At 37.5% G+C, this 64,722-nt stretch overlaps 4 protein-coding genes and 1 long non-coding RNA gene across 7 annotated transcripts in view; 2 read left to right on the top strand and 3 right to left on the bottom strand.

Moving 5' to 3' along the window:
- Positions 1-23,467: 23,467 nt before the first annotated feature.
- Positions 23,468-27,224, bottom strand: LOC133817097 (uncharacterized). 3 transcript variants are annotated; one of them, XR_009885499.1, is made up of 3 exons: positions 26,879-27,224; positions 25,194-25,256; positions 23,468-24,252 (listed from the first exon to the last, which is right to left on the bottom strand). It is a non-coding gene; the product is annotated as an uncharacterized LOC133817097 (long non-coding RNA). The 3 variants fall into 3 exon arrangements; XR_009885500.1 differs by having other exon boundaries at positions 26,883-27,224; XR_009885501.1 differs by having other exon boundaries at positions 27,032-27,224.
- A 1,290-nt stretch (positions 27,225-28,514) lies between these two features.
- Positions 28,515-29,256, top strand: LOC133817096 (putative calcium-binding protein CML19). The gene has a single exon (XM_062249487.1). The coding sequence runs from the start codon at positions 28,705-28,707 to the stop codon at positions 29,125-29,127; it is 423 nt and encodes a 140-aa protein (XP_062105471.1). The 5' UTR covers positions 28,515-28,704; the 3' UTR covers positions 29,128-29,256.
- A 1,723-nt stretch (positions 29,257-30,979) lies between these two features.
- Positions 30,980-33,857, bottom strand: LOC133817095 (protein LYK2). The gene has a single exon (XM_062249485.1). It carries the CDS (start codon positions 33,222-33,224, stop codon positions 31,137-31,139), a length of 2,088 nt encoding a protein of 695 aa, XP_062105469.1. The 5' UTR covers positions 33,225-33,857; the 3' UTR covers positions 30,980-31,136.
- A 3,795-nt stretch (positions 33,858-37,652) lies between these two features.
- On the bottom strand, positions 37,653-40,182 carry LOC133813865 (ribulose-phosphate 3-epimerase, cytoplasmic isoform-like). Its single transcript, XM_062246901.1, has 9 exons — positions 40,066-40,182; positions 39,912-39,916; positions 39,753-39,809; positions 39,457-39,555; positions 39,254-39,360; positions 39,039-39,136; positions 38,767-38,859; positions 38,606-38,647; positions 37,653-37,897 (listed from the first exon to the last, which is right to left on the bottom strand). Exons 1-9 carry the CDS (start codon positions 40,180-40,182, stop codon positions 37,751-37,753), a joined length of 765 nt encoding a protein of 254 aa, XP_062102885.1. The 3' UTR covers positions 37,653-37,750.
- Positions 40,183-64,520: 24,338 nt separating this feature from the next.
- Positions 64,521-64,722, top strand: part of LOC133817094 (uncharacterized protein At3g27210-like) — a 2,816-nt gene continuing 2,614 nt past the window's right edge. The window contains exon 1 of the mRNA XM_062249484.1: positions 64,521-64,722. This exon is cut by the window's right edge and continues 190 nt beyond it. Coding sequence (XP_062105468.1) covers positions 64,708-64,722 — 15 coding nt within the window. The 5' untranslated portion in view covers positions 64,521-64,707.

Below are 64,722 nucleotides of genomic sequence, written 5' to 3'. Positions count from 1 at the left end.
TTGAAAACTAAAAGGAAAACAGAGTAACACCTGAAACCAGTGACTAAAACTCACCTCAAATTCAGATTTGAACCTCCTTCAATGGTTGAACCAAGTCCACCAACCCAGCCTTTGAGTTTCCTAGCTTAAAACCCCACCTTGAGCTCAAGAACACCAAGGGAAAATATAGAGAAGAATGATGTACGGGAAGGGAGAAGACAACCCCTGTTTTTGTTCTGTTTAATCTTTATCCTTCTACAGCCAACTAAAGGGTAATATTAATCCCCTCAAATGACCAAAATACCCTTAAGCCACCTAAAGCCTCTAAAACCATTTCAAGGGTAAAATTGGTACTTTCCGCTTATCCCGTTAATCATAATTAACGCTTCCCAATTCCCACTAATCTCAATATCCTCAACTTCCAATAATTCATATCCTGTTATCCTAAAATCCCCAGTAACGCTATAATCATTAATATCACTCCGAGACTCACCCCGAGCCCCGAGATCAAACCTATTATGACCAAACCGATAAATCATGTTTAGAGATCGTCTCATGTCGAAATACTCGAACCAATCCACATTATAATGTGGTCTCACAATATATCATTAACACGCAAACAAATATTCAATTATACCCTCAACGGGCCAAATTACCAAAACACCCCTGTAAACAAATGTGGACTCACATGCATGCATTTAACATCATATTATAATATAATTCTCATAAACATGCATAAACACATTTAATAGCATAATTAAACAGTTATGGTCCTCCCGACCTACTAATCCAGCCATTAAACCATAATAGGGAATCCGGGGCATTACAAATACGGTAAGAATCTTTGCATTTTCTCCCTTTTGTTTTGTCCATTTTTTAAGGGTTTTGGGGTTTGACGATTTTACTGGGTATGGTTTTTAACTAGGTTTGTTTGGTCTTTGACAACATATATAAAATTGTTTCTTTATGTGATTAATGGTGCCGGTTGACTTTGATGACAATGTGTAGTACTTGTTTTTGTTGGTAAGTTAGGTGTGTGTGTTATTAAATGCATTGTAGGGTACATATTTTTGAAGAAAGTGTAGTTCCACATGTGCATTCACTTTATTTGATCATTGTTTTGGAATCTTTTTATATGTGTAAAAGGAATATATGCTTTGGTTGGAGTGGCTTTTTTGTCTCTTGGGTTGTCTTGGTCATTTCAAAACAATGTTTTAATCATGTACCTTGTTGACTGGAAAACCTGAAATACGAGTTGTTCACAGTGGCTATCCATCACCGTGGAAGATGGTATACCCAATTTGAGGAGAAAAATATGAAGGGGGTGAGATTGTGCACTTTGATTATTGTGATTAGGAGTATTTCAACAGATACACCTTTGAGGAAATTGCAATAGAACTTGGCTATGAGCTGCAAGTAGGATTTTGATGGAGGCCATTTGAGAATTTGGTAAATGAGGGTGCAATGTTAAGTTCAGATGAGAGTATTAGGGTGATGATTTTTTATATGGATAGAAGGAGATATAGACAGGTTGACATCTTCTTAGTGCTTCCTGATAAGACCATTTCTGGTTCTATCCTTAAGAAACGAAAACCAGTTGTGAGACCTTGCTGCAGAATTCAAGAACTGCCTGATGAAGTTGATGTTAATGTGGATGTTGTAGTGAACCCACCAGGCCATCCAAAAGGATTTATGAATGAGCTGGAGGCATCTGATGAGGAGTTAACTGACTCAAATGAAGACAGTGAGATGTTGAAGACATGCAAGATGACCAAGGTTTTTATTGGCAAAATAATGAAGATGAAGACTCGGATAATGTGGAAATAAATTACTTGGGAAATTTGGACCAGGAGGAGGACCAAGAACAAGGCCAAGAGGCCTAGACAACATATGAAGAGGGACATAATGCCAAACAAGCCAAAGTACCCACTGAACAAGCCCAAAAACCCGAGGAGGTAATGACAAAGAGTAGGGTTGAGAAAAGGAAGGGTAGACAACCACAACATGGCAATGCAAAGGGAAAAAGAAAGAAAAAGACTATATCTGATGAAGAGGATGATTTTGAGCTGGAGGAGGAAGAATATGCTAGCCGAAAAGAGTATGAGAAGGACTTACAAAACAACACTAATTCTAGAAAATGGTGGTCTTCAGCGACACAATTGTGCAATGAGTCAGATGGAGATGAATATAATGGTATAGTGTCTGAAGATGACTTGGGTATTATGCCATTGACGAGTACAGTGATTTTGTTTGATCGGAGTGTCTGTAGGTCCTTGCTAGGTTGTTGGATCACAAGGATCGACGGTGAGGTTTCGCACAAAAAGCAATGAGTGAAAGAAGAAGAAGAAGAGTAATGTGAAGCTTGTTGTTAGATAAATATTCATCTACGAAAGCTTTGTGAATAGGAAGATGAGCTAAATGTTTTGATTTTTTGCCTTAATGTCATGACAGTATTGACTATTTGACTTGAATCTTGAGCCTAAGAGAGGGCCAATATAATGGGGTCCTGCTATGGATGGCAAATATTGTAATTATACTGAGATTGGAGGAAGTTATTGTCAAATTATGGAGTTTGAATTGTTTTTGTGTTGTTTTTTTTAGTTGTTTGCATTTATGTATAGTTGTTTTCATGTTGGTTTTTAGTTGTTTAATTTTACATATAATTGTTCTGTTGTTGTTTAGTTATTTTCAGATATATATTGATTTTTTTTAACAAAAACATGTTTGTATGCAATAGGGTGACTTCTAGTTGTTGTCTATTTGTTGTTTTCTTAATGTGTTAGTATGCAGTTGGCTAATGTTTGATTGCTGTCTAATTGTTGTTTTTTTAGATGTTTCATTGACACCGTATTTTTGTAAATATAAAACTTTAAAAATTCTATTTTTGAAAACTTAAAAACAATCATAAAAAAATAAAAATAAAATTTAAATCCCTTAAAATATCCATTTTGTAATCACTACAAAAGAATCATATTCTTCTTACGAGTCATATAAATATAGGATAATTCTCCTATCTTCACTTTAAGCCCTACCGGTGGGGCTCTCAGTGTTCTCGACCTGTGAACAATTTTCGACATGATTTTTTTTTATAACCGTGTAAACTGTAGCTATTTAGAGCATCCGGAAAATTTTCAGAAAATTTCGAATAGTTTACAGTACCAAAAACTAAGTTTAAACATGTTGTTGCACGCGTAACTAATTTTTTTATGCATGTGGAAAGCGACATGTTTGAACCTAGTTTTCGGTACTGTAAACTATTCAGAATTTTCCGAAAATTTGCAGGATGATCTAAACAACTACAATATACACAGTCATAAAAAAATCGCACCGAAAACTGTTCACGAGTCGAGAACACTGAAGAGCCCCACCAGTAGGGCTTAAAGTGAAGCCTCATTCTCATATAGGGGCTTCACTTTAAGCCCAATCGGTGGAGCTCTCAATGTTCTCGACATTTGAATAGTTTTTTACGCGATTTTTTTTATGACCGTGTATATTGTAGCTATTTAGAGTATCGACGCGATTTTTAGAAAATTCTGACTAGTTTACAGTACCGAAAACTAAGTTCAAACATGTTGTTGCACGCATGACTAATTTTTTTTATGCGCGTGAAAAGCAACATGTTTGAACCTAGTTTTCGGTATTGTAAACTATTCGAAATTTTCTAAATATTTGCAGGATACTCTAAACAATTACAATATACACGGCCATAAAAAAAATCACGCGAAAAACTATTCATGAGTCGATAATACTAGAGAGTCTCACCAATAGAGCTTAAAGTAAAACTCCTATTAAGAAATTGTCCTAACATTATATATCTAAGCATAATATTACAAGGTATGAGGTGCTTTGATTATCTTTATTCCATTACGGTACTCATGGCCCGTACACATATGTCATCAATTCCTATTAGCTAACTAGCGACCTGTAGTATCAGTTACTCAAAATTATTAGTGTTATCTCAGAAGTTTTTTTTTTTTTTTTTTTTTAATTGATAGGAAAATTCAATCCTTTTTCTCGTAGCAATTGATAGGCAAATTCTAACCTTATGACACGTTTACCAATTGTAATCGAAATTGAAAAAAGAAAAAATAGTAGAGAACAAAAAAAATGGAATAATTTTTTAAAACAATTAGTATTATATTTCTTTACATTATATGTAATGAAAATACTTAAATTGATTAAATTGTTCATTTTAATATGAGAAATAGTAATATTTTGGTAAGATTGATTTTTAAAGGATAAAATTATTATTAAGTATAATGAAATTCCTTACATGATTAACGGGAGAAGCATTCCCATTCATGAATTTATTTTACATGGAGATCATACCAAATTCTTATATTCTTAAGTTTAGTAAATACACGACTGAGATAATCATTACCATAAAAATACAAATAAACTTTTTTTAATTAAAAATTTGATGACATGTTTATTAAACTATCATCAGAATTAAAATCAAATTAATTGGGAAGTAAATAGTAAGAAAATATAAAAGAATCAAAATCATTATTTGTATTATGTAATTTAAAATAATTGAGTGGAAATTATATCAAAATCATTTTATCTTATTTATATAACAAAAAAAGTAAGAATAATATTTAAATTAATTTATTAAATTATTTTTTGATTAAAAATAATAATAATAAAATAGTATTTTTGAGACATAGATTTGTAAAGGACAAAAATGTCTTTTACAAAATAATTTGTCTTGAGAGTATTGGAATTCCTTATGTAATTGGGTGAAGTATTCTAATTATTTTCCCACTTATCCCACCAAAATTTTCTCATAAAGAATTATTACCATACAAATAATTTGTATTCATCATATGTACATGACATAAAAATATATTAATATTTTAATCAATGACAGAGAATATAGATAATTATATAATTTATCTATATATTTATATAAAAGAGAACATTAGGAAGATGATATTATACTCTAAAATATTTTCAAACTACTTTATATGTTTTCTTCTTTAATCTAATTTTGTATTCAGTTTATAGATTATAATAATAATAATTAATTCGAATTCTACTTCTTAACTACTTATCATTAAAAACTACTAAATCTATACATTTATATAAAAAAGATCATTAATAAGATGATGTGGCACTCTAAAATCTCTTCAAACTACTCTATTTATTTTCTCCTTTAATCTAATTTTTTATTCACTTTATAAATTATAATAATAGTAATTAATTCGAATTCTACTTCTTAACTACTTATCATTAAAAAGATATATTTATATTAATAAGAGCATTAATAAGATGATATGGCACTCTAAAATATCTTCAAACTACTCTATCTATTTTCTCATTTAATCTAATTTTTATTCACTTTATAGATTATAATAATAGTAATTAATTCGAATTGTACTTCTTAACTACTTATCATTAAAACTTACTAAAAATTAAAATTAATTTAAAAAAATGTACCATGCACGCTTTCTCATGCAGTTACACATTAGTTTAAATTTAAATGAGATATTTATATTAATTTTTTATTTATTTTATAGCTAGATTATAATAATAGTAATTAATTATAATTCTACTTCTTAACTACTTATCATTCAAAATTACTAAAAAAGTAAAATTAATTTAAAAAAATGTAACATGCACATTTTCTCATGTAGTTCATATTAGTTTAAATTTAAATGAGATATTTATATTAATTTTTTATTCATTTTATAGATTATAATAATAATAATTAATTATAATTCTACTCCTTAACTACTTATCATTCAAAATTACTAAAAAATAAAATTAATTTTAAAAAATGTATCATGCACGTTTTCTCATGTAATTACACATTAGTTTAAATTTAAATGAGATATTTATATTAATTTTTTTATTCATTTTACAAATTATAATAATAGTAAATAATTCTAATTCTACTTCTTAATTACTTAATCAATAAAAATTACTAAAAAAATATATTATGCACATTGTCTCATGTAGTTACACATTAGTTTAAATTTAAATAAGATATTTATATATTAATTACTTAAATCATTAAAACTCTTAACTACTTAATCATTGAAAATTACTTAAAAAATAAAATTAATTTTAAACTAATATACCAAACATGTTTCCTCATGTAATTTTTCCTATTTACCATCTTAATAATAATAATATAATAAAATATATCATATGCATTTTCCCATGTATTTTTTCAATACTAAAAATTAATTAATTTAAATTCAAAACTAAAATATCTTAACAATTAAAAATATTAATATGTATATATACATAATATTAATTTCATTAAAAATTTATTTAGTTTCATGGCTTAGCTCTCAATTGCTCAAGAGAATAGTAATCAATAATTATAATTTCAAGGTATTTTATCTCTCACTCTATATATATATATATATATGAAACTAATTAATAAAACTAAAATTTGTAAATTGGAAACAAGCCAAATTAAAATTGAAACTCAAAATCATCCCAAAATTTATATTATTAATTACTTTTTAAATCTTTTAGATTTTTTGAAATTTTAAATGATTTTTATAATATTTAAAGAATTTTAATAATTTAGTCTAAAATCATCTCAAAATCCATATAAGTAGATACTTAATGGGCAGTTAACGGTAAGTACTAACGGTTGCACAAAAATTGTAGATTTAGGTATTACCACAAAAAAATTGGGTATTAAAGTGTAACTTTTGAAAAGATTTGGGTATTTTCGTCACCAATTAGAATAATAAAAATGTGTCACGTAGATACTTAACAGGAAGTTAACAGTAAGTACTAACAGATGCACCAAAATTATAGATTTATGTATTATTACAACTACAAAAAAAATTGGGTATTAAGGTGCAAGTTTTGAAAAAATTTAGGTATTATCGCCGCCAATAATAATAATAATAATAAATAAAAGTACACGTATAACAACATTTTTTAACTTTATTTTTTGTATTTTAATTATTCAGAATTTTTCAAAAACCTACAAGAGATTCGCTATACAATGAACACCATTATGAAAAAAAAATTACGGTCAAAATGCCCTCATATGTTCATATAAATAGCATGTTGTACGAGTATGATAAAAAAGAATTCATACCCCACAATCTCCTAAAAATATATATATTTTTTAATAATTACAAAAGTTTTGCGCAATTATGTTTTCTAGTTAAACAATATTTCATGTTCTCCTGTTTACCAAGATTGTGAACTGATCTATAATTTTAGCATATTAGAGCACTCACAATGGATGCTCTACTCCATTCTTTAAAATACCTCCCCAAAACACACATTTTTCTATTTTACCTCTAAGTTTTACATTATACCATACATCAGCTTCTCTATATATTTCTCTACATCATTTAAATATTATATCTTTAAACATATTTTATTAATTAAAAATAATTGAAAGCTTATAAAGAAAAATAATAATATTAAAATATTATATAAATGATATGTAAATATTATGTAAATGTAGATATGGATTAATTGGAGTTTGTGCATAGCTATTATTGTTTACCGAGTTTTTCGGAAACGAATAACTAACGGAATAATAAAAAGATAAGAACTGTAAAAATGCTGAAATGTAACTAAACAAACAGTGTTTTTACGTGGTTCAGGCGTTAACAAGCCCTAGTCCACGAGTCGATGTTATTATACTTGGAAAAGGTTACAGTAAGATGGCTGGTGCACAAGAAATTCACACACTCACAGTGTTTCTCTCGGGTTCTCTTGAAGAAGATGAAGCTAGAGAGATTTTAGTAGAGTTTTTGCTATATGATTTGTTCGTCCCTCTTCTTGTAAAATGAAGGGGTCTTTATAGCTAGGGTTTTGGATTAGGGTTTTTCTCTACGTACATGAGTCTTAATTACACCAGCCATAAATAGGGAAACAATTACTGTAGTAGCATGGCTACAAGACTCTATGTGGGTATATTTACGTGAAAGTATGGGGAACACACAAAGTCAGCCGTCTTTTCCAAGTTGTCAGCGGAACAGTAGGCGAAAAGGTACCCTTAGGCGTGCTGGGATGTGTGCGGCTTTGACCTGACGGGCGTGTCAGGCGGGATCCTGTGTCAGGCGGATATCATTCCAAATATGCCTCCTCCAGGACTCGACCGTTTGGCTTTGTTCCGTGCGAGGCACGGAACTGCTTCCGCGGAGACCACTCGAAGAGCTTCTCCTGGAAGGAGCTTCCCCGAAGGATACCCCTTCGGGAGTCCGGGAGAGTTGACGAGTTTCCGTATTGTGTTTGCTTGGAAGAGTAATCCGGACACCAAGCGGGAGAGGTGAAGCCTTTCTGTATATCCGCGAGCTCTGGTCACCTATCGTGAAAGACATCGATAATTCTGCTTCCCCGAGGCCATCAATCTAAACGCTATCCGGAAATCTGGATAACATTTACCCCCCAAGGTCACGGAGCTTTGAGGGATCCGGGAGCTTGTACAATCGGTTTCTTAGATTAGGCGAGGGGGCACCTTCTGTGTTCCCGGAAGGGTTCCTTTTTCCCGCCTGAGTGTTAGTATGAAAAAGAAAGGGAATTTCTTCTGTTTGAGATCAAGTACTCAAGTGCGGCAAGGACCACGTGTCATTCTGGGAATGGTTCTGCGACCAAGACGTGTGCGTGAGGCGACTGGTTGAGTATGCGTGCGTCAGTCATCTGACTAATGATTTGACGGTTTTTAATGGTACTCCGGGCCCCAGGTGGTGTAATGATGGGAAATAAATACTTTATTCCCATCCGAGGAGTCATAAATAGGATCGTCGCTTCCTCTCCAGCCGTTGGATCTGATGCACACGGAATGGGAAGATCGGGACCGTCCACTTGAGGAATTCGAAACGGCCTCTTCCCTGCTATAAAAACGAGGGAAAGGACCTTTCTTCCTCTTTACGCTTTCAGATTCTCCATCTTTAGGATTTTCAGATTTCCAAACCTTCGAACTCTCAGGCTTCCAAGCTTACGTTCCCCCGAACTTGCCATTTCTTTTGGTAAGTATCTGGAAACTTTTCTTTTTGATTTGGCAGTGGGTTTATTCCCCGAAGTTCCTGGTTTGAATCGCCGTTCGTCTTTGCAGCTTTTACTTCTCGCGATCGTGCTGTGCAGTGATCCAGTTACTCATTCAACCTCCAACTACCCGAATATCAGTAAGTATTTCTACTTTGCTCTTTCCTCCCAAACCTTAGGTTGTTGGTAGTTGTTAGAGTAGAGGTTTCTGCCATTATTGCTTATGTGCATGTGTGAATAGGGCTTTGGTAGGCATGTGATTGATTGTGAGTCGATAAGTAGCCTTTTCTGCATGTTTTGGCGATTTGCGTTTGGAAAGTCGTCCCTTGTTTTGCTGTTTTAGGGCATAAGCATGAACGCCTTTAGGGTGTCTTTCTCTGGAAAAACACTTCTTTTGGTGGGCTTAGGCTCGGGGTCTGAGTCTGGTTCCTTGCTGTCCTTCGGGTGGCATGGTGCCAATCCCTCGGTAAGCTCGGTGGGAGCCTCTCCAAGCAGTTTTCGGGGAGGGTCTCCCCGACGCCTTTGATACCACTAGGGTATGACAAGGGTGCTGACTGCTTAGAGTGTTTTCTTCTTTCTTTTCTTTTGTCCAGTGACGAACATCTCGAAGGAACAACTCCTTGCTGCGGGGGAGGCTGATTCTGCCCAAGAGAAGGGCTCTCCTGTCGCTGGTGGAAAGGGGAAAGGAAAGGCGAAAGCGGTCGCGGCTAGCCCACCAACCTCCAATAGTTCCATCTGGGAGATGGACCAAAAACCGAACCTTTTCAGGAATTATGGCATGCTGGAGCTGTATTCCTCTGAGGCAGGCCTGAAGAACAACCCAGGTCTGATGTGGCACCGTCTGTCGGTGCTGGGCGAGTCAGCTAGCCAGAGTCACGAGGGCTTTGGTGCCTGGAGCTGGGCACACATAGTGTGCGGGGCGCACTTGCCCCTAAGGAGTTACTTCGCCAATTTCTGTGTGAAGGCGGGGATTGCCCCCTTCCAGTTAATTCCTCCCAGCTACAAGCTCTTAGCAGGGTGGTTCATCTTTTGCAAGTCCCGGAGACTGGAAGCTCCTACTCCGGAGGAGGTGCTGTACTTTTATGGGTTGAAGTCTCAGCCTATGAGGGGTCATTCAGACAAGGTGGGGTTTTACAGGCTAGAAAGGCACCCGGACGTGATGTGCCCCACTTGTCATACCGCGAGGGTTCCAGACCTCCGGGAATACTGGTTCCTGACGACTGGCTTCCCGCTGAAGAGGGTGCCAGCCCTATCTTTGGACTTCAAAATCCCTGGTAAGCGCTCCTTCCTCTCCTTTTCTACTTTGTTTCTTTGCACTTGATTTGCTTTTTGGGAGGATCTCTAACGCTTGTATTTGATTTTCGCAGAAGTCGTTCCGCGGACACCTCGCTGCGCGGAGATGATAAGGAGGTCCAAGTTCTACGAAGGGCTTTCTGAGGAAGAGTTGAAAGTGGAGGGACTTGTGACCTCCGAATCGTTGAGGGAGTATGGGCTACTTGCCTCCTTCCAAAACATCGAGCCAGTGAGTGGCAGGGGGCAAACTCAGGTGTCAGCTGATATCCGGGAGCAGATTGCCTTGGAGCTGTCTAAGGTGATCACCCAAGCAGCTCGGGACGAAAATACTCTATCTCCTAGTTGGGCGGAGAGGTTCCCCGACCCCCAGCCGGAGGAAGAGGAGATCGAGGCTCGCCACGCCGCGGCTTACCCTAACGAAGGGGCTCCGGGGGCTAGTACCTCCGGGAGAGGTAAGACTAGTTTTCGATTGATCCACACCCCCAGCCTGTCTGAGGTTTCTCGGACCTCTCAGATGGGGTTTGATCCCCGTTTCCTTAGGCTAGATCCGCGTAGGATACCTTTCGACAGGTATTGCGATAGGGTAGATGAGCTCCTCTGGTGTCTGAGTGATGGTAGTCTGCCAGAAGGTGTCATCATGGTTGACCCTTCTTCTCTCAGCATGTCATTCCCGGACTTCAAGGAGTACGGGAGCTTCCTGGAGCAGGAAGCGATGTTTTGTTTTGCTCGGGGAAGGCCATCCACATTTCTCGTGCATGGTCGTCCCTTTCAAACTTTTCTTTTTCTTGTTTCTTGTTCCCTGCTGGCGGGCTTGCTTGTGCTTTTATGTTGTTGATTGTCTTGTCTTCCACTTATCTTCTTTCTCATTGCTTGTTGGTTCGTTAACCTTGCTTTGTACGTTTCTTGCAGAGTATCCCGAAGCCAAGATGTTGGGGAGGGTTACTTTGCTTATTAAGAAGGCTGCCACCAGCCAAGACCCGTCCACGGGGAAAGGACGGAAGACCAAGGCTGGTAGGGGAGGTAAGGCTGCCTCCCCCAAGAAGACAAGTGGCGAGGCGCAAGCGTCTCCGAGGGTAGAGAAGTCCCCTGCTGACGGGCCTTCCGAGACTATGATGGTCTCGAGTAGCAGCAGCGACGGGGAAGGGCTTGTGTTCCCCGTGAGGACAACTGGGGTGAGCAAGCGTCCCGGAGAAGATGCTGAGGGCGCTAAGAACAAACGCCTTAGACACTCTTCTCCCGGTCGAAGGCAACAACAACAGCAACGACAGCAACCACAACTACAACAACAACAGCAACAGGAACAAGATAGACAATCACCAACGCCGCAGCAGCAGCAACAACAACATCCAAACCAGCAGCAGCAACAAGGGCAATTACTTCTGCTGCCGCAGCAGCAAAAGCAACAGACCGGGGCCTTAATACCCCGGCTGCCTCCTCCTCCAGCCCAAAGGGGGTCCACCCTTCCGGGGTCTCCGTCTTCTCAGACAACCAATCTTCCCCTGCCTGGCCTGAAGTTCCACTTTCCGCGGAAGCCAACCAGTTTTCCCGCTGCTCTCCTGGAGGGTGTAAGACGGGCCGATAGTTTTTTGAAGAGGCGGTTAGAGGCGGAGAAGGCCGTTACTCAGGGAAGGGCAGATAACTTGTCTGCCGTGAAGAGAGCTGAGCTGGTCGAGGGGGTGAGATCTCTTCACCCGGCCGGAGCGGTTCTGGATGGTCCAGCCTTGGAGAAGAGGCTGGTGCCCAGGCTCGGACGTGCATTGGCGCCGTTCGGAGCTGAGATGATGGAGGACATGGCCCTGAGCTTATGCGAGCTCAATTCTGAGAAGTGGGCCATCAGTAGCAGCAAGGATCCGCTGTTGCTGACACACGCTGTGAAGCAGCAACTGTCCGGGGTAAGCCGTCAGTTGTTATTTTTTGGGATCACCTGTCTTTTGGTCCGGCTTTAGCTCATTCTGTTGTCTTTCCTTGCAGGCCTCTATGATCGCGGAACGCTCGTTCCGGGAGGTTGGTGCAGCTCTGGTTCAGCTGGAGGAGAGCCAGCTGGCTCGCCAGGCCTTGGAGGCGGAGAAACAGAAGCTGACCCAACAGGCCTTGGGGGCTTCAGAGAAGATTGATCAGGCCCGGCGTACGGCTGAAGAAGAGGCGGAGAAGAAATATCTTGCCAAATATCAAGAGTACCGGGCCAAGGCAGAGAATGAGTTTAGACAGCGGTCAGATGGGATGAAGGCCGAAAACTCCAAGCTCCGGGAAGAGCTATCCCAAGCCAAGGTGGAGAAGGATACCCTGGAAGCCCGCTTGCAATCAAAAAACGATCTCCTCCTTAAGCGGCAAGAGGAATATTCCACTCTTCAGAGTAAGCTGCACGAGGAGGAGCAACTCCATAAGAGGAGCAGGGATCTCGTGTCTATGCTGCAGTTGGGGCTCGCCGAGAAGGATAAAGAGATCGGGGCCTTGCAATTCACTGCCAGGGGGCATGTGACCGAGAAGCAATCCGTGCTGAACCAAAATAGGGAGCAGCGCAAGGAGATTGATTCTCTTAAGGGGGAGCGGGATGCCTCCAAGGCCGAAATGGAAAAATTGAGGGCCCAACTAACTGTCGCGGAAGAACAGCTGGCAACCTCCGAGGCGGAGCGCTTGAAGGAGAAGGAGGATGCTGAGGTGATACTGAACAGGACGATTAATATATCGCATGTGGTCCTCATGCATCAACTCTAGAAAGTGAACCCGGAGGTATTAGGCTATCTGGGAGATGATGCCGAAGCCATGAGGGAGAAGCTACTCGTGTGGGATCAGGGCCCAGAGGCGTACGTCCAAACTTACAACATTGACGAACGTGCTGAAGCTCCTGAGGCGGGAGATCCCGGAGAGGCGGGGACCTCTGAACCTTCTCATGACCAAGTTCTTCCTTCCGATGAGCCGACTCCGCCAGCCTCCGTTGAAACCGATGCCCCCGAAGCTGCGGTCGTGGAAGCTGTAGTTACCCCCAATGCTTGAAGGGGTTTTATCTTTAATTATTTTTCATTTTGAGTTTTTCATTGCGGACATTTTTACCATAATCATAGCATTCTCCTTTCTTTTCTGCCGAGTTCTTTATTTATCCTTGCGCTTAGGGTAGACATTTATACGGTAGAAACTGTTGTAGGGGCGTATGGGGTTTTGGTTCCAACGGCCAAAACCTATGCACTTCCCACTTGAAGCTTTAACGGATGATGTCTTTTCCCATGTAGTTTCTAGGTTACGAAGGTTTCCTGGTTCCAACGGCCAGGCTCCTTTCACCGTATTTTAGCTTTCCTGAGGCAAATAGCCAATCCCGGGACTTGTAGTTATACTGTTCGCTGGGATTGCTAAGGTGAGTCGTTCCATTGTTTGGAACGGGAGTTCTTTTGGTGAGCGTCGCTAGACTTAAGGTTAGATCTTTGCGAAGCAAAACTAACTGTTGTTGCGAACCTCATTGTGGCTGACTTCAGGGACCTGGCATGGAGCCCTGCGAGGCAAGGCTTATTGCTGTCGGGGAAATCGCCACGCCCACCAGGTGTGATCCTGGAGCAGGGGCTTTGCGAAGCAAAGCCGGCTGTGAGTGGGGGGATCAAGCATGTATACTTCTGGAGCTGAAACTTGCAATGGCCATGGAGCTTGCCATGCATTATTTTGTGAGATCCGGAGTTGGAGCCTGCGAAGCAAGGCTTACAACGGTCGCGGATCTTGCCATCTTTCGCCTCGCTGGACCCGGAGCTGGAGCTTGCGAAGCAACGCTCTACAGCGCTCGCGGATCTTGCCAACTTTCGCCTTGCGGGACCCGGAGCTGGAGCTTGCGAAGCAAAGCTCTACAGCGCTCGCGGATCTTGCCATCTTTCGCCTTGCGGGATCCGGAGATGGAGCTTGCGAAGCAAAGCTCTACAGCGCTCGCGGATCTTGCCATCTTTCGCCTTGCGGGACCCGGAGCTGGAGCTTGCGAAGCAAAGCTCTACAGCGCTCGCGGATCTTGCCATCTTTCGCCTTGCGGGATCCGGAGCTGGAGCTTTGCGAAGCAAAGCTCTACAGCGCTCGCGGATCTTGCCATCTTTCGCCTTGCGGGACCCGGAGCTGGAGCTTGCGAAGCAAAGCTCTACAGCGTTTGCGGATCTTGCCATCTTTCGCCTTGCGGGACCCGGAGCTGGAGCTTGCGAAGCAAAGCTCTACAGCGTTCGCGGATCTTGCCATTTTTTGCCTTCCGAGACCCGGAGCTGGAGTTTGCGAAGCAAAGATCTACAGCGATCGCGGAGAATTCTGCAAAGGACTTGTCAGGGAGTTGGGGGTGTTTTGGCGTAGCTCTATGAACGTGCCTCAACCCCCAGTCCCGTCCATCGCTGGGCTACACAGGAGATAATTCTTATGATACATAATGGCAGGCATTTCCATGGCAATTTTCACATAAGCACATAATGCACATATGACACGTAATGCAAGCATGTTCATGGCAACAAATAAACCTAAGCTCAACAATTTAAACATTTCAAACACAATGCTAGCACATAAGTGGTGTTCTGTGTACGTTTTGTTCAAGGGGCGTATGGTTATGCCTTAGCCATGTATACCCCCCAAGTGAGCGTGGGGTCCGGACGTCTCCGGACCGCGTGGTCACTTGTTAAAACGCAGCTTTGAACACAGGGATAAAAAGTGTAGTAAAAGCGGAGTGAATCTCTCCGTGTTTCATTAAATTAGCCTGCTAGGCGTGAGTTTTACAACAGGGAGGATTATTTCCACATTTTTCACTTTTGTTATTTTCACCAAGGACTTCCGACTGGATGGTCCGGTGCCTACTGGTAGTAACGGCGGAGGTGCTCCGCGTTCCAGGCGCGCGGGACTTTAGATCCGTCGAGTCTCTTTAAGTGATACGTCCCATGGCCCACTTTTTCTTGGACTTCGTAGGGGCCTTCCCAGTTGGGTCCGAGGACTCCTACTCCCGGGTCCTGCGTAGCAGGAAATACTCTCCGTAGGACAAGATCCCCAACTTCGAATGTACGGCTCTGGACTCTCATGTTAAAGTGTCGGGCTATCTTGCCTTGGTACATTTTTAGTTGGACCTGCGACTGCTCCCGGAGCTCCTCGATCATGACCAAGGACTCCTGGAGGAGGGCATGGTTCCGGGTAGGATCGTAGGTGTCTTGCCTGTGAGAGGGGATCATAGCTTCTACTGGGATGACGGCCTCGCAACCGAAGGTCATGGAATAAGGCGTGTGCCCCGTCGAAGTTCTCTCTGTTGTGCGATAGGCCCAAAGTACTCGCGGAAGTTCTTCCGGCCAGTGAGCCTTGCAGGCTTGGAGTTTTTTCTTCAACGTGGTCTTTAATATTTTGTTTACAGCTTCCACTTGCCCATTAGCCTGGGGTCTGGCGACTGCGGAAAAGCTTTTGATAATTCCATGCGAAGCACAGAAGTTCGTGAAGTGTTCACTGTCAAACTGCCTTCCGTTGTCGGACACAATTTTCCGTGGAAGCCCAAAACGACACACTATATTCCTGATGACAAAATCCAGTGCTTTTTTTTATGTGACCGTGTTCATAGGTTCAGCTTCAGCCCATTTGGTGAAGTAGTCTACCGCGACTATGGCGTACTTCACTCCACCCTTTCCAGTTGGGAGGGAACCTACTAGGTCAATGCCCCAAACGGCGAACGGCCAGGGGTTGGTCATTAGGGTAATTTCTGTAGGCGGCGCTCGCGGAACCTTGGCGTACCTCTGGCACTGCTCACACTTCCTGACATAATCCACACAATCCTTCTTCATGGTGGGCCAGAAGTATCCTTGTCGAAGGATCTTTTTGGAGAGGCTCAGCCCGGAGGTATGATCGCCACAGAAGCCTCCGTGAATCTCATGGATGATGGTGCTGACTTCGGTTCCGGCAACACACCTAAGGAAGGGTATGGACAACCCCCTGCGGTAAAGCTTTCCATCCATAACCACGTATCGGGGAGCTTGATATTGGAGCTTCCTTGCGTCAGCTTTATCAGTGGGGAGCTCTCCGGTGGTGAGAAATCTGAGGATGGGTCCTATCCAGGAGTGGGAATGGTCGATGATGGCGTTTATCCTTCGTGTCTCAGTACTGGGGGCTTCTAAGTGCCCGATGGGGACTAAGCCATACTGTTCAATCTCCGGGTCCGTTGCAAGCTTGGCCAGCGTGTCCGCGAGTGAGTTCTGGTCCCGGGGGACCTGGCGGATTTGGTAGCCTTTGAAATGCTGCAGTAGATCGCGGGAGAGAGACACGTAGGCAGCCATCCTTTCGCCTTTCGTCTGGTATTCCCCGGATATTTGGTTTACCACAAGTAGGGAGTCGCTGTATACTTCGATTTTTTGGGCTCCGACTTCTCTGGCCAGTCGTAACCCAGCTAACATGGCTTCGTGTTCTGCCTCGTTGTTGGATGCTGGGAACGCGAAACGGATGGCGCTCTGGAGCTGATGCCCTTGGGGAGATATTAGGATGACCCCCGCTCCAGCTCCTTTTTCATTTGAGGCTCCGTCTACATAGACCTTCCAGGTGGGAAGTTCCGGGACAGTATCTTCCGGGAGGTCATTCATTCCCGAGCATTCCACAATAAAGTCCGCGAGAGCTTGGCCTTTTATGGAAACACGTGGTTGGTAGTGGACGTCGAACTGGCTCAGTTCCATGGCCCACTTAAGCAATCTGCCAGAAGACTCGGGCTTCTGCAGGACTTGTCGGAGAGGGTGGTTGGTGAGTACTTTGATGGTGTGCGCCTGGAAATATGGCCTCAGCTTCCGTGAGGCGATCAGCAAGCAGAGGGAGAGTTTCTCGATCATCGAATATCTGGACTCGGCGTCCAATAACCTCTTGCTTACGTAATACACAGGGAGCTGGATACGGCCATCTTCCCGGACGAGAGCGGCACTTACTGCGTGCTCAGTCACAGCTAAGTATAAGAACAACGCCTCTCCTTCGACAGGTTTGGACAGAATGGGAGCTCGGGTTAAATGTTCTTTGAGGTGTTGGAAGGCTGCTTCGCATTCGGGGGTCCACTCGAACTTCTTGTTTCCTCGCAACACATTGAAGAAGGGGATACACTTGTCAGTGGCCTTGGATACGAAACGGCTGAGAGCAGCTATCCTTCCGGTAACGCTCTGGACATCTTTATGTTTCCGGGGGGAAGGCATATCTATGAACGCCTTTATTTTCTCAGGGTTGGCTTCCACTCCGCGGGAGCTGACAATGAAACCGAGGAACTTCCCAGACGAGACCCCGAAAGTACATTTCTTTGGATTTAGTTTCATCCCGTACTTTCGGATCACGGCGAAAGCTTCCTCAAGGTCGTCACTGTGGTCCCCGGAGGTCTTGGACTTTACCAACATGTCGTCCACGTACACCTCCATGTTCCTCCCCAGTTGGTCCTTGAACATTCTGTTTACCAGACGCTGGTACGTCGCCCCAGCATTCTTCAAACCGAAAGGCATGACCACGTAACAGTAGACACCCTTGTCCGTGAGGAAGCTGGTGTGTTCCTGGTCTGCGACATGCATCTTGATCTGGTTGTATCCGGAGTACGCATCCATGAAGGATAAGAGTTCGTACCCGGAAGTAGCGTCTACCATTTGATCGATTCGTGGGAGAGGGAAACAATCTTTCGGGCAGGCCTTGTTTAGGTCCGTGAAGTCAATGCACATTCTCCAGGACCCATCGGTTTTCGGGACCAGAACTGGGTTGGCCAACCACACGGGATAGTGCGACTCCTGGAGAAAGCCTATGGACATCAATTTGTCCACTTCAGCTTTGACGGCTTCGGCTCTCACTGGGTCTAGCGGCCTCCTCTTTTGGCGAATTGGAGTTGCAGATGGGTCTATGTTGAGTGCGTGGCACGCAACATTGGGATTAATCCCCGTCATATCAGCATGGCACCATGCCAGGATATCCTGATTATCCTTCACAGTGGCCACGATCTTATCTCGAACGGCCGACGGCAGGTTTTTCCCCACCTGAATGACCTTGGTGGGCTCTCCCGGGTTGAGGATCACCTCTTCGACTTCCTCCATCGGCTCTATTGCCTTCTCGATTCCCACTCTTGGGTCGAGTTCATCAAAGTATGCCTCCTGAGCACCCCCAGTTTCTGGCAATTCTTCCGCCAAAGGAATGGCAGCAAACGTCTCTTGGACCGTGTAGACGGATCGGACGGAGACGTTATAACAGCTCCGTGCACTTCTTTGGTCTCCTCGGAGGGTGCCAATACGCCCATCATCGCATGGAAACTTCAAACATAAGTGGCGTATCGAGGTTATGGCCCCACAATCGATCAGGACTAGTCGGCCTAAGATGGCATTATACGCCGTGGGGCAGTCGACCACCACGAATGTGCTATGCTTGAAGGCACAAGCGTCGCTTTCTCCTCTGAGGGTGACTGGAAGTTGAATTTTGCCTAATGGCATGAGTGCGTCCCCATTGAAACCTTGAAGCTGGATGGGGCATGGGGCCAGGTCCGTCTCGGTCAATCCGATCGCGTGGAAGGCCGCTTTGAAGAGGATGTTCACGGAGCTTCCGTTATCGATCAAGATCCGTGAGACCTTCTTATTGGCAATCTGGGCTTCCACTACGAGGGGATCGTTGTGGGGGAAGTGCACATGTCGAGCATCGTCCTCCGTGAAGGTGATGGGAAGATCCATCATTCGGGGACGTTGAGCAGGTGATTGGACCAAAGCGCACATCTCCTCGGCGTGCTCTAACTCCTTCAAGTACCTCTTCTGGGAGTTGCGGGTACTTCCGGCAAGGTGTGGTCCTCCGGAAATGGTGGTGACGTGTCCGTCAACGGGTGGCGGAGCAAGGCCGGGTGGATATGGGTTGCCTGGTCCTGGAGCCAACAAGGCAATGGGCGCCGGAGCGGGTGGAGCAGGAAGTGCTGGGAACTGAGACCCGGGAGCTTGGGGGTGACCGGCTCCAGGAGCGCTAGCGGCCCCCCTCTGTCCCGGGGAATATGCAGCTCCGTGAACTACCCCCTGTCCGGGATAGATAATGGGTATCCTCACCCACTAACCGAGGTGTCCCGCTCTTGCCAGGGACTCGATCTCATCCTTCAGCTGAAGGCACTCATTCGTGGTGTGCCCCACGTCTCCGTGAAACTCACACTTCTTATTGGAGTCTCGCGGACGCCTTCCTCCGTGAGACACTTTCGGGGGCTTCCTGTAGTTGACCATATTATAGGTCGCCCGATAGACATTCTCTCGCGAGTCTATCAAACTGGTATATTCCGTGAACTTGGGCTCATAGTCCTTTCGGGGTTTCTTTGAATGGTCTCCCCGGTTGGAGTTTCTTCCGCTTCGTTTGCTCCGCGATTGGCTCAAATTTCGTTCTGGGGCTTCCGCTTGCGGCTGCGGCATGCCAGGAGCGATACTACATCCGGTTTGTACTGCTCCGTACCCAGAGAAATGGGTTTGACTCGGCGTCTGAGCAGACGCGGAAGGCCCATACACACTTGGAGTGAATCGGGCTACTGGAAGCGTGAGGGCTGGTGCGGGAGCTTGCGAAGCAAAGCTCGGCGCAGTCACGGAAGGGGTTGGAGCCGGGGGAACTCCAAAGGCCTGCTGGTAGGCATCCTCAAGGTTGATGATTCCCTGAGCTTTTGACATGAATTCGGACAGTGTTTCTGCCCGTCTCCTTTGCATTTCCCCCCATAGTAGGGAGCCGACAGTAAGGCCCGATTGAAGGGCGATCAGCTTCATGTCATCGCTGACCTTGGTTTTTGCAGCAGCTTCCATCATTCTCTGAATGAAAGCTTTGAGGTTCTCAGTGGGTTGCTGCTTGATGTTGGTTAAGGAACCAACCTCCATGTCGTGGTCGCGGGCAGCAATAAACTGCCTCCTAAACGCGGACTGTAGCTCCTTCCAACTGTGGATTGATCCGGGAGCTAATCTTTTCCACCAGTCCTCCGCGGACTTGGTAAGGGTGAGTGAGAAGCACATGCATTTGGCGTCCTCACTGACACGCGCCACTTGCATCATTTTATTGTATTTAGCTAGGTGGGTACGCGGGTCTGTCCTCCCATCATATAATTCTATGTGAGGCATTTTGAAGTTATCCAGGAGGGACGTTTCCGCGATCCTCCTAATACATGGTTCCGGGTCTTCCTCCTCAGAATCTGACAGGGCCCCACTTTGCTTCTGGACCAGCTTGGTCAAGGCAGCAATCTGTTCCTCGAGCCTCTTCGTATCACTTTCCGGGAGGTCACGTCCCCGGAGCTTGTCATTAATATGATTTCGGAGGTCATCTCCGCGAGGCCGGGCCTTTTCCCCTTTGGCCTTTTCATACTTGGCCTCCAACCTTCTTCTTAGGTCCACCATGGACCAGCTATCTTCGGAGTGCGAGTTCGCAGCCCGACCGTCCTGATTGACGGAATCACTGGGGCGGTTGTTCCTTCCCCTAGGCCTGGGTGCCTTAGCACCGGGCCCTTTAGGCACAGAGTGCCCCCTTGGGGCTGAAGGACGTCTGGGCTTAGGAGCGCCAGAGACCTTCTGCGCGCGGGGGGGCAGTCGGCCTGGTGATTCACGCCTTTAGGAGGTGCAGGGGCGTCAGCGCGCACAGGCTCTCCAACTTTTTCTTTGCCCTTGTTAGGGGCGGCTTTGGATGGTCCAGCAGCGGCTGGATCCGGCATGGGGGCATCAGCACCACCTAGAACAGAGGCATCCTCGTCCGAGTCGCCTAGATCTCCGAACTTACTTTGGAGGCGTTCCATCATGCGTTGCATTCTTTCGGAGACGCGCTCCTGCTCAGCAAGCTTGGCCTTAGTGGCCACCAGTTCTTCGGCTACTTGGACCAGTTCTGGGTCCTTCTCATAGTAGCAGCCGTCCTTGTAATAACCATCTTGGACATACTCTTCTTCGTCTTCTAAGTATGTTGTATCTTCGGTACTGACCTGATCCTGGCGGGATGTCGGGTCTTCACCTTGGTAGTCTAAGGGTTCGCTTTGCACCACATCTTCCATCACGGTATCGGGGTTGACCGTAGCATTTTTGTCAACAGCGGATTTTCTCGTAGTCACCATCTCTTTAGCACGAAGTGAATACAAAAAACGTACACAGAAAAAGAGCTAACTAACAACTTCCTACAGCTCTCAATGAAAGCACCAAAATGTTTACCGAGTTCTTCGGAAACGAATAACTAACGGAATAATAAAAAGATAAGAACTGTAGAAATGCTGAAATGTAACTAAACAAACAGCGTTTTTACGTGGTTCAGGCGTTAACAAGCCCTAGTCCACGAGTCGATATTATTATACTTGGAAAAGGTTACAGTAAGATGGCTGGTGCACAAGAATTTCACACACTCACAGTGTTTCTCTCGGGTTCTCTTGAAGAAGATGAAGCTAGAGAGATTTTAGTAGAGTTTTTGCTATATGATTTGTTCGTCCCTCTTCTTGTAAAATGAAGGGGTCTTTATAGCTAGGGTTTTGGATTAGGGTTTTTCTCTACGTACATGAGTCTTAATTACACCAGCCATAAATAGGGAAACAATTACTGTAGTAGCATGGCTACAAGACTCTATGTGGGTATATTTACGTGAAAGTATGGGGAACACACAAAGTCAGCCGTCTTTTCCAAGTTGTCAGCGGAACAGTAGGCGAAAAGGTACCCTTAGGCGTGCTGGGATGTGTGCGGCTTTGACCTGACGGGCGTGTCAGGCGGGATCCTGTGTCAGGCGGATATCATTCCAAATATGCCTCCTCCAGGACTCGACCGTTTGGCTTTGTTCCGTGCGAGGCACGGAACTGCTTCCGCGGAGACCACTCGAAGAGCTTCTCCTGGAAGGAGCTTCCCCGAAGGATACCCCTTCAGGAGTCCGGGAGAGTTGACGAGTTTCCGTATTGTGTTTGCTTGGAAGAGTAATCCGGACACCAAGCGGGAGAGGTGAAGCCTTTCTGTATATCCGCGAGCTCTGGTCACCTATCGTGAAAGACATCGATAATTCTGCTTCCCCGAGGCCATCAATCTAAACGCTATCCGGAAATCTGGATAACAATTATAAATATATGTATAAAGGAGCTGATGGAAGATGTTTTTATGAGTTTTTAGATAAATATTATAGAGAAAGTGTATTACAAAATACACCACCAAAACATTCTTTTTTTTTTTTATAATTTACCTCAAGCTTTTACATTATATCATACATCAACTTCTTTATTTTTTTCTCTACATTATTTAAATATTATATTTTTTAAAAATATTTTATTTATTTTAAGAAATAAAATAATTAAATATAATAATATCACACTCATATATATTCAAAAGTTTATAAAAAACTAATAAAATATTTATAGCTTGATATGGAGAAATACTATTTATTTAAGTAAAAAAAATATAACTTTACATCATCTATTAGAAAACTATTTAACAATTTTTTCTCTATATTATAAAGAATTAGATATTTTACCTCCTCCATTGAGAGTGCTCTTAGCTATGTGTTACAATGTTAAAGCAAGTGATATATAATGTAAATCTTTCTTTAAAGGTTTTAATAATATATTATTTGTCCTTAGATCATATGTATAAATATACTAGTTTAAGAGCACGTGCTCCTACTTATAAAAGTAAAAAAAAATTCTAATATTATTAATATTACATTATATTAAAGCTAATGATAATAATATAAACAAAACTCATTTCATTATAGTTACACTAAATATATAACATTAATGTAATTGAATTTACCCAACAATTTTAAAATATGCCAGAAGTTGCATATTGAAAATTCTAAAGACATTAAATTACATACAAGTGAGACATTTAGTTGTTTGTTTTTCTTCAGCAACTCTCATTTGTCTTCTGCTTCTTCTACTGCATAATTTACACACACATTAATTATAGACATGCTTAAATTTTAAGAAAAAACTATTTAATTACCTCAATGGAATTGTGATGCAATTTTGCTTAAGAATATTGACTCACTCATCATTTCCTTAAAACTGGTGTGAAAGAAGGAGTTGACTGAAGGTGTTTGGATCCTCAGATTCTGAGGCCACTCACCCTCCTGCAACATTCTTTGTGTTGTTGATGAATTTTATGCTTGTTTTAGTCTTTTTGTTTGCCAATTTTCACTTTCTGCAGTATATTGCAGATTATTTAACCAAATTTAGTGTAATAACTATTTCTATGAATTTTTGCAAGAAAAAAAAACAAGGACACAATAATAGAAATTATATTTTAATTTTTTTTCATCAAAATAAAGTGTCGAAACAAAGAAATTGCATTAGCACATATTATTGGGTTATTATCAAGCAAAAAGAGTAAAACTTAAAAGTTCAAATTCGGTTCTCCATATAAACATAATTTTATTTACGGGTTTAAATTTTTTTGGATCCTGAGTTTTGTCCCATTACCTATTTGGACCTTGTGTTTTGATAAATTATTTTTTGGACCCCATGTTTTGTAAAATGGTTAAAATAAAACCCTAAACTCAATTTTGATAAAAAAAAAATTAAATATAACAACACAGTTTTTAAGCAGAATGATTTTATTTTTGTTCTAAATTGTTAGTTTGATAAATTATTTATAATTTTAGTTGATAAATCATTAACCAAAATCGGATTATAAGATAGGGTCCAAAAAGGTCCAAAAAATAATTTGTTAAAACACAGGGTCCAAAAATGTATAAACTCAACCATTTTACAAAATATAGATTCCAAAAAGTAATTTGTTAAAACACAGGGTCCAAACAAATAATGAGACAAAACACAGAATCCAAAAAAATATAAACTCTTTATTTATTGAACATCTATTAATTATAAGAAAAATCAATTAGACCACAAAACACCACGTCCTGTAAATTGATTGTGTTCCCTTTGACATTCTGTACAACCACAAAAAACAATAAATTTATCAAAAACCTAGAAATAAAATTATGAAAAAATTTGAAAAAAAAAAAAGAAAAGAAAAGAAGAAACAAGATGTCCAACTGGTCCAATACAAAAGGTAACATCAATCCAGAGTTTTTCTTTATTTATTGCAAGCATCCATGTCTTGTGCTATTGTCTTCACTCATCACCTAAAAACATAGAAAAAACATACAATAAAAATAAAAAAACCAAATGTTGTCTTTATTACCAATAAACATAACTGCAAACCGCTAATTAGGAACATGAAAATAGAAAAATGCAACTTGATGTCTTATAATTGGTTAAGAAACTCAGAATATGAAGACTCTTAAAGACCATCTTTTTAATTATAATTATATATGTAACTATATATATATATATAAAGGAAAAATAAATTGAAGTCTTTGTATGGGTGAATTTGTTGTGGTCAAATTGTTGACCTCTGTCCACCTAGAAAATGTTGGGATGCTCACTTCCCACATCAGGCTTTTGCTTTCATTACAAACTCAGCAAGCAATCAACATATGTTTCAAATAGTATATGCACTAAGGACTAAAGGAGATTTGTGTCATTCTTAATAAAAACAAAGCTAGAATATCATTTTCCACAGCATTATTGGACGCCACACAAATACAAAATATCAACATAATATATATATATGTCCAATACTATGAATTTTCTAATATTCACGTTCCCTACTCCATGTAGCCTTGTGATTAATAATTAATCATGATCAATCAATGAGTCCATGCAAGACCTAATTAAAAATACTAATAACATAAGTTAAAGCCTATAAATTGGAAATATTCTAAAGAGGCAGAGACGTTCCAACTAATGCTATATATTTTTCTTCTCTTGATCTATTTCAAGATATCATGATCATCCTAGAAATCTCAGCTGCCCACTACTTCATCTAATTTTTGTTCTCCTTTGAGAGAGATCATGAAAAACAAAAACACCTGCACATGGGTGCAATTCAAGAATTAAGAGTAAAAATGATCCGTTTGCCATCCATGTTTGGTGGTTACATAGTCTATATTATATTGAAGTAATGTTTATGTAAATATGTAAATTCACCAAGACAAATTTATCAATATAGATAAATACTTACTTGAGAGACCATTTCAAATGATGAATTTTGAAGATTACGATGATTCCTTAGCAATCAAAGTTCCTGCATAAACCAAGAAATAGAAACTGTCAACATTCTTACTCAAATTTGATATAGATATGATTATATAAATATAATAATGGTTATTTAAGAAAAAGAAAAAAATTATATGGTATTTTATCCACATTGATGACTCTGTCATTAGCGATTGATATGGGTAGGAGTGTTTTAGTAAATAACATCATAATAGTGTTTCACCATTGCATACTCGGAGCTCAAAATATCATTTTTCAAATTAGCAGTAATCACTCTGTATTTATACAAAGCTACATAGCCTATATTATATTGAAGAAATGTATAAATGTATGTAAGATAACAATATTCCTTAAGATTAAATGGATTTATCAATGTATTTTAAGCAATAAGCAAGCATGGCAAAGACAAATTTAGCCATATTCTGTATGTTAAAACATCTAATATGTCAATAAAACTTGCACTTAGGCATGGCAAAATGGGGCGGTGAGGCAGGGCGGGGCCCCGACTCGACGGGGCATCTTCACCACGATAAAAACAGGGCGGAATTCGGGGCGGGGCTGCCCCGCCTCGATTTTTTTTTTTTTCTATACTGAAACTCAATTCTCTCGTGCTACTTATATACATAGTACGTAAAATTAACATTTTATATGTGGTTTATAATATTTTTAATTCTATATAGACTATAAAAGATTATAAATATTGAAAAATATGTTTTATATAATTCATCATTATTCTTGTATTTATTTTGTAAATTTTAAAAATAAAAAAAAAACAAAATATAATATTTGATGGTGTAGTTGATACCAAGTGTAAAATATAAATATTACAATAAAAAATAATATTTAAGCTTAGGAAAAATTCTAAAATTATAATTTAATATTTTTTAAAAAAAAAAGTTAAATAAGACAAATAGAGCAGGACAAACCCGTTCCGATTAAGCCGGAGCGGGGCGACCCTCCCCACTCCAAGAAACTAATCGGACAGGGCAGAACCGCCTCATTTACATGCCTACCTTGCACTTTGAAAATTAGTTTAATAAAATCTTAAAGGAATGCCAATGTCTCAGAACTGATAACCTAGTTGCCTTTCAGTTCAGCTTCTTCCCTCTCTTAACATCTTTGATTTTTCTCTGCTTCTTCTTGTTGCTTCCTCGACTGTTTCTTTATCTATAAGTCAATATCTCTTTGAGACATTTCATCGAACAATTTTCTTGCACCGTAAATATAACAATGTACAGAGTATGACTTAATCAAAGAACACCCGACAAATGCACCTACTCCCACTCCTATTGATGAAACTTTCTCATGTTTACATTTTTATCAAAATTACACTGTTCAAACAAAATCTTAGATATATAATCGCACATAGAGATAGAGACCATTTAATTACTATTCTAACTAAATTTTCAAAAGAAAAAAAAATTCCAACAAACAAAATCGATTGTGCATACTTGAATTTTCATAGCAGCCAAGCAAGAAAAAAAAAATCAATCAAAATCCAAAAAGGAAAATGAAAGCATCAAAGCAAAGAGCACACACTAAATGATCAAAAACGACAAACCCCTTGAAGAAAAAATATCAAATTTGCAGCAAAGTTTTCAAATTTGTATCAAATCAAAGGTCAACAGTTCATGAGAGATGCATACATACATACATATATAGAAAAGAGAAAGAAGCTTGATGAAGGTGATCGATCAGTAGAGGGAGAGAGGAGAGACTTGAATATGGAATTATTGGAAATGCCTCTGTAAACTGATCAACTGTCTGCCTAAAGCTATGTCCCAATTTGAAAACAAAACTTACTTTTGAAAATACAACAAAGGTAAGGCCTCATGAAGCTGCTGAAACATAAAGCTTTAGAGAGAGTGGAAGGCGATGAAGATTTAGTCGGGAAAATTCCTGTGAAACAGCTGAAAAAGAGTACAAAGGTCTATTAAGGCCCATAGTATGTGTAAATTAATAATTAAATTATGGGATAATTTAGAGTCATACAACATGTCCCTGCTCATTTTTATTTATAGTATTTAAAAAATTATAACTCAATGTTGTATATTTTATTTTTATTTTAATTTTCTGAATAATTCAAACCATATGTTTTTCAATCGTAAAAAAAAATAATTATGCTTATAATTGATTGTTTTAACTCTAATTTAAGCACTAATTAAGAACTTCTCAAGAATTAGTAAAATATTTATTATTATTATAATATACACAATCATTAAAAAAAAATTATAATTTTTCTAAATACTAATCACTGCATGCCCTTATTAAAGAATCATCCTAAATTATAATGGTTAGAGATGAATAATTACATGTATAATGAATTTTTTAATCATAAACATATACACTTCTATTTAATTTGCCTTCACTAAAAAAAATAATAATCTCATTTTATATTAATATTGTGTCGTTTTCGTTTATATTACGGCTTTCACTCGTCCTGTACGTATGTCATACGTGATCAACACATAAACGCATGTGTGCAAGAAAAAAACGCCAATAGCAAAACAATTAATGTTTTCAGACCTGCACGTATTGAGTGACGGTTGGACGGTTGGGCGGTTGTAAATTAAAACTACTATTTTTTATTTGTGAAAATATACTTTATTATGTCAAGATAGCAATTGGAGATAAATATTGTAATCCAATTAGAAAGAAATAGTATTGTTAAGGAGGCAAACACATATAATTATTTATTATTGGCTAGTAATACTTAATAATATTAATTAAATTTAGACGTGTATGATTAGATATTAAATTGTATTAATTACGATTTGACACTTCTTTATGATATTGGATACTAATAATAATTAAAACAATTCTCGTTAAAGAAAAAAAATGTCTTAGACAATAAAACTGTCATATAAAGAAAAGAATTTGTATAATTTAATTCCAATTTCATCTAAAAACACCAACGAAACAAATAAAATTCTATTAGTATAAAAATACAAATTAACATGATTTCTCCTTCATTTCTAGAATAATATCCTTTGAATAAAAGTCGGTCGACATTTAAGTACTGATTCGTTCTTCTTTCACCAAAAATTGTACATAGTTTCATGTACAAATTTACAGTCCTTTCTCCGAAGATTCCATTCACAAAACTTTTGCAAAATTACCTCACCACACACACACATGCTTATATCACCGTCATAAAACTTTCTTTGTCAACGGTCTTTTTCTCTTCATATTTTTACATAAGAAAATGCGTGTGATATGCCCCTCCTCGTAAGTTGCTCGGTCAACCACGACACGCGCTATAGCTAATATAAATACAGATAAAAAATCAATACAAATCAACTCGTCAAGCCTATCTATCATGGGATTCAATTCAAAAGCCGCCATTTTCCATCGTCTATAGCTAGCTAGCTTTGGCTCTCGTTCTCGATCGCTAAGGATTTTCACCATCAAGTTTGAGCTCTGCTACTTGTGCTGAACTACATATCGAATAAATTCATATATTTCTTTATACATACATGGATTTACTCACACAATACGAACGTGTTTTCAACCACTTCGACTCCAACGGCGATGGTAGAATATCCTCGTCGGAGTTGCAGCAATGCGTCGGAGCAATAGGCGGAGAGCTTTCGAAAGCGGACGCCGAGGCGGCGGTGGAGCACTTGGACTCCGACGGAGATGGGTTGTTGGGGTTGGAAGACTTTGTTAAGTTGGTTGAAGAAGGCGAGGAAGAAGAGAAAGTGAAAGACTTGAGAGAGGCTTTTAAGATGTATGAAATGGATGGGTGTGGTTGTATTACCCCAAAAAGCCTTAAGAAAATGCTTAGTAGACTTGGTGAGTCTAAGAGCCTTGACGAGTGTAAACTCATGATTGCTACCTTTGATCTCAATGGTGATGGTGTTCTCAATTTTGATGAGTTTAAGGTTATGATGTTGTAAACGTTAGTATTGATCGATCATGATGTATTATTATGTAGATTTGTACCAATACATGTATTCATATTATTTGTGTGTAATTCATTGATTTTTATTACATTCATTATTAATAATAACAATAATATTTTTTTACTTGCTTTGGTTACTTTAAATTTTCAGTTCTTCTTAGTCAGACCATCGGATTGAGAAAGGTAAATAGTTTGTTATATTTGAGACAAAATTGTTGTAAAATTTAATGTTTGTTAATTTGATATTTATTAAAAATATACAAAATTAAATTATTTTATTATTGATAGTATAAGATAATAATAAAATAATAAAGTAAAAATATTTAATGTAAATAGATAAAAATAATAAAATTGACATAAAAATAAATAAAATATATAGTATTTATAGTGATACGAAATATGCACTATGCTATATTGCTATATTGTGTATAAATTTAGTACAATTTTTGGCATCCCAAAAAATAAATTTATTTGCAAGGTTAGTTATATTTTACACTGTATCTCCAAATTAATTCTATTGGAGATGCTCATACAAAAATAAAATCACCGTGCACATAGTTTCAAGTTTTCGAATCTTGAATGATTTGTAAAATTGAATTTAACAAAAATTAATACTTCAAATCATGATAGTTTGAGCCAACTTATTCTATTGAGTGACTCTAACAAACAATCACAAATTTACTACGAGAATCACTAACGTGAATTCAATGAGATTATTTTTGCTAACTTCAAATTTTCATATAATTCTAACAAATTAAATGATCTTTCTTGCCAAAAAATTTAACGATTAGTTGCCAAGAAAATTATCCTAGTTTCTTTGCCAAGAAAAGTGAACGATTAGGTAGTAAACAAGCGTTGTTATTTGAAATAAGCTTCCAGAGAGTGACTAGGTAAAAGTCCAAATATATTTAATTATGGAACTAAAAAATGGAATCTTTCTTCACATCACTGTCATAAAATTTCCACTAGAAGTTATAGTGTCGTATCCATCATAGTAAAAATATTATTTAAAAAATGGTGCACAAAACTCAGAGAGGGTTCGAAAGGTCAAACCCTTCTAGGGGCAAATGGCGGTCAATGTAATGAGGCCAAAATTTATCTATGGAGTTTATTTTAATCATGGTAATATGCCTAATAATCACAAACCCACTTTGCCTAATGTAATTCCAATCACACAAGTCAATAATACATATAAATATTTGTATACCTATTTTGACGACCACATAAAAAGGCTCACTTCAGTGAGTCAGCATTTTTTATACGAGAATTGCTAAAGAGTATTATTAGTGTCCAACATCACAAAAAGATGACATATTGTTATTGGTGCAATTCAATATCGCGTCTCATACATTTGAATTTAATAAATATTATAGAGTATAGCTAACCAATCATGGGTTACCACCTCACGTGGTGTTGCACACCTTAAAATATCAAATAACAACACTCTTTTTATATTGTATATTTAGTATTTTTGGTGTTCTTATGGTACATATATCTGACATCTCTATTCTATAGTAGAGGTGTACCTCTTCAACGACCAAAAAGGCCCATGTGGTTGTTGGATTACCAATAATGAATTAGTATCAGATATTAATTAGTCTTCTCTAAGCATTTTTATCATTTGCAGCCTTAAAAAAAATCATATTTGTTCTGGCACATATTTGGCAGCTATATTTAAAGTTCTGTAATGCTCATCTATCTAGACTTGGTTTTATATAGTATTATATATGATTAGTTCTAGATTGATTCTTAATGGTTACAAGTTTTTGACTAAAATGGTCAAAGCCAACACCCAAAGAGAAAACCAAAAAAAAGTAATACAAATATTATTTCACAAAACAGAAGAATACACATAATGGAAACCTTCTTCTTATATATGCAACTCATATTCTTAACTACATATGTACAATACATGAAAATTACTAGTTACTAGCAACAAGCCAAAGGCATTGAAAATGACCATTCATAACATGTACTTGTTTGGATTTTGAAAAAGAGTTTTATTCACATATTGTCTGCAGCAGCTTTGACCAGAGGTTTTGAAGAGCTCTCACTGATCAAACTACACTCTCCTTCTGGTGCCTCTTCAACTAGTCTTGACAATTTCTCAACAACTTCTTCAGCTGTTGGTCTCAAAGCATAATCTTCCTCTATGCAAGCTCTAGCCAAATTGGCCAATGTAACGGCTGCATCGAACGAGTAGTTTTCGCCTAATGCACTGTCCATCCAGTCCCTTAGCTCATCTGCATCTTCTGACTCCAATATGGACTTAATTTTCTCAGAAAGTAAAACACTACTTCCTCCCTTCTCATTAGGCCTAGAAATGGGCGTTTTACCAGATAAAATCTCAAGCAAAACCACTCCATAAGCAAATATATCCATGCTTGGAGAGACTACTTCTTGGTGAATGTACTCAGGAGCCAAATAGCCAAGATTCCAAGTTGCAGGATTTGATGAACAGATTTGAGGGTCTGATGTGTTGTCTTCTGCACACTTGGCCATGCCGAAGTTCCCAACTTTGGCATTGAATTCTTCATCTAAGAAAATGTTTCGGCTTTTGATGTTTCTGTGGACATATAACGGCACCATTACGTGGTGCATATACTGTAAAGCCACGGCCACATCTAGACAAATCTTTAACCTTTGGCTCCATGTCAAGAAACAATAGCAAGAAGCAATGAACTGGTTTTTCATAGCTAATCCACCATGAAGCCAATCTTTCAAAGAACCATTTTTAGCATACTCAAAAACCAGAAATGAATCGGGACCATCTTCTGTCAAACATGTCCCTAACAACCTTATTATGTTGGGATGGTGGTGAATTGCTTCGTTGAAGAAACCAAACTCAATTTTGGAGATGAGTTCTTGTCTTATGCGCTTTACAGCCAAGTTCTTCCCACTGAGACGGCCATGGTAGACAGCACCCTCAATATGGTTGCTTGAACTGAAATCTTCTGTTGCTTTCTTCATCTCCTCAACCGTGTAAGTCTCAACCAGCGCCTTCCGGGGTGTTGTGCTGTTAACGGTCTGGCCATCAAGAGTATCCTGATTAGATCCTTCAAAAGAAACTTTATTGTCACTTATGGTTCTTACACTTAAACTTAGCTGTTGAAGCTCCACATCACCTGATCCTTTGCACGATAAACTCTGCTTCTTCTTCATTTGGAATATTAAGAAAGCGGCTGCAACTGCTATGCTAACACCTACAAAGATAGCAGTAAGTGCAATATATAGTCCAACCTTCCTCATCTTCGATTTCTTCTTGTGTGGACCAATGACTGGGATACTAGAAGCCGGAAAGCGCAAATTGGGTTGGCGGGGTTTAACAAGTGAACCAAGAACAGGCTTACTAGTAGTAACTGGGACAATGAGAGGTGTAAAGGGTGTTAAGCTTTCTTTAATTGCTCCAAATGATCTGTTATTTGCAGAGATGATAGCTTCTTTAGTGGTATTGAACTTAATGGCTAAGTTAGAAACTGTATCGCCTTGAGTAACTGGATAAGTAAGATAAAGAGTTGGTATTGGACTAAGTCCAGATGAAGGACAAGCACAAGGCAGTGGAATCAGTAAGCTGAAAACTTTAACACCTAGATCCCAAGATGAGACACCTGGGTTCTTATCTTTGATGGCTTTGCAGGTTGTCAAGCCCTCTAAAGATTCAACAGTCTCAGTAAAGCTTTCCCCTTCGACAGTAGTTTTGGCCAGCTGAGCTTGAAACAATCCAAGGTTGCATTGACAATTGATTGGTATCAACAAAGGCTGGTCTTTGGGGAGGAACTCAGTCTCTGGAGAAATGCCATTAGCTTGAGCAACCACAAACCGATTAAGACCCAAATAAAAGCTTAAATTTGAAAGAGAAGAGAAGTGAGTATTGGTTCTAAGAATGGCAAATGTCTCGCATCTGTTCAGTGATCCATTTTTACTAGTACTAGTAGTACTGCACTTGAAGCCAAAGACATCTCGAGATGAAGTGTTGTTGTTGTTACTACTAGACTCGCATCTTAGTTGGCTCTGACCAAGTGTGGAGACAATAAGCCACATGAATAGGACAAAAGCTTTCAAGTAGAGCTTGCTACTGATCTGAGCAGCCATTCCCACACGCTTCTTCACTCACATACAAATCTCACCCTATTAAAAAAATGGCTATGGAGTTTCTCTTTTTCTTTTTTGTTGGCTTTTGGACGGTGGGTAGTCTAGATCCATACACAAAAAAGAATATGGTGTTTCAAAATAAGGGTATTTATCAAAGCTGTGGACAAGATTCTTGGGGATAACAAAGGATTTTTCATTGTTTTTAAAACTCTGATTCCGCTAACTATGGGGTGACTACCTATTTCAAAGCTTCTTCAGACCCTTCTTGGGCTTCAAGCCAGTCTTCATTTCAAGACAAATCCATTTGTACTAGTCATTGATTAGACACATAATAATAATAAAAAAAAAAAATACAATCTTTTCTACCATATATCTAGATGTAGGAAATTGGATTATCCTAGTTTATTAACTTATCTAGACATTATTCATGTACAACCAGATTATACGCAACAAGATAGATATCCCTAGCTATAAACTTTGTTCAATTTGTACTATAAGAAGTACAAATAAATTTTAGGTACATAGGTATAAGAATGTTTGAGATGAAACCACAATTGTACCTAATATACAAGCATTTATGGAAGTAGTTTATGATCAAACATACGTGTATATATACAATATGTACCTATTCAAAATGAAAAGTAATGATTTTGATATGAGATGAGAATTGCAAATAAAGCAATATCAGCTGTAAAAGAGGTGTAGATAAAAATGATGTGTGATTTGGAAGTTGTTGAAATCGCATGCAGAAAAGAAAGCATAATGTCTAAATATAGTCGAAGAGACACTCATGCTTGGTAAAGCAAGGGCACAAAAAGCAAAGCTATAGTATTAGGACTAATTGGTCAAATAGGGCAATGAATATCCTAAGTTGACAAAACACCGATAATAACCACAAAAAAATAAAGCATTTCATCACCTTACAACTTGATATATTATAGACCAATATATAGTAAAGAATTAATTCATGACATAAAGCAATTGCCTTGTTTAAAGGGTAACATCATTGCTGTGTGTGAGCCCTTTGAATAAGAAATTTCCTTGAGATCTGTGCTGAAAAAGATTTCTTAAGTTTTTCTTTTTTTGAATTCTAACCTCAAAGTTCAAAGTATAGACTTCTGGATATGGATGGCAAAAAATATGGATGGCAAAAAAACCTGGTGGAATGGAGCGGGTCGAAGCCCCGACCCAACGGAGCGGCCTATGATCCGAAAATAAGCAGAGCAAAACCGGGGTGGGTTGAGATCCGACCCGCTAGCGATTGAAGCGGGTCGGATCACAACCCAACCCAATTGTTGTTTTTTTTTTTTTGTAAAAAGGAATTTTTTTAAAAAACTAATTGCTACGACTATTTAGGGTGATCCACAATCAAAATATATATATAAATAAAAAAAAGTATATTTAAGAGAAATAGAGAAGAAAATTGATATGTTTCTTTGAAATATATAAATTTTATTTTATTTTAGTATGCAAGACCATGTATAAAAAAATTTAGGCAAGACATTTATATCTAGTATGAGAGACTTTCTTGCCATTTATTTTTATATTGTAACATTTTTAAAAATTCGTCTTTCTTTTATTAAAGAAAAAAATAAAAAATCTTACCGAGTCAGGTCTGACCCGCTCCATTACATACAGGGCGGGTCTGACCCGACCCGAATCAAAAGTCTTAACGAGTCGGGGCGGATCTTTAGCGGGGTGAGATCGACCCACCGCATTTACATCCCTACCTTACATTCCTCATAGTCCAATGTTTTTTAACTTCTCTTTGTTAATGAAAATTAGTGGTTTAATTATATATTAATCTTATTTTATTGTTTGTGCAAACAATATATATCAGTGACGTTTCCCATTTTATGTCCTCAAAATTGGAGGTTTCATTAGACCTTGACTATTTGTCAATTTTCAGCACAAGTACCCAATAAATTCTCTCGAAGATGTTGAAGAAAGACACATGTAAATATTTAATTATTACTAATGAGAAATCTAAAAAGTAATGTCAAATTCTTTGGCTATTGATTGGTGATTAGTATATAGATGAAATGTATGGATGTCTTTTCTTTTGACACTAAAGAGAAAATTACAAGGACCTTACCATAGAAAATGCATGTACTTTCCCACTCTTATTAAAGTAAAAATAAATTCCAAGTACCGATAAACCGATTTCACCGAAAGTCTAGCTACATAACAGTACACTATATTGTTGCACGTGATGGCACATGCTGACCACTTTTCTTAGTTACAATTGATTTTTTTTGTTTTTAAGGATAAATGATTTTTTTGTAATAAATACAAACTTAGTTACCTATGTTCATTTGGTTCCTCTATTTGTAAATCCTACAAGATTTGATACTCCTAATTTCTAATATTCTCAGTTTATCCTCATTTTAATTATTTTTAAATGATTTTTTTTAATTAATAAAACAAAACAAAATATACATTAATTAAAAGAGTAAATAGCACTTGAGGTCTCCAAACTTTATTACTTGTATCATTTAGGTCTCCAACATTTATTTTATAGTAATTAAATCCCAACATTTACATTTAGGCTCATATAAGTCCCCAAAGTTATATTTTATGAAATAAATTCTAATTTATAAGGGTAAGATAAAATTTTAACAAAAAAAAACAAAGCACCCATTTTTTTCTCTTTAAACTCTTCTAAATTAATTAATTATTACAAAATATATTATTTTGGTAAATGACTTAAATATTTTCTTGAAATATTAAGAAATTAATAATAATAATTTTTTTACATATTTTAAATTTTAAAAACATGAAATTTATCAAGAGTGTTGTTATATATAACATCATTTTTTTTACTACACACATTTCTATTGAAACTCATCCTAAATTGTTAAAGATTATTTCCATTTTAAATAGAAATGTATGTAGTGAGAAAAAATGATATTATAGATAGAAGCACCCTTAATAAATTTAGTGTTTCTAAAATTTAAAATATATAATTTTTTTTATTAAAAATAATAAACTAATTAATATATAAGTGATATTAAATATTTTAAAAATATAATAGAAAATAAATTTTTAATATTTGATAAAAATATTTAGATCAGTTTACCAAAATAATATATTTGGTAATAATTAATTAATTAATTTGGTTAAAAAGAAAAAATAAATAGGTCCTATATTTTTTTGGTTAAAAATCTAACTTTAACCTTATAAATTAGGCTTTATTTTATAAAATATAACATAGGTAACTACGTGAGCCAAAATAATATAAAAGTTTGGATCTACTTGCTACAACAAATGCCAGATAGATAGCCAGTGAAAGTAATTAATGCAATAATAATGAAAAAGTTAGGTCTGTTACCATATAATTTTGTGTTCAATCTAATGACTAATACTGATCACGTGTGTCAAAGATGGATTTTGGCAAATTTTTGTTTTCGAACAAATATTTTGATTAGTTGTATGGTAGGGCTTACTATTACAGCATCCACTCATATAGGATACTTGTACGGTGCATACCTTAAATGCACTGGTGTATACTACATTTGTGTTTCCTACTCAGGAATAGTTTTTGACGCGATTTTTTTTATAACCGTATTTATTGTAGTTATTTAGAGCATAGTATAAATTTTCAAGAAATTTCGAATAATTTACAATGTCGAAAATTAGATTCAAACAAGTTGTTTCACACATGACTAATTTTTTTTTATGCGCGTGGAAAACAACTTGTTTGAACCTAATTTTTGATACGGTAAATTATTTGGAATTTCTAAAAAATTTACAAGATGCTCTAGTTTAGAAATGCACCGTAGAATTATCCTATAGACATACATTGAAAATAAAGGAATAAGATGGCAGCACTCATCAGGGAAACATTACAATCAACACAGGCTGAACGATGAAAAGAAACAGAAGAGCTAGTTATAGGTCACAAGCTTTTATTTTCTTTGCATGGAATATCTGTATGGACAATGAAAAATCTTTTCAATCTGCTGCTGTTGTTTAGGTATAGGGGTATGTACACAAATATAGAATCTTTTCTTCTAAGTGTTTTAACCAAGTAAGATTTGGGGGATTTTCAGAATTTGACCATTGGTGCTTGCGCAAACAAATCAATCTTTGGTTTCTAAAGATTATTAACACATCACTGTTAGTAATATCAATATATATATACACACTAAAATCAAGTTAAATTATTTGTTTGGTAATTCAATCTTGAGACAAACAAAATCACAACCTTTAACTTCTATAAACAGCAGTAATGAAATCCTTAACGTTTATTTATTAATTATTTTACATTTTTTTTAATTTTGAAGGAATTTTTTCACATTTTTCTATGCACACATTATAATTAATTTATAAGAAAATACTGTTTTTGGAAAGAAAAAAATCTCAAAGACTAAATTATCACATCCCCCAAAGAATTTCAAATATGAGTTCTCTCACCATATGGGTACCTAGAAGAAAAGAGAGTGAGGATTTATTTCATATATAAGGTTTTGTTACAGTTAATGCACTGAGAATTTTCATCAAAATTAACCAAAATCAACTGTGTTTCATTGGGCTTCCTGAACACTATTTCTCAAAAGGGATATTACTTTGGCTGGTTCTGCAGCTCCAAACACTGAACTTCCTGCTACGATACAGTTTGCCCCTGCTGAAGCAGCCATTTCGATGGTTGAAGGCCCCAGGCCCCCATCTACCTGCAAAATACAGTTAAAATTTGTTTCAAATGGCATAAAAAATTGTGAAATACAAACCATAAGGAGGAGAGATGAAACAGTAAAAAGAACATGAAAAAGTGATTTGTTTCCAAAGTAATAATATACTATCATATGTACATATAAATTATAAAATAATTGACACCGGACAAAACTACATTTTCTTGAAAATAACTAAAATGGTTAATTAATAAGCAGCACTTGTCAAATCCACATTTTTACCCTTTAAATATCTGCACACACAAAAAAAATTGCTGAAATATATTATTCTTTTTGCATTGGAGACTTGGATATTATTAATAGGCTAAAATGGAGAGATGAAACACTAAAAAGAACATGAAAAAGGGAATTATAAACCAAAGTAGCAAAATAGAGAAAGAAAGAAAAAAATAGTAATCTTGTTGTCTTGAAACAAAAGGGGACCTAAATATTATTTGTTTCCAAGTGTGGGAGCGGGGTGAGGAAGCAAATTTTTTAAAATAAACGAATCAAAATGAAACATTTACACAGTTGGTAGAAGTTCCCTGCAGGAATAAGTACACAAAATTGTAACCTTTACAAATTCCAAAAATCCAAAATGTCTTTAAAAATCTATCAGGAGCTGAATGCCCAAAGCGGGTCTTCAAGAGTAGTAAAACAAAGAAAGCCATATAAGATTATGTATGGTAATATTGTCATGGATGAACTTACTTCTATATCAAGTGCAGGGTACTTCTTTCTCAGTGTCCGCACCTACATAAAGACATGAGGGAAAAGAATAATAAGCACAACTGTGAAGGAAAAAAAAAACTTGGTAGAGAAATTAGAGTGCAATGCAACAAATGAAAGAAAATAGAACTAATGGATGGCACCTTATCCATCATTTCTGGCATGAATTTCTGCCCACCAAATCCAGGTTCAACAGTCATAACAAGGACCATTTCCACAGGATTCTCTGCCTCAATCTGTGGAGTAATACAAGAATCTGATTAATTTCAAAAGGAAGCATTTCTGATGTAGCACTACAGGTACTAAATCATGAATTATAAGTAATGAACCTAGGTTTATATTATATCCATAAATCCAGATAAATTTAGTTAGAAAAGTAGTGTTGGGAACTATTGAAACAAGAAAAGAGGCCTACCAGAGGATAAACTTCTTCAATTGGCGTCCCAGGCTTTAAAGCTACACCAGGCTTCATGCCCTTTGCTTTTATTATTTGAATGAGTTCTTGCCAATTATCTAGTCAAATTTACATGTAACAGATAAAACAAAATAGGCCAATCTTTGATAAGAAGAAAAATGCAAGCCATAGGAAAAGTAGATTATAAAAACATAAATCAAACAGTAATGTCGCACATTTGGAAACCTCAACATGGAAAGTAAAACCAGAAGCACCAGCTTTCCCCATAGGTTCAACGTAATCAAGAGGATTTGTGACCATAAGGTGACAATCCAAATATGCTCTGTAAGTGAGAAGAAAACACTTTCACGTTTAGTCCAAAAAACACACGTACCCTATCAAAATCATTGTCTATTAGTAAAGAAAAAGAAGATCTTACTTTGAATGCTTCCGCAAACTCTCAATGACCGGTGCTCCAATTGTTAGATTTGGTACAAAGTGCCTATTCAGGCCAATCAAACAAGGAATATAACAGTTGTATCAAATTAGAAACAGGCTAATCATGTCTTCTTATTATTCAAAGTGCCCCAACACAAAATGTCCAAATTAAATCTTCATAAGCAATATAATTAACTCTAATGAGCTTATCTTAAACCAACAAATTTATCATCGTTATACATGAATCATGTTAAACGAATCAAAACAAAAAGGAACTGACTACTGAAAGTTGAATACCATGTCAAATAGTTCAAACGCCATAGAACATAATCATACCAGAATAACTTGGCATAACTTATAGTACCAAACCCAAGTTCAGAAAAAGCAAAGTAAATAGAATCAAACCCAATCTCCATGGAGCAAAGCATTAATGAATAAGCAAATGATTGAACCTACCCATCCTGCACCACAAATACGAAGTCACATAAATTAATCAGCTTTAGTAAAAATAAATCATCAGAATTGCAAGAAATTCACGAAATTCAGTCTTTTTTTCGCAGAAAAACAAAAGCAACATATTTAGGATCCGAGAAGGAACAGAGTATTGTACCATGATGTCCATGTGCAGCCAATCGGCGCCACAATTGAGCATACGTTCAGCTTCCGACGCTAAATTGGCGAAGTCCGACGACAGCATCGACGGTGCTATCTTCGCCGTCACACCCATTCTTGCCGAGAAAGAGAGTCAATTCAGTCACAGAGAGAATTGGGCCTTTACGCGCCTTTGTCCTTCTCGCTCGGTGGGTGGGTGGGTGGGTGGGTTGGTGGAGTTGTTGAAACGGCGGCGTTTTGCACGAGCCTCATCTTTGACTTTGACTTTGGTCAAGTAACTTAAAATTATATACGGTAAATAAAATAAAAATAAATTTGAAATTTACGGTAGTAAACTTGAAGCACGCAAGCGCAAAATTCAATATTATGTATAAGGTAACTTCTAAGCCACAGACCTAACCTATGACAAAGCTGCCCATTTCTATAATATGATTTCTTCGTCTTGTAACAAAAATCTGCAAAACATTCAAAAAATTATAAAAAATAAAAAAATTAATTCAAGAGCTTACAAATTCGTGAAGTCTGGGTAAAATCAGAATTTTTCTACTGTAACCTGCTGCGAAATTTCTAAAATGATGTGTTTACAAAAATAACTTCATGACAAAATTAAAACATATATTTTGTGGTAAGTTACCTTGTTCTTCTATTTTGTTCTTGGTATATCTTGCATCTAGAGTAGATAATTAATTTAGAACTTTCGAAACTCACTAAAACAATCTATCAAAATCAAATATTTTGTCACAGATCTCCACAAAATGATAGACAAATCTTAGCATGGTATCAATTGTAAAATAGGAAATCTTTTTATAAAAAAAATGTTACACTATTATAATCATCTTTCTCATAATTTCTCCATTTTATTGTAAATATTTATTAATATATAAGTAATTTAAAATCAGACCAGGACATTAACAACCATGTAACATATCTTTACAAAAACATAACACAAGTTAACAACATCTAAACAAATATAACCTAGCATGTATAGAACAAAACCATTATCTTGCAACTTAAATAAAAAAAAAATTATATCAGCTATTAAAAGAGCAAGAAAACATGTAAAAATCTCTAAAAACATATTAAACCTAAATTGTATATAATCATAATGTACATAACAAAATTGAAAACATATTTCAAGCAGAATGAATCTATATTCTGCAAAACCATAAACTACCAACTTAGGACATGTAACATATATTTACATAAAACAAACACAAATTTACAACATCGATAACAACATTAGCAATCCTGTAACATATTGTTACATAAACATAACACATATTAACATCTTCAAAACTGATAACATGAAAAAATAAATAAAACAACAAAAAATGCATTAGATTTAGCCAATGAACTAACATTCTTCAAAAAAAAAATTTGTTAGCCTTGTTCTTTACTCTACTAGAGCCTCCAATCATTAGTTTCTTTGCACTATCTTTGCTCTTAGACAATGGAGCAGATTTTCTCTTCAACTTCTTCCCCTTAAACTTAGCACTCACATGTCGACCTCCCTTAACTCATCTGAACCAGTAACATCACCATCATTCGCATAAGAAAGGGAAGAATCTGATGAATCCTTCAAAATAGATTTGTCTTTAGACAATGGAGAAGGTTTACTCAAAGAACTCTAGAAACTCAAATACTTAAGTTTAGGTTTTCTGATGAATACTCTATAAAGTAAAAAATGATGATGAGGAGTTGAGAGAGAAAAAAAACTTAAATATATATATATAAAAAAAAAAAAAAAGGAAGGAGAAAAGCTTCATAAAAGTAAAAAAAGAGATATTGGCAAAATAAATACTAGAAACTTCTATGAGTATTTTAATATAAATTTGTTTTAAAATAACTTTAAAATAATAAGCTTTGATTACCGTAAATTTGATATAAAATACGGTATAAAATTATGGAATCGTAGATTTTTAAAAAAAATTCTTTTTACGGTGTAATCCGTAATTTTCTCAAATTAAAATGGGCTTAACCTCAGAAGACCTTCGTGCTTAGAAGGGCCTAGGTACTTCTCAATTAATGGGCTTAAAGCCCATGTAACTATAAAACCATGTATCGACAAGATTTGCACATCAATCCCCAAAAAATAACGAATTTATTTATATATAATAACAATAATAATAAATAGAAGAACATGCGACATGAAAAGGACAAACAATGACCTATTGAAACTATTTTATTCCGAAATTCTAATTAGGGTAAAATATATAATTAAATGAAGCCATTAATTTCCATAATTATATAATTTGAAATTTTAAAAATAATTAAAATCCTACATTTTTCCTTTATTTTTTTATTATTTATCAAAATAATAAAAAAATATGTAAAAAAATGTAATATTTTAAAAATATTGAGTATATTTACATCCAAAAAAAATAATTTGGAGTACAAAAATACAATATTTTGAAGGCATTGAATATATTTACTACCAAAAAATAAAATTAGGTATAAAAGTTAAAAAATATTAATTATTTTAGCCGCTATTTATTATATTATGAACGACTATAATGCATTCTTTTTTTGCAACACCGGTGCATCTTTTTTCAATTTTTGGCACCTGAATAGATATAATCCCAATTTTTTTATATGACGGTGTACATTGTAGGTATTTAGAATATCCTGCAAATTTTCAAGAAATTCTGAATAGTTTACGAAGCCGAAAACAGAGTTCAAACTATCAAATTTTACACGCGTACATAAAAAAACAGGCACGGAGGCACGGATGCAAAAGACAGTTTAAACCTTGTTTCAGTACCATAATTTATTCAGAATTTCTTGAAAATTTGTAAGATGTTCTAGATAGTTATAATATATACCATCGTATAAAAAAATTAAGATTATAACTATTCAAGCGCCAAAATAAAAGAAATACACTAATATTATAAAAAAAAATTGCGTTGAAATGGTTTCCTTATTATATTTATATAATATAATATGAATTTTATTAATGACTATAAAGAAGCTAGCCACGTGGATGACCTGGTAAGGCCGTTGATATAATAAACTGTTTTTTTCTTTCTTCGAAGATGACTTAATTGATAAATTAATAAATTGTCCTATTTTTTCCAAATGCTAATAACAAAAAATTGATAATTTGTGAATATGAACTTTCAACTACCCAAAACATTTGTGATATTTAATTTGGACCGTATGAGATGGGACATGGCCTAAGGGAATGGGACTAGTGTATGTATAATAATTAAAGAGTGAGCTTGGGATTTTCTTTTTTTATTTTCCATACAAATAATTTGTATTATTAATTAATAATAAAAATGAAAAGAAAAAAAAAATCTCCTTATTAACGACATGTTTGAGTTTTGGAACTAAGTCCCCATTTTGGATTTTTATGGGACAAGTCCCCCATGTGTTCATGTAGTCATGCTACCGACCTTATCTATTTTATAATGTAGTTAAAATAAATTAGCCAATTAATAATTTCCAAGTCTCCAATGCAAAAAGAATAATATATCTCACCAATTTTTTTTTTTTATGTGTGCTGATATTTAAAGGGTAAAAATGTGGATTTGACAAGTTCTACTTATTAATTAACCGTTTTAGTTATTTTTAAGAAAATGTAGTTTTGTCCGGTGTCAATTATGTTATAATTTATATGTACATATTATAATTATAATAATGAGAATAGTGAATGAATATTTATATAATTTTTTTTTAAAAAAAAATGAGACTTCGAAATGAAAGTTAAAAACATTAACGGAAAAATTAACGGTATTTTGTGTAATTTGAAAATAATGTATTATAAACATTAATGATTTTTTTTTAAGGTGTGTCAACTAATACATATAAACATTAATTAACGGTATTTTATTTAATTTGACAATAATGTATTATAATTCGAAATGGAAGTTAAAAACATTAACGAAAAAATTATTGATTTTGATGTATATTCTTAAAAATTAAGTAAACAAGTTTATTTTGATTTGGATTAAAGAGCAATCTAATCTAATTACTTATTGGTAAATATGTTTACAAATCATTTCAAGTAAGTGATTTATATAAGGGTTTTATATTTTTTTGGACTCTGTGTTTTGTTTTATTACCTGTATGGATTATGTGTTTTGACAAATTTATTTTTGGATTCTGTATTTTGTAAAATGGTTCAAATATACTCGTAAATTTAATTTTGATAAAGAAAAAATTGAATATAACAACATAGTTGTTAGACAAAGTGATTTTGTTTTTGTTATAAATTGTTAGTTTTGTGAATTATTTGTAATTTTAGCTCACAAAATTTTGACCAAAATCGAGTTTAGAGTTCTATTAGAACAATTTTACAAAACAAAGGATCCAAAAAATCATTTATCAAAACACAAGGTCCAAACAAATAATTGGACGAAACACAAAGTCAAAAAAAATATAAAATCTTTATATAATTATGTGCAATAAATAAAATTGCAAAATAAATCAATTTGAGATATTGATGTGTGGCTCATATGAAATGTTACAAAAAAGACCAAATGGCAGAATTGTCTAGACTAAGAAGTATCTTTCATATTTATCAACAATATAAATATATAGGATAATTTTTGTACAGGGGCTTCATTTTAAGCTCTATCGGTAGGGCTCTCAGTGTTTCTCGACTCGTGAACAGTTTTCGGCACAACTTTTTTTTATGACCGTGTATATTGTAGCTATTTAGAGCATCATGCAAATTTTCAGAAAATTTTGAATAGTTTACAGTACCGAAAACTATGTTCAAACATGTTATTGCACGCGTAACTAATTTTTTTTTATGCACGTGGAAATCAACATGTTTGAACCTAGTTTTTGGTACTGTAAACTATTCAGAATTTTCTAAAAATTTGCAGGATGTTCTAAATAGCTACAATATTCATGGTCATAAAAAAAACTGCGCCGAAAACTGTTCAGGGATCGAGAAACAATGAGAATCCTACCGGTAGGACTTAAAGCGAAGCATTTTAGAAGAATTTTCATAAATATATATATATATATATATATATCTTTCATAATCATGAACAAAGATTAGGACATTCACACCAAACTCTTATCTACCACACTTGTGAGATGACTTTTGATTTTTGCAACATCATCTTTAATTGCAAAGAGATAAATTTCAGGCTTGGACTCGTAGAAGTCAATCTAAGCATACAATACATATCATCAAATCTCAATTATTATCCTTTTTGGTCTTAGTGCCTAATATGATTTGCTTATATATTTATATAATTTCCTGAATTTGAAAAAGCTTGCCGACATTACTTCACATTTATGAAATTGCATAATTGTGTAAGTACTAACACTTTGAGTTACTTACTTTGCAAATTATTGGAGTCACATCTATTGAAAAAAAAAAAATTAAAAGGCAAAAGGAGAAAAAGAATGCACAAATTATTAAGCAATAGAGAGTAGCTTTTAGTATAGTGGAGTTGAGTTTATTTAATTCTATAATGTTATACAACTTTCCATAAGAAGCTCGAGTCACTATTTTCATGTAATATCAAGTTCAAGTTGGTATTGTTTGGCCACTAAATTAACATGGAATATTCAACTACTAAAACGACATTTAAAAGTAAGTGGAGATCTGAAGATGGGACAAAAAGTTTAGCATATTTACAAGAATCATACTAGGTTGAATCGGCATACAATACACGTTTGCTTAATTTTAAAGTTATAAATATTATTTATAATTTTAATTTAAAAAATATATATATATAATAGAGTAAATTATAATTTTATAGTATATATAAATCTCTATATCAATAATTTTTACATATATGACATCTAAACACAAAGTTGATATAGATATATATTTATATAACTACATGACATATATATAAAATACAACAATATTTCAAATAAATTAATAATAGAAATAAAATAAGAATAGAAAAAGTCATAGTGTAGACAGTAATATATATGCATTAACTATTTTTAGTTTCTAATATATGTCGCAATATCCTTTAGTGAATTTGATGAAAACAAAGAATTCCAATCACTTGATAAAATACAAACTATCACATAAATCTATAAAATAAAACAAATAATATATATGTCTTTATTATTTTTAAATAAATATGACTTAATTATTTAAGTTATCATAAAATATCTTTAAAATATCGTATTTTAATTCATTAATCAATTTATTTTTGTTTAAGTTTATGTTTTTTCTAGTATTTGAATTTGGCAGTAACAACAAAAGATTATATATTATATATTTAATATAATATTAAGTTTAATTAAATTTTATTTGAGTTATAAAATGTATGATTTTATTAATTTTAAATATCATTGTAAAATATCTCAAAAATATCATATTTTAATTTATTTAATTATTTATTTATATAAGTTTAAGTCATGTGTTACAATCTAATGTTAAATATAATAATATTTTGTTAACTTTAACAGAAAAAAATACAAAACCGTTAAAAATAAGAATTTATATTATTTACACACTTTTTATACGGAAGAGATATTTATTAGTAATTATATATATAAATTATAATATTATGAGTAAGTATTCAACATTTACTTATAGAAAGTTATATATATATATATATATTACCAGTTAAATTTTTATTCCATCATTATAATTAATTTAGTACTATATCAGAAATATTTAATAAATTATAACAACTCAATATATAGGGAAATTTTACTTTCTATGCTTCATAGAAGGTATTAATTAAAAAAAATGTTAGATATATTAAAGATTTCATAATAATATTATTTTTTGATACTTTACTCAAAATATCATTTTCATTTTCCCCCTCACTTCTCTCTTCCCCTTCTCTCTCTCAGGTCACTCTCTCTTATCTCACGGCACCACCACTACACTACTAAATATTGCATTTTGAACAAATCTGGACATGATTTTTTAGTTTTTTTTTTCAATTTTTTTTCAGATCTAAAACTCTGAAATCTGCAAAAAATCAACATTGCCCAATGGTTATTCGATGCCAATATGAAAATATTTGGGAAGTTTAAAACTTGAAAACATACCAAAACATGTCTCAAATATGAGGTATGTTTGAATTTTTTTTTTCAAGTGTTACACTTCACAAATGTGCATATGAGCATGTCAAACATGTAGATTGTTAGGTTTTATACCCTTATAAAACCACATTTCTTATGTAATTCATTCATTATCAATGGAGTAGTAGAAATCATTTTGTAAATCAAATTGCGTTGTTTACATGTTTTATTACATGATTAATTATTATTAATACAAACGTTTATAAAATCCTAAACATATGTATATTTACAATTATAGTAACTCGATCACAGTGTATCATAATTGTAATTATATGTTCAAAAACATTTTGTCTTAAGATTAAATCAGTACACTGGATTTTTACTGATTGGATAATTTACGATAAGATCTTGTTGACCCTGATTTTGGCCAACTGACACGGAGTCAAATATGCTTGATGTGGACAAATATGTTGAAATCAATGTGATAACGAAAGCAATAAAGAATACAATAATTTATAGTGGTTCGGCCCCAAAGTCTGGTAATGACCTACGTCCACTTGAGTTGTTATTGATGTAAGATCCAAAGGAGTGATCAAAGAACTGGGGTTCAATGAGTTTCACCAACCTCTGAATCAGAAAATACAATCTCTCCAATGTGATAGCTCTAATCTCAGATAATTAGAAAGCCAAAAGTCCAAAAGTCCCTCCCTTGAGCTATTTTTCTCTATTTATAGGCTCAGGGAAGATTACAATAATTTGTTACAGATATTATTTCCTAAATAATCGGATACTCAGGAAATCATGGGAAACAATCTCGGGATTGACTAAGATCTTTATAAAATTATCTTGAAATATGCGGAGTGTACGACCAGACTGGTCGTAGGAAAACTCAACCGTTACGCATGCAGCATCTCACTGGTTATTTATTACAAGCAGAATTCTGCCAGGTGTCAGCCACGTGTTAGAAATCACTTGCCACATCATCTGTACCTGTTTTTTGGATAACATTTGACCCACAAGTTTATTTATTACGAGCAATAAATAAACTTTTAAGGAAACGACCCTTCGGCTACCCCACCAGACCTGTCAGAGGAGTTCGTGCACCTTCGGGAACAACAACCTACTCCTGTCCAATCACGGCCTTTCGGTTCCCAAGTAACTTACTGACGGCTATCACCCTTCCCCATGCTTCGAAAAAGATGAGCTAATGATTACTTCTTTTTTAATGTTACGGTAAAAAATATATATAGGCTTCCCAGAGTCTTCTTTTCCTTTTTACTTAAGTCATTTCTTCTTCAAGAAACCCTAAAATCAGAACTTCCATTTTCTTCTGGAGATCGTTTTTCAGTGCTTCAAGATTCAACCCGTCAGTTCGTCAACGCTCGAAGCTCTTTCAAACCTTCACGATCGTCTTTCTGGTAAGTTTCAGAACTTTCATGCTTCATATTTTTGTCGTGCATGCTTCTGTAGATTGACTGTTGAGTTCATTTGTTTCTGGGTTGAGATGCATGTCAGTAGGGGGTTTTGTGGGTGATTAAAAAGTTATGAGTTAGTTTGATAGTCGAGATCATACTTTTTAGGACGTAAAACCAAAGTAAAGGTTCGATTTTTATGCCATTTGAAAAATTATGTTTTTCCCGCCCTAAAAGGAGTTGAAAAAACTTTTTCAAAAACTTTTTGCTTTCACTTTTTGATCTGTTTTTCAAATTGTTCGTGCGAAAAATTTAGTTTTTTGTTAGAATGCTGTTGTATAAAAGCTTAACTTTTATACTAAACCAGCGTTATTCTAAAAAACTTTCAACATTGTTCTTCCTCACCTCCCCATTCTTCTGTTCGCAGATTTTAATGCCAGATTTGTGGGGAGGTGAGTGGCCCATCGACGACGATCTTCTTTCACAGCTGCTTGAAGGCGAAGAACAACCGATCGACCGAGTTCACGAGATTCCATTTTCCAGGGTTTCTTCTAGACCTCAACCATCACCACCTCAAATGGCCCGTTCTAAGTCTCCAGGCAAGAAAAGACCTAACCCCGAAAACAGTCCAAATTCTCCTACCCAGCCTGATTCACAAGCTAGGGTTCCCTCGACCAGTGGTCGAGAAAACACTGCCCCGGACCATCGTATTCAAGTCAGGGCTCGCCTTCGGCATCAAAATCTTCCTGATATCGAGTGGTATCTCTCTCCTACCAGCCAGGTGACTCCCCGGATGCTCGCCAATTATCGTAGGAAGTATCCTCTTATAGGGGTTAATCTAAAAATCCCTGCTGCTGACCAAAGAACCAACTTGCCTGGGGGCGTTTATAGCGCTTGGCCAAGATATCACATAGAGGCGGGGGCTATCCTCCCTCTTCATCCTTTCTACCAGGGGGTGGCCAACTACTTTGGTGTCGCCCCCTTCCAAATTACTCCAAACGGATATAGAATGCTGGCCGCACTCTATATCCTCTATAAACTCAAAAAATGGCCAGAACCCACCCCTCATGAGGTCAACTTCCTCTTCGACCTTAAGTCCAACCCTCAACAATACGGGACGGGCTTCTTCCATCTCTGTCACCAGGAAACAAGCCGAACGTTCCTGAGTGACACTACTCACATTTCCAACGTGGGGCAGTACAATAGAGAGTACTTCCTCACGCCAGACATGACTGCGAACAACCTGGCCTTCGCTCGAGGAGGTAAACGCTACTTTCACTGGTCGATACTTTTCCTTAGCAAAATCTTCTGCACTTCTCTTAAAGTATATTGTGCCTTTCAGGACCATGGTTACGCCCAAACCCAACACCAAACATGGTGTTGAGGTCCAACGCACTGGCCAGGATGGCGAACGCTAAAAAAAGCGTTAAGTCCCTGGTCACTGATGAAAATCTGAGGTTATCTGGCCTCCTGGCTCCTCGCCATGAAACAAAAGGACCCGTGGTGGCAGATGCCACGGCCGAGGGGAATCCCGAGCAACAACCCCCGGCATCTCCTTCTCGAAGGAGGCCAACGGGGGTTACGATCAGGGAACCCACTGGTGCCCCTCAAACCGAAAGGCCTGCTACACCCGAAGGGAAAGGAAAACAAAAGGCTACCGAGGCTGTCATAGACTTGGACGAGTCCTCGGACGAAAACGGTACTGTAATTTCGCTTTTAAATAGCTTGCTAATTCCTTATCACTTGTTTGATGGGGACGATAATTTTACGTATACTCCAAATCTAGGGCTAGACTTCTTTGTGCTAGATAGTGAGTATATGAATAATAGAGTCAATAGTGTAGCGACAAGTAGTTGTAGCTCGGGTATTAAAATTTGTGACATTTTTCCTATTTTGCCATGATTTTTATGTACCTTTGTATGATTGTCTGCATGTTCCTCTTTATCTGCAGAGATGGCTTCCCCCAATGTTTTTGACCTATACCAGACCCAGGAGGAGGAGGTTCCCTTGGTTCGACGGAAGAAGTCGGCCACGAGGCAGGACGGTGAGTCCAGCCAAGCACCTTCGGCCAAGAAGGGTCGAACGGGGCAAATCTCCTAAGGATGGGCCCTCTGGTCATCCTTCTGCTCACACCTCCGTCCCTGCCGAGAAGGAGGCCCCGCCTGTTGCTACGAATCCCTCGCCTGCAGCCACAAAAGAACAGTCCCAGCAAGTTGAACTTCCTGGGGCCAAACTCTCACACTGCGCCTTGCGATCAGCAAAGGATCGCCTTGCACATATCCTGAAGCACGACCGTTGCAAGGAAGCGATGGCTGAGGCGGAGAATATGGGGGTCGACCAGATTCTTAACATGGCTCTAAACGAAATAGTCAGTGTAAGCATTTTTTCCTCCTTTGGCTTTTGCTTTTTCTTCCTTGTAATAGATTCTAACTTATATCCTTTGACCGTAGGCCATGCTGACTGCAACGGCTGCTCGTACCCGCGCTATTGATAGCATTGAGCAGTCTCGGGCGAAAGCTATTGAGGGGTTTCAGGCGAAGGCCATCGAGGAGCTTCAGGCTGTAGAAGCTCAGCATGTTGGGGAGTTAGAGGTGGTCACCCAGCAGAAGGATGCTTTGGTGGCAAAGCTGGCGGAGACTGAAGCAGCTAAGGCTTCTCTGAAGAAGTAGAGGGACGAGTATCAAGAGTCCAGCCGAGTCCATTATCGTGAAGTCAAGAGAGTTAAGGATGAGCTCCTTGAAAAGGACAAAGCCATAGCTGTTCTTGAGAGCCAGGTAGAGCAGTTGAAGCTCACCAATGCTAAAGATCTGGAGGGTACAAGAATGCGACACTTCGATGTTTCTACGACTCTTGGAAACACAACTAGAATGCCAACTTCAACTATCTTCCAGAGGATGCCAGGAACGCTGAGTTAGCCCGCTGTACTGCTTGGCTGGCTACAGAAGAAGAAAGAGCAAGGGTCCCTGCCTCCCCAAGTGTCCAGCCAGCCGCTGAATTAGAGGGAGGAGAAGCCGAAGGAGGTGCTGCGGACGAAACTACTCCAACAAATCCTCCTGCTCCCCAAGCTCCTTGAAGTTTTTATTATCTTTTGTTTCTTTAATTACACGACCCATGGGTCGTGTTGTAAAGACTAAATTTTTATTTTTAAATTTGCTGCACGGGCAGCAAACCTTCCTTTTTTTAAACAATTACATCCAAGGAATGCTGCTCGAAGTGTAAAAGAATGCCTTTTGACATTATAATATTCATCTATTATAACATCTGTTCGTATGACCGAACTTAGCATAGTACTTTGGCTTGATTTAACAAAATATAAAATTTGAAAAATACTCTAAGTACCGTAGCATGCTTTCACTCATTTTGTTCATGTGTTTACATACCTCTTGGTATGCTTTGCTATCGATGTATCTTATATACCCCCCAAGTGATCGAGGAGCTTTAGGTCCTTGGTCACTTACCTTGACCACGACCTGTGCGAACATTACTGCTCGTTAGGAAATTCAACACTTATAATACAGCAAAACAACACACGTAATGAACAAATACTTGTAAAAATAAATTTACAAAGGTTGGAAAGAATGACTAGCTGCGCACAGTCCCTTATAATCTCGTATTAAAAATGGACTAAACATGTATTTACGAGTGATCTTAATAAGATCTTACACTTATAAGCGATTAGCCATACAACGTGGCTAACCCTTTTTCAAAACTTGTAAAAAGTAAAATTGATACAAGCCAGTCCTTTAAAAAGGGCTGTTCATTGATAATACTTGCGCAGGTGTTCTCCGTTCCAGTAGCGTGGAACGAGATCTCCATTTAAGCGTGCAAGCTTATAGGTGCCTAGATGAAGGACTTCTTCAATCTGGTAAGGTCCTTCCCAGTTTGGTCCGAGCACTCCAGCAGTGGGGTCGCGGGTATTTAAGAAAACTCATCGTAGTACTAGGTCTCCGACGTTGAATTTTCTTTCTTTTACTTTTGAGTTAAAGTACCGGGCGAACTTTTGTTGGTACGCAGCTACTCGGAGTTGGGCTTTTTCCCGTTTCTCTTAAAGTGAGTTTAGGGATTCCATCATTAGTTGGCTATTCTGGTCCTGGTTGTATGTAATTCGTTGATGGGAGGGCGGATCTAACTCGACGGGCAACATAGCTTCATACCCGTACGCTAAGGAAAACGGGGTATGGCCTGTCGCTGTTCGGTGAGATGTTCTATACGTCCAGAGGACTTCGGGCAATTGTTCTGGCCATGCTCCTTTAGCATCTTCGAGCCTTTTCTTCAAGGTGTCCTTAAGCGTTTTATTCACTGCTTCCACTTGCCCATTTGCTTGAGGGTGTGCGACCACAGAAAAGCTTTTGACGATTCCATGCCTTTCGCAAAAGTCCGTGAAATAATCGCTGTCAAACTGGGTGCCATTGTCTGAGACGATTTTTCGAGGCAAACCATATCGGCAAACAATGTTTTTGATGACAAATTCAAGAACTTTCTTGGTCGTTATGGTAGCGAGGGGCTCAGCTTCGTCCCATTTGGTGAAGTAATCGACTGCTACGACTGCATACTTCACTCCACCTATTCCCGTTGGCAGAGATTCAATCAAATCTATACCCCATACTGTGAAAGGCTAAGGACTTTGCATCTGCTTTAACTCATTGGGAGTTGCGCGCGGGATCTTGGAAAATCTCTGACACTTATCGCATTTTCGCACAAACTCCATTGAATCTTCGTTCATAGTCGGCCAGAAATAGCCCTGTCTTAGAATCTTTTTCGCCAAAATTTGCCCCCCAGCGTGATCCCCGCAGAAGCCTTCATGTACTTCCCACATCAGCTCTTTAGCTTTCTCTGGTGTAATACATCTGAGCAGTGGCATGGAATATCCTCTTCGGTAAAGAACACCATCGACCAGTATGTACCTAGCAGCCTGCCTTTGGAGGGTTCTGGCTTTATTTCTATATGCCGGTAGTACACCATTTGTAAGATACTCCAAGTATGGTGCCATCCACGTATCCTCCACCCGGATTTCCATATAAGTTTCATCTGCTCGTATGCTTGGCTTGCATAGTCTTTCTACTGGCACAATATTCAAAGTGTCAGCGTCTTTCGCACTTGCGAGTTTTGCTAAGACATCTGCGTTGGAATTTTGATCCCGAGGTATTTGCTGGAGGGTATACTTCTCAAACTAAGCCAACAAATCTTTAGTTTTATTTAAGTAGGCCACCATTTTAAGGCCTCATGCTTGATATTCCCCTAGGACCTGATTCACTACCAGCTGTGAATCACTGTAAATATCCAGCACCTTTATACTCATGTCTTTTGCCAATCTTAATCCAGCGAGGAGTGCTTCGTATTCAGCTTCATTATTTGACGCTGTGAAGTTGAACCTAATGGCGCAGTGAAATCGATGCCCTTCTGGCGTTATCAAAATCACTCTTGCTCTTGCGTGAGATTCGTTGGACGATCCATCCGTGAATAACTTCCACGAAGGAGCTTCATCTTGGGGCCCAGACGCACTAAGCTTTTCGCACTGCTCGTTGTCTGGGAGCTCAGTGAACTCTGCAATAAGATCAGCCAAGATTTGTCCTTTTACTGCTGCTCGCGGTGAATATGTAATATCGAACTGCCCTAGTTCGACTGCCCATTTTAATAAACGCCCAACCGCCTCTGGTTTTTGGAGGACTTGCCGAAGAGGCTGGTCAGTTAGGACTGTAATGGGATGGGCTTGGAAGTAAGGATGTAGTTTCCTTGAGGCCAAGTTTAAATAATAGGCTAACCTCTCGATGGGAGGATACCTCAGCTCTGCACCTCAGCTCCGCCCCGATTAGCCTCTTGCTTACATAATAAACCGCCTTTTGTACGCCTTCTTCCTCTCGTATTAGTACCACACTAGCAGCAACTTCCGTAATCGCCAGGTAGATGAACAAAGTTTCTCCTTCAATAGGCTTTGACAAAATAGGAGGCTGTGCCATATGGGCTTTTAAGGCCTGAAAAGCCTGCTCGCAGTCTCCTGTCCATTCGAACTTCTTGTTGCCTCTAAGTTGATTGAAGAAAGGGACGCATTCATCCGTCGACTTGGAAATGAATCTACTTAGGAAGGTAATTCTTCCAGTTAAACTTTGTACCATCCTTGATCTTCTCTGGCGATTTCATGTCGATCAGGGCTTTTATCTTGTCGGGGTTGGCCTCGATTCCTCTTGAATTAACGATGAACCCCAAAATTTTCCCTGATCTAACTCTGAAGGAACATTTGAGAGGATTTAGTTTCATCTGGTACTTGTTCAACACATCGAAACACTCTTGTAAATCCTTCACATGTCCTTCTGCTTTTTTTGACTTTACTAGCATGTCGTCCACGTACACCTCCATGTTTACTTCGATCAACTCCTTAAACATGTGGTTAACCAATCGTTGGTAAGTCGCACCTGCATTTTTCAGTCCAAAGGGCATTACCTTATAACAGTATAATCCCGTATCGGTTCGAAAGCCGGTGTGATCCTCGTCAGGGGGATGCATACTAATCTGATTGTACCCTGAGTATGCATCCATGAAGGAGAGGATCTCATGTCCTGCAGTTGCATCGACCAGCTGGTCGATCCTTGGGAGTGGGAAGCAATCCTTTGGGCAGACTTTATTGAGGTCTGTGAAATCCACATAGGTTCGCCATTTTCCGTTAGGCTTGGGAACCAGTACTGGATTAGAGACCCACGACGGATAAAATGCCACCCGGATGAACCCATTCTCCTTTAGTCTTTCGACTTCTTCTTTTAAGGCTTTCGATCTGTCCTTATCGAGCAGCCTTCTTTTTTGTTGCACGGGTGGAAAACTCTTGTCAACGTTCAGGACATGACTGATAATTGCAGGATCTATTCCAGCCATGTCTTTGTGTGACCACGCAAAAACTTCCTGGTTCTTTCGTAAAAATTCCACCAATGCATGCTTCGTGATTGCTTCTAAGTTTTTCCCAACCTTTACAACTCTGGTCGGGTCTTTCTCGTCGAGTTGGACCTCTTCCAGGTCCTCGACGGGTCCAACGTTTTCTTCAAAATTCCCAAAGCGAGGATCTAAATCCCTATCCTCACTTTGGGCAACACCCTATTTGGTGACTCCATCACCGGATTGGGCTTGTGTGTCAATAGCCATCTGCAACCTATCTGTGGGAGTGCTCTTCGACGTTCCCTTCTTCGCCTTTGTAACTGAGGTGTTGTAGCACTCCCTTGCTTCTCTTTGGTTTCCCGACACGCGTCCTACCCCTGCGTCTGTCGGGAATTTCATGGCCAAATGCCATACTGAGGTAACGACCCGGAGATCAACCAGTATGGGCCTTCCAATGATAGCATTGTACGCCAAAGGACAATAACTACTATAAAAGTAGCGAGTAATGTCCTGGTAGCAGGCGCTGCACCTGCTGTCACTGGAAGTCTGATTGACCCTGCTGGGGCGAGTCCCTCACCAGAGAAGCCGTAAATCGTTTGGTTGCAGGGCTCCAGGTCTTTAACGGACAACTTCATGCGTTCCATCGAAGATTTGTATAGGATGTTCACTGAACTTCCTGTATCAACTAGTACTCTTTTCACCATCATGTTGGCGATTTGGACGTCCACGACCAGCGGATTGAAATGTGGGAACCGGACATGCTGGGCGTCGCCATCAGAGAAGGTAATCTCACCATCTTCTGACCGAGCCTTCTTTGATGCCCTGTCCTCCACAGTCATCATCTCGATGTTCTGGTCGTGACGTAGGGTCCGAGCATATCGTTCCCTCGCCTTTCCACTGCTTCCCGCGAGGTGCGGGCCTCCTCCGCAGATGATGAGTAAAGTGCCAGCTACGGGGTCAGGCTGCAAAGGTGGCGAGCGTTGGCGTGTGGGCGCATGCTCGTTGCCACCTGGAGCTTCTCGTTGGGAATTTCCCAAGGCTCGTACATATCTTCTCAAGTGTCCTTGTCTAATAAGGAACTCAATTTGATCCTTTAGCTGGTTGCATTCATTTGTATCATGTCCGTAGTCGTTATGGTAACGACAGAATTTGGTAGTGTCCCTCTTCGAAATATCTTTTCGAATGGGAGCAGGTTTCTTATAAGGCACACTGGAACTTGTGGCCTGATATACCTCTCCCCGAGACTCAATAAGGGCAGTGTAGTTAGTGAATCGAGGTTCATAACGATTACCCTTGCCTCATTTATTTTCGGAGGTGGAAGGCTCATTGTGCGGTCGTTTCCCCCCATTCTTGCCATTGCCATTGCCGTTCCCGTTGCCTTTGCCGTTGCCATTGGGTTTTGACCCATTGGCGGCTTTGGCGGGCTCGGCAGTCCCCTTATCCTTGCCCGGGGGCTTTCCGTCACTAGCTATGGCATCTTCGAGCTTGATGTATCGATCAGCTCAATCTAAAAATTCCTGGGTAGTCCTGACTCCATGCTTTCTAAGGATGTTCCAAAGAGGCGTGCAACGCTTAACCCCTGCGGTTATAGCCATCATCTTGCCTTCATCTCCCACTGTTTTTGCTCCAGCAGCTGCTCGCATAAAACGCTGGACGTAGTCTTTCAGTGGTTCTCCGTCTTGCCAGCGTATTTCGACTAGCTGGTTTGCCTCAGTTGGGTGCACACGACCCGCATAGAACTGTCCATAAAATTCCTTCACGAACATTTTCCAAGAAACTATACTTGAAGGAGGGAATTTGAAAAACCACTCCTGTGCGGCATCAGAAAGTGTTGCAGGGAAGATCCTACACCGAGCGTCTTCGGACACTTTCTGAATATCCATTTATATCTCAAACATTTTTTGACGTGAGATACCGGGTCACCATACCCGTCAAAGTTTAGAAGCGTAGGCATCTTAAACTTGTTAGGAGTTTCCGCATAGCTATCCTTTGAACGAAATAAGTGTCTTTTCTCCTATCGTGATCGATATAACATGTTCTTCCCCCAACCAGTTGTTGCACTGCCTGGTTGAGGGCATCTATCTGGGCTTGCACGACACCAGGAATTGCCGGGGCCTCTGGTGCTGGGGGAACGTACTCGTCGTGCCGTTCCCGGCGATGGTTGAGTACGTCTCTTAAATCCTCGTCTCTCCTCCGCTGCTCGTTAGATCCGAGCCGGTTAAAGACGTTATTTTGTCTGGGCTGCCCCTCAGCGTCCCGTCTTTCGGATTAGTCATCCCTAGGTGGTAGGCTTCTGTCCCCACCTCTTTCCTCATTTCTTCGACCGGCTTTTCCTCTGCCTGAGTCGGCCTCGTTATAATCATGGCCATCTCTGAACCTTGATTGGCTATGATGGGATCGGTTGTTCCCTCGATTGCCTTTCCGGGCTGGAACCTCCCGAACGTTAGATGGTGGCCTGCGCTGGTCGGTAGGTCCCCGTGCATTATCATGCCGTGGGGGGCCCCGGACCGCAGAGCCTATCTTTGAGTTCCTTTTGTTGCCAGAAGGACGTTGTCCTCTGCTCGGAGGGTTTGGCTCTTCACCCCTATGGCGTCTAGGACTGTGGGGCGGCTACCCGGCCCTATTCTGCCTCGGTTGCGGGGGATTGCCGCGACCAGCCTGGGATGGAGGCTATGCCTCAGGGTCCCTTAGCGGGACATCGTCCTGAGGCATCGATGGCTGCTCGGGCCTTTGGGGGCTCGAGGGCTGGATAGGCGGGCTAGGATTAGGACCCCTTTGGGGTGGCCCATTTGTAGGATGATCAGGCTGTGAGGCAGGTGCAGCCTGGTTCTTAGCCAGCTGTAGGGCTGCTTCGAGGGCTGCCATGGCCTCCCTCTGGCGACGGTCCATCTCCGCCTGCCTTTCACTTAGTTCCAGACGCTGTCGTTCAATCTCTTGTTGTTGCTGCGCCACAACCTCGGCAGCACTTTCCTGGCTGGCCCTTAGATTGGCCAGTTCATCCTGCAATACCCCCAGGGTATTCCTCAGCGTCTTGGAATCCATTTCTTCGTCTTCGAATTCCAAATGTGGCTTATCCTCAGTCACGTTTGGAGGAGGAGGAGGCGGGTGAGATGGTGCAGCGCTAGCCGCCTGTCCAGTCTTCTTGGTAGTTTTCGCCATTGATATTTCAACGATACTATATCAAGCTCTCAATGAAAGCACCAGAATGTTGACCCTGATTTTGGCCAACTGACACGGAGTCAAATATGCTTGATGTGAACAAATATGTTGAAATCAATGTGATAACGAAAGCAATAAAGAATACAAGAATTTATAGTGGTTCGGCCCCAAAGTCTAGTAATGACCTACGTCCACTTGAGTTGTTATTGATGTAAGATCCAAAGGAGTGATCAAAGAACTAGGGTTCAATGAGTTTCACCAACCTCTGAATCAGAAAATACAATCTCTCCAATGTGATAGCTCTAATCTCAGATAATTAGAAAGCCAAAAGTCCAAAAGTCCCTCCCTTGAGCTATTTTTCTCTATTTATAGGCTCAGGGAAGATTACAATAATTTGTTACAGATATTATTTCCTAAATAATCGAATACTCAGGCAATCATGGGAAACAATCTCGGGATTGACTAAGATCTTTATAAAATTATCTTGAAATATGCGGAGTGTACGACCAGACTGGTCGTAGGAAAACTCAACCGTTACGCATGCAACATCTCATTGGTTATTTATTACGAGCATAATTCTGCCAGGTGTCAGCCACGTGTTAGAAATCACTTGCCACATCATCTGTACCTGTTTTTTGGATAACAGATCTACTTACACATCTAGTGTGATGTCATATCCAGGAACATTAACCAAGTAGATAAGATCGGATGTATTTTGTTACATTGGACTGGACCGATATTGATTATTCTGTAATTAAATTTACGAAAATATCATTTACAAGGAACTTAGTGGGAGTTAAGGATAAAATACCAATGAGAGGTAAAACAGTAATTTGTACCCGTCTCATTAGTAGATCATCTATAGAGAATTGAATGACGGTTATGATTATAACACTGGATAACGTATTTACATTTGGTGTAAAACGTTCTATAAATTCAAGAGTCCAATTCTGAGTCTATAGTGGAGTCACGAATAATTAATAAGGTAGAAAGATTATTTGTTATAAATAAACTCATGGTAACTTATTGGTGTTTGAGTTCATGGATCCATGATCCTCATGTCATTTATTATCAAAATGAAGTTAGTAGTCTTGAATAATTAATTTAATTATTAATTATAAAAATATCAACATAGACTAGGTCATTGAAAATAAATAATGTTAAATTACTTATTGATATTTTGTGAGAAAATAAATAGAAAAAACTTTAAGGTTTTTATTGCAAAGTCTCAAAAAGAGAGCATTATAGCCAATTGAGATAATTTTGTTAATATTGATAAATTGGTATTAATATTAATAAAATGAATTAAATAAATGTCAAAATTATAATTGGTTAATTTTGACAAGTATTTAATTAATTAAAATTATTAAATAATTAAACAAAATGGGTAACTAAAACCTATTTTATGTCCTAGCTAATAGCCTATATATACTAGTGTTATATAATACATTAGGTTAGCTGAATTTGACAAGGTAAAAATTCACTACTAATATTCTACACCTAGCCGCTCACTCTCTCTTAGTTTCCTCTCTAGGAAATCTCTTCTCATGTGTTGAGACTTGCCCACACAAACACTAGGTTGTTTTAGAGAAAGACTTGGAAGACTGTAATCTTGTTTCAAAGCAGTTTGAAATCTTTGCAATACCTAGCATTCAACAAGAACAAAAGGTTAGGAAATCCAAAAGGTGTAGTCATTGTTCCGCTACGCATCTCGTAAGTACTCTAATGATTTTATTGTTGTATTTATGAATCTATGTATGAAAATCACTTCTATACATGTATTTATTGTGACAGTCAGAATCCCGTGATCCGTAAGGGGAAAGACCGGGTAAGCTGTGCAATCCCACACCGCCTGGGGAAGGTCAAGTGTGATGATTTTAAGACTGTGTAGGTATGAGACTACACAGTTGAAGAGGGCATAAATGGATTGATGGGTATTACCTATATCAACAAGGTGCATCTTCTTTTCGGTAGCTCATCACTTGAGAACTCCATGGTTAAGCGTGCTTGGCCTGGAGTAATCTAGGGATGGGTGACCTCCTGGGAAGTTTTCCCAGGAAGCATGCGAGTGAGGACAAATCACGCTGGAAAGACTCGTGTTGGTTTGTAGGGCCAGTCGTCATTCCAGAAAGCAGCCATAGTGACGTGGGGCGTCACATTTTTGTTTTTCTATTGTATGTTATTTTGTGCAATATAGAGCATGCATATAGACTTATATAAATGAGATCCTACATAGATATTGAAAAAATACTAAAAAAACACCCCAAACAGACACCAAAGTGAAAAATTATGTCTATTGCAAGAATCGCATCGAGCAAAGTCATTTTTTAAAATGAAAAATCATGATTTTGAAGGCCTCATCGAGTTGACATCGAGCAAGATCGAATTTCTCCTGATTTCAGAGTTTCAGATCTGAACAAAAAAATTACAAAAAAACTCAAAAATCATGCCCATATTTGTTCAAAATGCAGTATTTAGTGTCTTAAGTGAAAAAAAAACATCATTATATTTGAGAAACAACTAATTACCCATAAATTTCCAAAGAATCATCAAAATGTATGTCTCTTTGGGTATATTGTGTTTATCTCTACAAGGTAGTCGAAGTTATGGGGGTTTTCTAGTGTTGGTGGTGCCGTTGGTGGTGGTGCCGTGAGGTGGGAGAGAGTGAATGGAGAGAGAGAGAGAGGGGGAAGAGAGAAGTGGGAAGTGAGGGGGGAAATGACAATAGTATTGTGGGCAGAGTGCCAAATAGTGACATTATTTTGAAATCTTTAATATGCCTAATATTTTTTTTTTAATTAACACCCTTTTATGATGCGTAGAATGTGGAATTTCCCTATATATTATGAAACTAATAATAATATCATTTTTTTTTTCTAAATATAAAAAGACTTAACTCTTACAACTCTTCATTATCAGTAGTCTATGTATTTTCTAATCTACTCCTATTTTATTGAGTTAGGTATTATTAGAGGATATGACAAGTTTATTTTCTAATTTTTTTGGGAGTGTCAATAATTCATGTTCGTCCTTATGATATAGTTGTGTATACACTTTGGGTGGACAAAAAACTTATTTAGTTTGAATATTTCTTTTCTTTCCTCAATAATTGATGTATTACATTTTGATTATTTTCAAAATTATCGTTCCTAAAAAAAAACCTATTACAATTCTTCCATACAACTACACATAAATTAATTATATGAACCAAAGAAGTTTTATCTTCACTTCTTAATTGGACAATAGTATATATTGTGATAGGTTTAATAACACAATTTTTAATATTGTGATGATTAAACTTTGTTAAATTATATTAATCTATTATTATTATAAGTAAAAATAAAAAAGTTGATATTATTATTATTATTATTTTTATAAAAAAAGCCACCTTTAGTTTGCATTTAAGAATAGAAAATTAAATTTTCTAACCATTACATTGTGCCGTATAGAGTCAGAGAAAAGGCACTATGTAGTAATGGTAGCAAAACTTCATGATCACGACTCTCAGTATATCCAAATTTAAGTGATGAATAGTAGGTCAAATAATTCGAAAATTTCCAATGAAATTGTCAGTCGAATAATAAATACAGCGTTGCAAGCAAGTACTTCGTATGATATAAATATACATTTTCGTAGAAAGTAACTAGTTTCTACTTATGTCATATCACAACATGGTCCACCATCCACGTTTTAAATAGGTGAGTAAATTTTGAACTACCTATATTACCTAACCAATTTTATATCCAAAAATATGTTTAAAGTTTCGTTAAATTCCATGTATCATTTTCTTCATCTTTATCCAACAAATATTCTAAACCTCATCTTAAAATTTTCATATCTTTTTTTTTCTCAACTTTGTCTCATGTAATAAATAATTTAAGATTATTAGTGGAGTGGGGGACAATTCAACGTTGAAACGACAATGTGATTTGTTTTATATACAATGTTCATCCTGAATATTATTATTTTGTTTTGTTTTTCTCTTAGATATTCATCATGCAAGTTCATGTGCTGGTTGTTTTCTTATTGCATTTTAATTTTTCTAAGTTTTTTTTCCAATATTTTTAGTGACATAAATAATGGCCACGTTTATACAATTATGTAGTGTTCTCTACTGAAATGTTTCTTGGCAAATTTGTCTGGTATTATATTAGGGCAAAAAAATACTATTCCTATGCAAATACAACGAGTTCATCACATGTCAAGTGTTATCTTTTTATTGGGTTTTTGTATTAAAAAGTTAATTTCATGTAATCAACATATAATTACATGCAATGGGTGCTTGATAAGATTAGTATAAATATTACAATAATCAACAATTAATTCATTATGTCAATCTAAGTATGGAGCACAAACCCACAATTAACATAAACAAAAGGCAAATAGTATAAAGAAAAGTACATTAAATAGGTTCTATTTGTCTGAGCTTTTAAAAGCTGTTTTTGGGTTTCTGAAGTTCCAAAAACACTTCCGTTCCTGATTGAGTAACCACTAAGCTTCAGCTTTTATCATTAATTTTTTTTTCTTTAACAAAAACTAACTTTAGCAGCTTTCTAAAAAAGAACTTCCTGAAAAACTAAAAACAGAAAGAGAAACTCAGCCAAACAAATCCTAAATAGTATATACATGAACTCTTATAATGAAGAAAACCAACAAACATAATCTAAATACGTATTTACGAATGTATAACTTGGTGATTAAAGCCCTCGACCTTGGGTTAACTTGTTCAAGTAAAAAGTATTTTTCATAATATTAACTCATTGAATATGTATGAAAAGAAATGTATATACATTCTCAAAGTATCGGTATGGAACACCATAGGTACTCGCTATCAAAATAAATAATTGATTTGTTAAATTTTGGACGGTGTAATAAAATAAAAATATATAATTTTGTAAAAGGAAAAAAATGTGTAATTTAGAGACTATTGATTTTTATTCTCATACCACTTACATTTATTTTAGTATAATATTAACCACCACTGCATATTTTTTTAGCATTATTCATGAACTAATTAAGTGAAAAATATGTGATTCAATTTCATATCTCATATACATTGAAACAAAATCATAGACTTTTGGTCATCTCGAGCCTCCCGATTTCAACCTCTTCCACGAAAAAACTTTATAATTTTTTTTTCCAAATGACTCAAAATACACAATTAGTCTTCAAACATCATGACATATCCAAATCACACTAATCAACGTTTTAAGAATTAAATAAAAAAATAATTATGCAAAAAAAAAATCACAAAAATTATATAACAATTATGCAATTATCAAATGGAATAGAATTAAAGCAAGATTGGTGGGTGAGATTTTGGTTAATTAATATTAATATTATGTACATTGTACATCGCATAATTTGCGTATGATTGATTGAAGGTATTCTAATTTATTTTTTGCACTTTCATGTGGTGGCTCAGGTCAACTATGACCTGTATTGTACCATGCTAGTGCTTCAACTCCCCAAACCAACTTTCCAAGCAGTAATTTTCTTTTCTTTTCCCTCATTTCTCTGTATTTATTTATTGTAAATTTAGACTGATTTAATTCCAAAAAGAATTCTCATAGTCAAATAATAAATATAAATGCATAAACATGTACCATTACATCATAAATTACGACTCTTGAAATCCACTCATCCTTGGCGTCTTCTCTGGTCCGGAATTAAATCAGAAGCTCCAAAATCTTCTCCTTAAATTCAAAGTCTGCATTTTTGGCAGTAAATCCTTATAAAAAAAAAAAAAAAAGAAGAAGGGTCACATGGTGATAAAATATGAATAAGAAGAAGAGCCCCTCAAAGAGTCCAAAAAGGCAAGCTTTTGCACAAAAATCACAGACAAAAAGTCGATCATCACTAGACCCCACAACCCTCCACCCAAAATATTATAAAACTAGATTTTTATTTTTTTTATTATTATTTTTTTGCCCTTCTCTCTCTTGATTTTCACATTTCTAGGGACCCATCTCCGTAAAATCAACAATACTAGAGTTTGCAGAGCGAGACAAAGCACATTGGTTATTTGGGTTGTGCTATAACTTCCCTATCAAGTCCTCTTTCTCTCTCTCTCTCTCTGTTTATATATTTTTTTCTAAAGCATTATTCTCACTTCTTAGAGTAACGCCAAAAAAGGGTCTCTTCTTCTTCTTCTTCACCCACCCTCCACTTTTCTTCTTCTGCAAAAATAATAGTTTATCTCCATCTGGGTAGTTATGTCCAGAGCCATTTTGTTGAGTTAGAGAGAGATTATGGGTGCTTGTGCA

Source organism: Humulus lupulus, chromosome 2, assembly GCF_963169125.1.
Source record: "Humulus lupulus chromosome 2, drHumLupu1.1, whole genome shotgun sequence".
Lineage (NCBI taxonomy): Eukaryota > Viridiplantae > Streptophyta > Magnoliopsida > Rosales > Cannabaceae > Humulus > Humulus lupulus.
This window is presented reverse-complemented; position numbering and strand designations above follow the sequence as displayed.

Coding starts and splice junctions, on each gene's coding strand:
- LOC133817096 (XM_062249487.1), top strand. CDS start 28,705: ATGGATTTACTCACACAATACGAACGTGTTTTCAACCACTTCGACTCC.
- LOC133817095 (XM_062249485.1), bottom strand. CDS start 33,224: ATGGCTGCTCAGATCAGTAGCAAGCTCTACTTGAAAGCTTTTGTCCTA.
- LOC133813865 (XM_062246901.1), bottom strand. CDS start 40,182: ATGGGTGTGACGGCGAAGATAGCACCGTCGATGCTGTCGTCGGACTTC. Junction 39,361..39,456: donor AGTTTGCGGAAGCATTCAAA/GTAAGATCTTCT, acceptor TCTCACTTACAG/AGCATATTTGGATTGTCACC. Junction 38,860..39,038: donor TTGAAGAAGTTTATCCTCTG/GTAGGCCTCTTT, acceptor ATTACTCCACAG/ATTGAGGCAGAGAATCCTGT.